Genomic DNA, 61,443 nt, shown 5'->3' on the forward strand with positions numbered 1-61,443 from the left:
GGGCGCCCGTGCCCACTGCCTCACCGCGCGGGCAGCCAGTGGCGGAACGTAAACAAACTCGACCGCACTCTGCAATCCCGGCATGTCTAGAGAACAAACGCATACAACACGCGCTGAGAGAAAGAGAGAGAGAGAGAGAGAAACTTTATTTGGTTCTTTCAAGGATTTAGCGTCTCGAGGTCTCCGTCGTCTTCTTGGGCACCGGCGACTTGGAGCCTCTTCCGGCAAGGGTGGGCCCCTATTCCAGGGCTCCACTGAGCCTAGCTACCTCACTAGCGTGCTGCACTAAAGCCCTTTGGGCCATGAGCTCGCAGCTGGTAAGCCGACTCTCCCATTGCTCAGCACTCGGGTTAATGTGTTGGTGGAGTGATTGATTGTGTTTACATTCCCATGTGACATGATAGAGTGTGGGTGTGGCCCCGCACCATGGGCAGGTGTCTCTGTATTGTGTTCGGTACATTTTGTTTAGGATGTATGAATTTGGGAAGGAGTTTGTCTGCAATCTGCGCCAACTCGTTGCTTCCTCCTTCGTTAGAGCTCTGTGCGGTGGGGGATATTTGGCTCTCGTCCCTCTGTGTAAGTTTAAGATTTCTGTGCATCCTCCTTCACAAGCGTGTGGGTGATACTCAGGGGCGTGCGACTGCTCTGCTCGGAACGTGGTCTCTCGAGCTAGGCTGTCTGCCCTTTCGTTACCCTCTATGCCTGCGTGGGCCGGAATCCAGATTAACCTGTGCGTAACGTTCCTCTCGGCGAAGTTGGCTCCGCCAAGAATTCTGAGGGCGGCTTTGCTAATCCTGCCCCTCATGTAATTTCTGCACGCTTCCTTTGAGTCTGTTAAGATGTTTAGAGGCCTGCCTGTCCTATATCCGTCTACTGCCGCCAGCGCCACGGCAATTTCTTCGGCCTCCGCTGTGCCGGCTGCCTTTGCCGTCGCACATGTGATCAGATTCCTCTCGCCGTCCACTACCACCACCGTGGGCGTGCGCTTCCCTTCTCGCGGGTACGTGGCAGCATCCATGTATACCGTGTTGTCTAGTCGCGCTAGTGTCTTTTCCACGTATGCGGCTCGCGCCTGCCTTCTGCTCTTGTGAGGTTGGGGTCCATGCTCTTAGGTACTCGCCTAACGCTTATTGTTTTTGTTAGGCATTCGGGCACGTCTGCGTATCTATCTACGTGTCCGCTCGTGTTCCGTCCCAGCCTAGTCAGGAGCGCTCTCCCTGCAGGAGTGCTTTTGAGTCTGGCTTTTTGCGTTTCGAGCAGGGCTTCCGCCAGTTCCCTGAAAGTTTTGCTGATGCCCAGTTGGAGCAATTTTTCGTTTCACGTGTTTTTTGGCAGATGGAGAGCCGTCTTGTATGCTTTCCTAAATATCGTGTCCGCCTGTTCCCTCTCTCCTTTGGTCATCGCGTGGTACGGTAGCGAGTAGATGAGTCGGCTGACGACCAGGCTGCCGACGAGTTTGAGTCTGTCTTCCTTTTTCATGCGGTATCTTTTTTCGGAGACCCTGTTGATCATCCGGCCCACCTGGTCCGTCGCTTTGCTCAGCAGGCTGATGGTGTGGCTGCATTTTCTGCTTCCCTGTAGCCACATACCCAAGATTCTGATCATATTCTTTTCCGGGATGTTTTGACCGTCAAGCGTTACTTCGAGTGTTGCTTGGGTGGGGTGTCTACCTACTATCAGTAGTTCGGATTTTTCTGAAAAACCTCCTCCGTAGTGCATAGGCGCAAAAGCCCACGGATTTTATTGCGAAAGCAATACTGCTCGCACTTTCGGCCCATCGGTGGTCGTGGCGTCTCCTTACACAGCTGCGCGTCACGTGACTGTGTGACGTCACGCCAGACCGAGAGACGGGGCCCCAGCTCGCGGCATCGTTGGTGGAGGCGAAGCCTTGCGCGCCGCTACTGCGGCGCTACCGAGAGAGGGCGCTCGCTGGTGTGACGTCACGCTAGGAGGATAAATGGGGCTACAGCTCGGCTCCTTGCAGTGGTCCGCGGTGCCTTGCGCTATGTCGGATGATGTATAGCCATAAGTTTAACAAAGGGCAACCATGTCCACACCATCAGCCGAACCAAGGCGCCGCCAAGGGTATTGCTTTCGCAATCTTCCAGGCTAAAGCAAGCTGAGCCTTCAGCCAATTTTTTTCTGTCGCGCCCACTCTTACTCGCGCCTGCGCACAGACGGCTGGCGATTCTTCAAATGAACGTCTCGTTAACCGGGCAGCGTATTACGCCTATTGCACCGCCTATAGAGGCGCCACTGATAGCCACCTAGAGGATGGCTTGAGATTTCGTGGCGGATGGACGTGCTTTTTGGGGCTCCGTGGCGGCGACGAAATCATGTTTTTGAGCACGCTTTGAGCTTGCTTCTGTTTATGATTTGCGGTTTTTTTAGCCTTTAAATAATAATTGGGCTGCTTTGTTTATGTTTTATCTGTTTTTGTTTCGTGTGCGCGGGTGTGTTTGGTGTACATTTGGTTTTGCAGGACAGTCAGAACGTTCTTTCGCGCCACGTGCTTCAGCACGTGCAACCAGGTGCGACGTTGCCTCTTTATAGCCTTCAAATAGTAGCTTGGAAGTGGCAAGACTGATTCCTATTACTGGTTTTAATGCGTGTATGCTGGTAGGAAAGTGAGAGCGTGGCCGCGTGGTAAAGCGGCCACGCTCTCACTGCGAAAACGTGCCATCCCTTGATTATCTGTGGCATTGATTGCTTTTAAAGCGGTGAAAATTACTTTGCGACATTTTAAGGATTTAGATCCTCTCTGTGTCGGTTTTTGCCAGAAGGCACGTGCTCTGCATTATTATAGTATTATAGTATTTGCATTATAAAAATCCGCGCAATACATGGTAAGAAAGCTGAGATAGGAGAAAGGGTGCGGGGGGTCCCTCAATGCAGATGAGAGGAAGGACGAGAATGGAGAGGGAATCGAGTCAATCGGCGCACATTGTAATGTCCATGGTAGGCTGAAGAAAATAGAAGCTTTCCCGGAAGAACTTGTCAAACAGGTGGAAGAGCTCAAAAATGAGCTAAATAGGGAGCGTGATGCACGGAAGCTAGTGGGAAAAAGACTTGACGCAGTCGACGAAAAGCTGCACAGGGCCGCCATGGTGCACGAGAATGGTCGTGACAGTGGAACACGACGTGAAAGGAGAGGAGGTGCCAGAAAAGTACGTGGAATGCGTGCAACATGGTGAGGGGTTAGCGGGAAAGAGCGGCACCTACCTTCTTTTTTAAATTATGGGGTTTAACGTGCCAAAACCACTTTCTCATTATGAGTCACGCCGTAGAGGAGGACTCCGGAAATTTCGACCACGTGGGGTTCTTTAACGTGCACCTAAGTCTAAGTACACGCGTGTCTTCGCATTTCGCCCCCATCGAAATGCGGCCGCAGCGGCCGGGATTCGATCCCGCGAACTCGTGCTCAGCAGCCCAACACCATAGCCACTGAGCAACCACGGCGGGTACACCTACCTTCAGACCGCCACGCGGAAAAATCAGGAGCGCATGGGTCAATGCCCCTTGTCAAGTCCGAATCACGAGGGAAAGGACAAAGGGAAGCAGGGAGAAGTAGGAGAGAGTGAAATGGTGATTATCGCCGGCGAATCAAACCTGGGTAGGTGCACAGAAGCAATTGTGGAGAGGGATAAAGGCAATAAAAGAGTGGCGGTAGGGACATTTTCGGGGCGGACGCTGAGTTCTGTCATGGAGCGAGCAAAAGCAAAGCTCGCGGAAAATGCCCACGTGCGCAACCGTGTCATAGCAGCAAGTGGGTTAAATGACGTCCTAAACAGGGAATGGAGTGCACTAGCCCAGCGCTTGGCGAAGGGGGTGGACGGCTTGCGTGAGCTGTCCCCTCAGGTGCAGATCGTGGTGTGCACGAAGTCGGAGGTGCCTGTACGTGACAGTCACGTACAAAGAGCGATAGTGGCTGCTAATGAGGCGATATGGAAAATCATCATCATCATCATCAGCCTGGTTACGCCCACTGCAGGGCAAAGGCCTCTCCCATACTTCTCCAACAACCCCGGTCATGTACTAATTGCGGCCATGCCGTCCCTGCAAACTTCTTAATCTCATCCGCCCACCTAACTTTCTGCCGCCCCCTGCTACGCTTCCCTTCCCTTGGGATCCAGTCCGTAACCCTTAATGACCATCGGTTATCTTCCCTCCTCATTACATGTCCTGCCCATGCCCATTTCTTTTTCTTGATTTCAACTAAGATGTCATTAACTCGCGTTTGTTCCCTCACCCAATCTGCTCTTTTCTTATCCCTTAACGTTACACCTATCATTCTTCTTTCCATAGCTCGTTGCGTCGTCCTCAATTTGAGTAGAACCCTTTTCGTAAGCCTCCAGGTTTCTGCCCCGTAGGTGAGTACTGGTAAGACACAGCTATTATACACTTTTCTCTTGAGGGATAATGGCAACCTGCTGTTCATGATCTGAGAATGCCTGCCAAACGCACCCCAGCCCATTCTTATTCTTCTGATTATTTCCGTCTCATGATCCGGATCCGCCGTCACTACCTGCCCTAAGTAGATGTATTCCCTTACGACTTCCAGTGCCTCGCTGCCTATTGTAAATTGCTGTTCTCTTCCGAGACTGTTAAACATTACTTTAGTTTTCTGCAGATTAATTTTTAGACCCACTCTTCTGCTTTGCCTCTCCAGGTCAGTGAGCATGCATTGCAATTGGTCCCCTGAGTTACTAAGCAAGGCAATATCATCAGCGAATCGCAAGTTACTAAGGTATTCTCCATTAATTTTTATCCCCAATTCTTCCCAATCCAGGTCTCTGAATACCTCCTGTAAACACGCTGTGAATAGCATTGGAGAGATCGTATCTCCCTGCCTGACGCCTTTCTTTATTGGGATTTTGTTGCTTTCTTTATGGAGGACTACGGTGGCTGTGGAGCCGCTATAGATATTTTTCAGTATTTTTACATACGGCTCGTCTACACCCTGATTCCTTAATGCCTCCATGACTGCTGAGGTTTCGACAGAATCAAACGCTTTCTCATAATCAATGAAAGCTATATATAAGGGTTGGTTATATTCCGCACATTTCTCTATCACCTGATTGATAGTGTGAATATGATCTATTGTTGAGTAGCCTTTACGGAATCCTGCCTGGTCCTTTGCTTGACAGAAGTCTAAGGTGTTCCTGATTCTATTTGCGATTACCTTAGTAAATATTTTGTAGGCAACGGACAGTAAGCTGATCGGTCTATAATTTTTCAAGTCTTTGGCGTCCCCTTTCTTATGGATTAGGATTATGTTAGCGTTCTTCCAAGATTCCGGTACGCTCGACGTCATGAGGCATTGCGTATACAGGGTGGCCAGTTTCTCTAGAACAATCTGCCCACCATCCTTCAACAAATCTGCTGTTACCTGATCCTCCCCAGCTGCCTTCCCCCTTTGCATTTCTCCCAAGGCTTTCTTTACTTCTTCCGGCGTTACCTTTGGGACTTCGAATTCCTCTAGACTATTTTCTCTTCCATTATCGTCGTGGGTCCCACTGGTACTGTATAAATCTCTATAGAACTCCTCAGCCACTTGAACTATCTCATCCATATTAGTAATGATATTGCCGGCTTTGTCTCTTAACGCATACATCTGATTCTTGCCAATTCCTAGTTTCTTCTTCACTGTTTTTAGGCTTCCGCCGTTCCTGAGAGCATGTTCAATTCTATCAATATTATACTTCCTTATGTCAGCTGTCTTACGCTTGTTGATTAACTTCGAAAGTTCTGCCAGTTCTATTCTAGCTGTAGGGTTAGAGGCTTTCATACATTGGCGTTTCTTGATCAGATCTTTCGTCGCCTGCGATAGTTTACTGGTATCCTGCCTAATCGAGTTACCACCGACTTCCATTGCACACTTCTTAATGATGCCCACAAGATTGTCGTTCATTGCTTCAACACTAAGGTCCTCTTCCTGAGTTAAAGCCGAATACCTGTTCTGTAGCTTGATCTGGAATTCCTCTATTTTCCCTCTTACCGCTAACTCATTGATCGGCTTCTTATGTACCAGTTTCTTCCGTTCCCTCCTCAGGTCTAGGCTAATTCGAGTTCTTACCATCCTGTGGTCACTGCAGCGCACCTTGCCGAGCACGTCCACATCTTGTATGATGCCAGGGTTAGCGCAGAGTATGAGGTCTATTTCATTTCTAGTCTCGCCGTTCGGGCTCCTCCACGTCCATTTTCGGCTGTCCCGCTTGCGGAAGAAAGTATTCATTATCCTCATATTATTCTGTTCCGCAAACTCGACTAATAACTCCCCCCTGCTATTCCTAGTGCCTATGCCATATTCCCCCACTGCCTTGTCTCCAGCCTGCTTCTTGCCTACCTTGGCATTAAAGTCGCCCATTAGTATAGTGTATTTGGTTTTCACTCTACCCATCGCCGATTCCACGTCTTCATAGAAGCATTCGACTTCCTGGTCATCATGACTGGATGTAGGGGCGTAGACCTGTACAATCTTCATTTTGTACCTCTTATTAAGTTTAACAACAAGACCTGCCACCCTCTCGTTAATGCTATAGAATTCCTGTATGTTACCAGCTATATTCTTATTAATCAGGAATCCGACTCCTAGTTCTCTTCTTTCCTCTAGGCCGCGGTAGCACAGGACGTGCCCGCTTTTTAGCACTGTATATGCTTCTTTTGGCCTCCTAACTTCACTGAGCCCTATTATATCCCATTTACTGCCCTCTAATTCCTCCAATAGCACTGCTAGACTCGCCTCACTAGATAACGTTCTAGCGTTAAACGTTGCCAGGTTCATATTCCAATGGCGGCCTGTCCGGAGCCAGTGATTCTTAGCACCCTCTGTAGCGTCGCACGTCTGACCGCCGCCGTGGTCAGTAGCTTCGCAGCTGCTGGGGACTGAGGGCCGGGGTTTGATTGTTGTGTTCATATAGGAGGTTGTGGCCAAGTACTGCACCAGGGTGGCCAATCCTGCTCTGGTGAGGGAGTGCGTTACCGGTTCTGGTCACCGGGATCAGGCCACACTCCAGGCCTGTTTGTGCAATTTTATCAACACGCGGTTTTTTGGAATATGGAAAATGAGCAGAGATAAAGGCTTCGAGATTGTCGAAGCAAACAGAGATGTGAGAAGGTGTGGTGGTTTTAAACGAGACGGAATCTACTTCAATTTTACAGGCTGACACGAGAAGTGGGCTGGCGGTTTGGCGGTCGCGCTGTTGCTTTTTTAGGGAGCCCGCGGGCGCTCAGGAGGCCAGAGTAGGCAGTAATGAAGAAGGTCCCCTAAGGGAACCTCAGTATAGCATCGCCGTCAATAACAGAAAAGTAGGAAAGCAAGAGAGAGAGCTCGCCATGCAATAGGCTACATGAACATGCGGGGCGGCAGAAGAAAGGAAAAGTAAGCGGAGATTGAGGAGCAGTCAAATGGAGAAGAAATAGGGGTGCATTCGGTTAGAGAAACGCACCTTAGAGACTCGGAAGAGCCGCCAGTGATTGAGAATTACGTATGGGAAGGGTGCAGCAGAACTAAGTGGGAAAGAAAGGGAGATGGAGTCGGAATGCTCATCCATCAGGGATCCAAATGGAAGAGTAAAATAAAATGTCAAGAGCATCTTTGGTTATTGTGCTGTTATCGCCTACCTGTGTGCCGCGTGTAACGTCACGACAGATAGCTGGACGACCACTGCGAGTGCCAAGCTACTTGTAACACGTGACGCCCCCAGAGTGTATAATATTGGCCAGCACAATAAACAGGGGACTTTTCCTTTCCTCACCGGGAGCGCGGCTCGTCGACTGTTCCTTCCGACACGCATACGCGTCACGCTCGTATGCCGTGTTACCACATGGTGTCGGAAGTGGGCGGTGGTAAACTATCTCGCTGAGGCCGTGGACGGCAGCATTTCCAGAAAATGACAAACAAGCCCGCAACGGCAATCCCCGGGCTCCAGCAGCCACCAGTGCTGGACTTTGACAAAACGTCAGAAAGGCCGGCGTGGATCGACCACTTCGATGACTACCGCTTCGCCACAGGTCTCAACGAACGTTCGGGAGAGGCCCAGGTACGCACGCTACTTTACACAATGGGACGCCTGGCCCGCGAAGTCTTTGCTACATTTGAGCTCACCGACGATGAAGCAAAAAGTTATGATGTCGTCAAGTAGAAGTTCGACAGTCATTTCGTCAAAGAGCAGAACATTGTTTATGAAAGTGCCTGCTTTCACAGACGCCAGCAACGGCCAGAAGAGTCCGTGGATTAGTTCGCAACCGCACTTCACGTGCTCGCAGACCGCTGCGACTTTGGACATATGAAGAAGAGACTCATCCGGGACAGGTTTGTCGTCGGGCTCCGGGACGTGCAACTATCCGAGGCCATGCAGATGGATCAGCAGCTGACATTGGCTACGGCGCTGGCCAAGGCTCGCCTCAAGGAAACCGTGCGTCAGCAGCAGCAGAGCCTTCGACCGGGGGATGTCCACATCGGGAGCCCGCCACAACTTCAGAACCACCAGAAACGCCCGCAGCACAAAGAGGGACGGTGCCCCTACTACGTCGGCGACGCGCACCCGAGGTCGACGTGCCCAGCCAAAGCTTCGAAGTGCCACTACTGTGGTAACAAAGGACATTTTGCGAAAGCCTGCCTTAAGAAAGTTGGGTCAGCGCAAAGAAAGGTACGCGTCTCGGCTGTCGAACATGGTACGGAAGAAACTTTCATTGGCGCGATTGACGCGGCCGGGAAAGCGCGCTATGTGCAGGTTCTGATAAACTCTGTGCCTATACTTGCTAAAGTTGATTCGGGTGCAGAAGTTTCGGTTCTACCTTCTACATTTCCAGGATTGCCCACCCACCTGGATAACGCAGACGAAGTACTACAGGGGGCTGGCGGGAACAAGCTCAATGTTCTAGGCAAATTTGTCACAAAGGTTGCGTGGAAACAGAGGACTGTCCGACAAATGTGCTATGTCGTTAGCGCTCTTCACGACGTACTTCACGGGCTGCCAGCCTTAGAGGCTTTAGGTATCGTTAAATATGCCGACTCGCTTACTGCCGACAAGCAACGGCATGAGACACTTTTTCCGCGCATGAGTCGTAGTCTAGGCACTATCCCAGGAGAATACACAATCAGGCTACAACCGGGCGCAATTCCACATGCCATAACCGCTCCGCGGCGAGTGCCAATTCCGCTCATGGAAAGGCTAAAGCACGAAATCGAGAGACTCGTGCGCATGGGAATAATTAGAAAGGTGGACGGCCCCACGGATTGGTGCGCAGGAATAGTCCTGGTAACGAAACAGTCGGGGGAACTGAGAGTATGCGTCGACCTCACAAAGTTAAATAAGTGCGTCGTTCGTGAACGCTTCACGCCACGTACGGTCGATCAAGCATTAGGCTCTCTGGCGGGTGCGAAATGGTTTTCGAAGCTTGACGCCGTCTCGGGGTTCCATCAAGTCCGACTAAGTAGGGACTCTGAAGAACTACGTTCTTGACTCCATTCGGGAGGTACTGTTTTACCAGACTACCGTTCGGAATTACGTCCGCTCCGGAGTATTTCCAGAAAAGGATGTCCGAAACACTATGTGGCCTGCCAGGTGTTGTCAACGTCATGGATGACATTTTAGTGTTTGGTAATACGAAAGCCCAGCATGACGAACGTTTAGCTGATGTTATGTCACGCCTAGCTAGCGCAAACGTGACTCTGAACCAAGAAAAGTGCCTGTTTGGCGTTAATAAACTGACATTTTTGGGCCATATTCTGGATGAGAACGGAATTGAGCCTGATCCAGCGAAGGTCAGCGCTATTAAGATCTAAACGCACCGAAACATGTCACCGAACTGAGAAGCTTGCTCGGCATGGCCAATCACCTAGGTCGCTTTTTGCCTCACCTGGCACAAACTACCGCTCCGATGCGTGCTCTTTTGCACAAAGATAGCGAATGGGTCTGGGGGTGTGACCAAGCAAAAGCGCTGAACGAGCTGAAAGAGCTCATTTGTTCTGCGCAGTGTATGGCCATGTACGATGCAACGCTTCCTACCATCCTTTCAGCGGAGGCATCCTCTTTCGGACTGGGAGCTCTTCTTTTTCAAACGCAGAAAAACGGTCACCGTTGACCAATAGCTTTCGCGTCTCGTTCTCTCACGAACACAGAACGGCGATACTCCCAGATGCAAAAAGAAGCGCTAGCGCTGACGTGGGCAGCCGAAAGATTTGACGAGTACATCCGTGGCCTAAACGTTACCTTTGAAACTGATCACAAGCCTTTAGTGTCTTTACTGGGCCAGGGGCCGAATCTTATAACGGTTCGGAATACGAACCGTTCGCTTCGCCGCTTACGTCACTAGATGTGCCACTCCCAAGCCGGCGGTGGAAGAAGGGGAGGACGCGACCAATAGATGAGAGGGTGCCACCTCTGAAGTGTACGTCATTATATGACGAGGTAATCGAGGAATTGCAGAATGTTTCTGCTTGCTAAATAAATGTAAAATATAAATTAAATATTATACGCCAAGTTCTGAAGTATAAACGTGTGGTGCCGGGCGTTTACGCAATGCAGAAGTAATTTGTTAATGTCATTCTTTTTTATTCTCAGCCGACAGGCGGTATCGCAAGCGTAATTAAATGAGTTGGCAGAGCGCAGCGCTATGTCGTCTGCCACCAGGAGCTCGCACGATGCACGCAACAGGAACGCACTGCCGGCACTTCTGAAGTAGCGAGCGCGACAAAACCGTGAACTGGTTCTTAGGGACACCTTTACTAGCCGACTATATCAATTTTCCATCTTTTTTCGCCCTTCGTCATCGGCTCGGACATATGACTCGCTCGCCGCCGCGCTGCCGCTGTCCCTGCGGTAAGCCCCACGGCGCGTCACGTGATAAAAGCAATGGAACTTGAAATCGAACATTAGGATACACGGGCCCTGCATTGCCTGCGCGAAGTCAAATCGAAGAGTGTGGTTCTGACGGTGCGCGCTGTGCCGTAAAATTGAGTAACAAAGTGCGACACTCCAGAACCAGAGAAAAAAAAAAAGGCAGCCAAATAAGAGATCTCCACAATATCTTCCCGTCCTGACTGTATAGTTTTATCAGCCGAACGAAGGAAGTGCTGAACGAGCCTAGGTTGAACCCTTCTGACTGCTGAACGGCGATCTGCGAGCTATTCACGCTGGCGATAGCACTGAGAATTCGATGTCACCATGCAAATATCTCCTTGGCATTGGCTTTGAAGCTGAGGTCACGGGAAAGCTGACCCAGCCCTTCAACCCGCCAACACAGTAATTGCGAGAGCAACTTTGTGGACAGTTTCCGCAGCAGAGATCTAGGTCATTCCGATGAATGCTTCACGTCCGACCGACCTCTGGGAGCTGCAGGCCGGTGGCGATGAACCGCAGCGCGCAATATTCCTTCCTCTGCGTGGAATGGCCACTCGTACGCTTGCACCTGAGTCCCCTCCATTTGATAGCGTAGCCTGCAAAAGGTCTACTTAGAAAGCCGGCAGGGGCGGTGCGACTCATTATCCGTCACTTCTTCGAACGCGTATCGCGCTTCCAGCCGTGGTCGACACCGAAAGAGGAACGCCAAGCGGACGACGAAGGCAAGTAATAGCCTCCGAAGCAACCAACGCACGCGCGCGCGACGCCCGCGTGTCTCCGGGGTCGCGCGACCGGCGCGCGAGGCCAGGGTCACAAGCCAAAGCCAAGCCACAGCATCGGAACCCAAAGCGGACTACCCCTTCGCCGGTTCCTACGACCGGTTCGCTTTGAAGATGATTGACAGATGCGTGACGTATTCAAAAATTGCGATACCGCCCCGCTGCCTCTGACGACCTGTGACGTAATCAAAATTTTGGCCAATCAGGAGAGGCCAAAGGAACGGTTCCCCAACCGAACCGTTATAAGATTCGGCCCCAGATGGCCATTGATGATATGCCCCCTCGAATTCAACGCTTCCGGCTACGCCTAATGCGCTATCTTTTCACGGTCCAGTACGTTCACGGCAAATCGCTAGTCACAGCCGACCCCCTTTCGCGATCCCCTGTAGCAGGCAGCGATTCTGAAAGAGGCTTGAGTGTGTCAGATATCACAGCGTACTCTAAGGCGTGTTTGCTTGGCTTGGAAACGGGGGGACAATTTTTTATCCAGAGTGAGAGAATGTCAAATTAATGATCCCGTTGGCAAACACCTACGCAGACTGTCTAAAACCAATTTGCCAAGGAAACCGAATGTTCCTTCTTTCCTCATGCCTTACTGGCAAGATAGAGCATGCCTTAGCATAATTGATGGTCTCTTGTTGAAAGGAACAAGGCTTGTAATCCCACAGTCTCTAAGAACGGAAGTGCTGTGTAGACTACATGATGGGCACCAGAGTATCGTGCGTTGTCGTAATGTTGCTAAAGGTTCTGTCTGGTGTCAGGATTGAGCACCGATCTGGCACAGTTCGTGAATCAGTGCACTGTTTGCGCACAACATGCCCAGCAACTAGCCGAGCCCATGATAGCAACCGCAATACCATCGTTTCCTTGGGAGCGAGTGGGAGTAGATCTGTGCGTAATCAACGGCCAGGCATATCTTGTCGCCGTGGATTATCGTTCACGTTACCCTGAGGTAGCCATTCTTCCTGAAAAATATTTTTTCTAGGCATGGAATCCCTGAGTGCGTGGTGACCGACAACGGTCATCAGTTCGTGGCAACTGAGTTTGAACAGTTCGCTATGTCCTACGGGTTTCGCCATGTCACCGTGAGTCCGAGGCACGCGCAGGGCAACAGGGAAGTAGAGCGAATGGTTCAGACGGTTAAGCACCTCCTTCTAAAGTCTAAAGACCATTATCTGGCATTGTTGGCTTACAGGGCGACGCCCGGCATTCTTGGGGTCAGTCCTACGGAAACACTTATGGGTAGGCGACTGAGGACAAGAGTCCCAATGCTACCACGTCATCGAAATCCGGGAAAAAGCACCCCGAAAGTCGTGGCCAGAGACCAGACGGTGAGACGGCGGCAATACCGCTACTACAACCGATGCCATCGGGCCAGAAGGCTTCCCGAGCTAGAAGCAGGTGACTTGGTCTGGGTGACAGACATGCAATCCAAGGCCACAGTCCTCGCACGAGCACCGAAACCGTGGTCATATGTAGTGCGAACAGACGACGGCGTTTACCTCCGCCGAAACAGGAGAATGCTTAACCGTCTCCCAAAAGAAAGGGCGCACATGGAAACTTACGAATTTCCAGAAACCGCGGAGCAGCCCAGCGCGGCACAATTGCCTCATAGCCCAGATGGCGCGACTGCAACAGATTCAGCGAGGCCTCCAACTCGCGCTGTGGCCAGTGGGGACCCCACTCCCACTGTAACACGGTTTGGTAGACTGGTGAAGAAACCCATCCGACTGGGCTTTGATGAATAGTGCTTTGGTATTTAGTGTTTAGTGTTTTTCTAGTACAACATATGTTCTCTATCTTGAATTTCCGAATGTTCCTGTGTGGTGAAAAAATCCATACGACTTGAGTTTGAGTGGTTTGCTGTTTTGTTTTTTCTGGTATAACATATATTCTCTACCATGTATGTGCGAATGTTCCTGTGCTTGAAAAAAAGGGATGTGCTGTTATCGCCTGCCTGTGTGCGGCGTGTAAGCTACTGCCAAGCTACTTGTAAGTGCCGCCCCCAGAGTGCATATTATCGGCCAGCACAATAAACAGGGGACTTTTCCTTTCGTCACCGGGAGCGCGGCTCTTCGACTGTTCCTTCCGACACGCGTCACTCTCGTATGCCGTGTCACCACAGTTATCAGTTACAGTGAGTGGGAAAAAAACTTGGCTGGGCGTTACGTATTTGTGTTCCGGAAATAATTGCACAGAGAAGAATAAAGAGTTAGTGGAATGCATAAGCGCTGATATTAATGGTTTCGGGAATGATGCCGAAGTTACCCTATTAGGTGACATGAATGTCCCCATACAGGATTTAGATGGCTATTCCGACAATAACGGGAAGTAAATGCTAAATCTTTGTGAGCAAAATAACCTCGTTATCGTGAGTACAGGGCCTACGTTTGAAGGGCGAGATCACGTGGAAAGTGGGAAACCGGCAATCGATCATTGATTATTGTCTGATGGCAGAAGGAATTCATGATAAGCTAAGAGCAACGGTAATTGACGGGGAATGCTATAGCAGCATCGGCAGTGACAATAAACGCATCATTTTCAAAATGAGATATGTAGTTGGGAAAGAGAGCAAGGAGTGCAAAATGGCCAGTCCAAATTTGAACGCTAAACAAATAACAAATATAGTCACTAGAGTCGAGGAAGAACTTAGCAAATGGCCAAGTAAAGAGTGGGAATACAGTCAACTCCTAAGTGTAATAACGACAGAAATAGGGAAAGAGAAACCACATGAATACCACATCTATTTCTTTATCGCCTTGTTGGTACTGTGTATATGTGCTGTTTTCTTCTTTTTTGAAATTTTCTTTTTTTGTACCTATTACAACCAATGTGCACTTTATTATATAACTTTCTTATGAAGGTGTTAGACCTTGATGCACGCCCCCCCTTATGTAATGCCTTCGGGCCCTTAAGGTTGAATAAATGAAATGAAATGAAATGAAATGAAATGAAACATGTTCGTAGGAAAGGAAAAAAAGAAACCGAAGAGCTGGTGGAAGAGGGAGATACAAGAAGCGATCGCCGAACGACAGAAAGCATCCCGCGAGCACAGGCCGGCAAAGAAGGCGCAGTTGCCGCAGGATGAAGTAGCCAGTAAATGGGAAATATACCGTGAGAAAACGTCTCTGGTTCAAATATTGGTGCACGCCAAGATAAAAGGTTAAAGTGAACGTTGGTTGTCAGAAATACGTGAGAAAAAGAAGGCCGCAACTAGAATATTTTGGAACCACATAAAGGTTTTAGGCAGGAAGTCAACAACAATGCAACAACATATCCTAGACGAAGATGGAAACAAAGTGGAAGGGGAAGCGGCCTTAAATTACATTCGAAAAATAACAGCCGAAGGCAATGACGAGGTTGTGTTTGAAGTAAGAAACAGCTTGAAATAGACTCATGTGGAAAGGAAGCTGGTGCTGACAAATTTCAACAGAAAGAAAGCCAAAGAGAAAATTCCTAAGCGCACAGTCACAGGGCTAGACGAGGTTCCCGTTAGGCTGAATAATGAACTAAGACCAAAAAGTAAGGAAGCTCTGGTGAAAGCAGTGGAAAGAACTTTAAAAAATAGACGAATACGAGACAGTTGGCAACAAAGTAGAATGAATTTAATTTATAAAGGTAAGGGGGGAAAGATAGAGTTCACTCGTACGGACCATTGACTATTACATCGGTAATGTACAGGCTAGCAATGCAGGCAATCAAATTAAAGCTTCAAGCGTGGGCAGAGAATAATGGCATTTTGGGAGAGCTTCAGAATGGCTTTAGAATAGGTAGGCGTTTAGATGATAACTTATTTGTTCTTACTTAGTGTATCGAAATATCAAAAGTAGAAAGCAGACCGCTATGTGTGGCCTTTTTAGACAATACAGGAGCCTGTGACAACGTAGACCGCAACATTTTGTGACATATTCTGGAACGGGAAGGTTTAGGCGACAATTGTCTACAGCTTTTGAGAGGGATTTACCTAGAAAATACCATTTGCGTTGAATGGGAAGAGATGAGGAGCGAGGGGAAAGTTGATATCAACAAGGGACAGAGGCAGAGGTGCCCTTTATCCCAACTGTTGTTTATGATGTACATGGTGAGGATGGAGAGGGTGTTACAAGGAAGTACTATTGGGTTTAATCTCTCATACAAACAGGCGGGTCCAGTAGCAGAGCAGCACCTTCTAGGTTTATTTTATGCGGACGACATTGTGTTGCTAGCTAACAAGCAAAGCGATTTGCAACGTCTGGCTAATATATGTCGACAGGTAGGCGATAAATTAGGTTTTAAATTTAGTGTTAGAAAATCAGGTGTTATGGTATTGAATGAAAACAGTGAAGAGACGGTGGCAATACAGGGCCAGGAAATACCTCGGGCAAGAGAATATAAATACCTTGGTATATGGATAAACGAAAGCAATCGATATATGGTAACACAGGAAAAAACAATAACAGTAAAGTGAAACAGAAATGCTGCCATAATGAAGCACACAGCGCTATGGGGATACAATAGGTACGAGGTGCTCCGAGGTATGTGGGAAGGTGTAATAGTTCCAGTACTTATTTTAGGAACTGCGGTTGTTTCCTTTAAATCAGCGGTACAATCGGGACTCGATAGGAACCAAAGGTCAGTGGGTGCCCTCGCATTGGGCGCTCACGGGAAGACTACTAATGAAGCTGTGGAGGATGATATGGGCTGGACTGGGTTTGCAGTGAACAAGGACTGAGGAATGTGGAAGAAAGTAAATGCGCTGAGAGAGTGTTGAGGTATCTGTGCAGGAAAAACATTGATTCACAGTGGAGGAAAAAAATTAGGAAGCTTACCAGCAAGTATGCGGCCTGTAGGGTGGGCAACACAGGAACAAAGAACGTCAAGCAGAAAGTCAGAGAGGATGAAATAATCTCATGGGTGGCGGCAATGGAAAAGAAGCCTGCCATGAGAGGAAAAAACGAAATCAGGAAAGAAACAATCTATGATAACTGAGAGGTAAGCTCATTACTTTTCGAAGTGAGATCGGGATTCCTTAGAACGTACACCTATAAAGCGCGATATAAGAAGCAAGAAAAAGCATGTACTTACTGCGGTAAAGCTGGGAAACTATGGAGTATGTTTTATTAGAATGTGAAGACGTCTACCCAGCGGTCGATTTAGGCACCACTGGCCTCCTTTAAGCCTGTCCGCAATAAGAATTAGTAAGATCCGATTGGAAGATTGGTGGAAGGGAAGTAGGGAAACAACAAAAAAATGGAGACGTACAAAAGCAAAGTTCGCAGGTGATCAAAAACTTTGTTGTGGGATTTCATAGTGTTATTATTTTCTTTTCTTTTTCCTTCTTTAGCCTAGGTAGGACATTAGGCTGTATAATAGCCAGACCTTGGTGGTGCAACCCACCGCCCCATTGCGAAGGGACGCTCATAACATCCATCCTAGAGGGTGCTTCCTACAGTACGCGCGGGAACAGTAGCAGACGACAACCCTTTGCAGCAAGGATGGCTGAAATTCGCGGCGGCGATTTCTCCTTTGTTCGGGTGCCAGACTGCTTCTTCTGCGGAGACAGCTGTAGGCAAGACGCTGACCTCTGTGGGAGCGGGTATGAACACGATATCACCTGCGTTTGGGACATGGTCCACATACGTGCCAGGTGCGTCCCGCAGACAAACGCCATGAACCCCATTTACATGAAGTGGAGCTCATGTTAACTAGCCGATAAATTTTAGTCAGTAATGCGATGTCACGATCGTTTCTTTTAATTCTACCCTTGCGGTAATGCTGCGTCTGTACCTCAACAATAAGCACCCATCGTTAGCGCAGACTTATATCGAGCAAATCCGCGCGGGGCGATATCTGCATATGCCGTTGTGATTTTTCTGCAGATGAATACATGTGACATCGCCGAATAAGTGCAGTCAAAGTCGCCCCAAGAAGAGTGATTGCGAATTTATTGATGGAAACGCATACCCTAGTCAACGAAGTCACCAAACACACGGGTTAATAAAAGCGCGTGATAGCGCTGTACCGCCAATGCAATTCTGCTGCATACCCCGATGAACTGCCGTTCCCGCTGCAGTTTTTTCAATATTAATTTACCTATAGAAGTTGCTTGAGAACGTACAAAGCTAAAGTGTGACTAAGCTTTCAGTGCTTCTTTAATGTTACTAGCGAGAAGTGCCACATGATATATTTAAAGGGCCCCTGGTACGGTTCGAACAAATTTTGTGGATGCGTAAGGTACAGCTAAATATAATCATTCGCACCACAATTTGTCTGAAACGTGTCATATTAAGAGAGCTACACACGATTGCCAGTTACCCTTCTCCATAGCCATGCATTTTCTCCTCAACTCGTTCGCCGAGTGATCGGGGCTAAGCTCCGCCTTCACTGGCTCTACGTCATGATGGTACGTCGTGTCGTCGACTTCCGTTTCTCTAGGAGCGAGCGCACGAAGCCTCTCCAAACTCTCCGCCAGCTGCTTGGCCGTCGACCCCAAGCGAGAGCTTTGAAGCAGGGTGCTTTGCGAGCAATCTGTCGCAGCGCCGAACGTGTCTGTTATTCCGGTAACCACAGCTGAGCTGGGCATTTCAACGGAACGTTGGAGGCATAAACTCAAGCTGATGAAGCAACTTTAGCGTAAATGTACGTGCGCGGCCTGATTGATCGGCCTGGACGGTTCTGCCGCCTGTTGGCGCAGAGCTTAACCAGCCAAATAAAGCGATAATATTGCTCTAACCAAGTGTAAAACATTTTAAACATTTACAAAAACAACGTGTTAACGATTACACTCCTGCGAAAAATTTACACCAGCAGCATAGAAGAATACATTTAGTTACTGCTACTGTGTGTGGTTGAGCTCTGTGCCACCAGGTGGCTGCACCGTGCAGACCATTCACATTTGCCCTTCTGCTCATCCCGCGAAACGGCACGCAAGGGGCCACGGCCATCATCTGCCCACTTGCGCTTGCGTTTACCGTAATACCGGACTCGCGAAACGCTATTGCGTTAGTAATCTTCCGGTGTAAAGTGACGGCCGCAAACTTGTGAATCCTGGCGCCGATCGGATAGTGCAGTCCGATGCGCTGCAGCCAGTCCGCGCGTCTGCTGCCTTGCACAGGGGACACGATGTCCCAGCTTGACACATTGCCAGTACGTACGTTTGCCGTGCACAACGCAACAAAGTCGAATCGCAGTGCTTGCGAAAATATTGAGACCGGCTCTGACCGCGGAGCTCTCGTCAAAATGGAGCACGTTGTAAAACAAGCAGACAACGCTTGCTGTGGGCGGAAAGTGCTCAAGTGAAGTGAGAAATTCTTCTCGTGCATTTTCTTTCTCTTACTTCTTTTTATAGAAACAAATTAACTAACATCCCAACTATTACGAACATCATTTGTTCATCATAAAGGTGGAAAAATTACCCATGATGTGCCCTGGGCAGCCAATCCGATAGCTCGCCCTACTGACGTCAATTGGGTGATTTATGTCATATGGGTAGGGGCGGCTGGAAATTCCACCGAGCAGTGTGCTGTGATCGGCAGCGATGTACATTTTTAAAGCTTTATAATAAATTACACGCTTTACACACATAGATGCATCAATATAATGATCAGAAAAACCTACTCCAACGAGTCAGTACGTTTGTACAAAATCGTCAAAATTGTTTCAGGGTCCGCCAGTCAAAGTAGATGAGCGCTGGCGGCAAGGTCGGGTTTAGTCCTCTGCGGCGTAAGCATAATATGAAAGAGTTCAGTTCAGTACAAAATTAACATGCAAGAAGGGACCTACGTTGTGAAACAAACAAATCCCTAGGCGTATTAAGTCTGCTGAGACAGCATCGAGGTGTGATGACTTCCCAAACGTGAAGTGAACTTTTTAGGTAAAAATGGAACAAGGACGCCATATGCAGCAACTATTAGCAATTTTGCCCCCCCCCCCAACTACCTATTTTCTAAACACAATTTCCAAAAAACCACAAAAGCTGAGATTCCATCGGGCGAAACGAATAAAGCTGTTAAAGAAGCTCTTGCTTGGAATCATACCGATAAGACACAGCGTGATTTATCCCCATTACAGATGAGGCAGGGTGAAATCCTCACAGCTCAATAGAATCAACAAGAGTTATGCATGAAGGAACTAGCAACAGTTAAACATGTGCGAAGCCACGCATAAAATAGATGTAAGAACATGAAGTGCGCGACAACTGCTGCGAGGATTTAACATGCCACATAAAACCAACAATTTCAGTTCTTGCAAACCTCAGTGGCTTGAACATACAACAGAATGCGCTCGTGGAGTCGTGCTGCCTGGCTAGCGCAACGCGGTAAAGAAACTGAAAACAATATAAGCGGCAAACGGCATTCTGAACTTTAGGGAAATCCTTTAAACCACATGCTGCACTGCAGACGAACTTCGTCGCTTACGCGTCTAACTATGAACGAGTGGGAAATAACACCGACGCGACAAAGGAAAGGATGGGAACAAGAAATTTCCCGACGAAACGACGATCATTGCTACCGTTGCTCCCGCTGATGAGGCTTTGCAGGGAATGATTAGAACCGCATCGCCGGCACGTTCTCGCCAGTATTTGAGCCCCCCACCCTGCAACAATTCTTCGCTCTTACACTCTAAAAACAGTTGCACCTTCTTGGGTGTATATTTGTCGCGGAACCATAATCGTCATCTGTCTTACTCGCAGTTCCTTTCTTTAACGCTGCGAGCCCGGTACTTTCTAGTAACGAACGGCATGCGCGTTATCAGCATGACATAGCATTCCCGACAGGAAAGTAACGAGCGCAGCGTTTCCAAGAAAGGAAAGGCAAGCGAGAAAGATGACGCTTATTGTTCCATGGCAAATACACACCCCAAAGGGTATAACCGCTTTTACACTCTTAAAACGATTGCACCCATTGGGGTTTATATTTGTCCCACAACAATAATCGTCGTCTGCCTTGCTTGCGTTTCCTTTCTTGAAAACTCGGCGCTCGCTACTTTCCTGTCGAGAATGCTGCGTCACACTGATAACGCGCAGCCGTTCGTCACTGGAAAGTAGCGGGCTCGCAGCGTTAAAGAAACGAAACGCGTCAAGGCAGATGACGATTATCGTTGTGTGGCAGATATACACCCCAAAGGGTGCAAACTTTTTTTAGAGCGTAGACAAAAGTAAACCGTTTGGGGTGTATGTCTGCCACACAACAATAATCGTCATCTGCCTTGCTTGCGTTTCCTTTCTTGAAAACGCCGAGCCCGCTACTTTCCTGTAGGGAATGCTATGTCATGCTGATAACGCGCATGCCGTTCGTTACTGGGCAGTACCGGGCTATGCCACGTTAAAGGAAATGCGGACAAGACAGATGATTATTCTTGTGGCAAAAGGGTGTAATTTCGCTTAAGAGTGTTCTTCGACATTCTTTGAAGCTTTGGCCTCCGCACACATGCGAAGCGTGTTGCCTATTTTGCTCTGAAAACGTGAATACGACAGAGAAGCACTATGAACGACCCAACAAAGTACGGCGCGCAGCTGGATCCTCTCCCGTCTGTTCTGCGCAAGGTTGCCACCAGTGGCGCGTCCATCGGCGCGCACTACGCGTGTTGCTAGTAGGTACAGCGGGGCGTGGCACTTGCGAAAACGCCGGACGTTTGCACACATGCACGAGTAAAGCCTGTTTCAGATGCAAGCGATTGAGCGAATGGAGCGAACAGTGGCGCCGCGTAGCTTTTCGCAAGGTTTCGTTTCACATGCATTGCCGCCGCGCGTTTTCCGCCGCTGCGAATAGCAATATTGCTGGCAAAAAAAAAACACGGGGCTTTCAGCCAGTTTCGGTAGTTGGCGACTACCAACATAAGCATGGCTCTGCCCCTGCCTCGCAAATTTTAGTTTATAAATACATATCCTGCGTTTTAAGTATCGAAATCATGCTCACTTTTTATATTTTGTGCTGTTTTCGTAAAAAGATGCGCATATGCGGCGCACAAACTACAAACTCGCGAGCGGCTCGGTACTCTGCCATAATGGACGCTAGCGTGTGGACGGAGACGGATTGATGTGCGCTACATGACAGTTCCTTCACGCGTCTCCTTTTGCTCGAGGAGTAGTGCCTTTTAAAGAAACGGAAGGCATTGCTCCAACGCCGGGTTCCACGGCGTTGGTGGGTAAGTCCCATCTGGGAGAACCGGAAGGAGGAATCCGAGTCCCACATCCCAGTGAGTTGTGTTTGCACAGAAATAGTTGTCGTGATGCCGGTATACTTTACTCTGGAATGTTTTCCTACAGATCCGGCTGCACATGAACGCCGACACGGAGTATTTTCAGAAGTACTATAATATGTCGACAAAAAAGTTTGAGCAGCTCCATGCCCTCGTTTCAGGGCCGCTTACGAAGCCCTTCATTGCGCGGGAACCTATACCATCACGCGCACGACTTGCAATGACTCTCACGTAGGTTGCCCGCCTAGCATGCTCAGTGGTGTTGGGCGGCTGAGCACGAGGTCGCGGGATCGAATCCCAGCCACGGCGGCCGCATTTCGATGGGGGCGAAATGCGAATACACCCGTGTGTACTTAGATTTAGGTGTAAGTTAAAGAACCCCAGGTGGTCCAAATTTCCGGAGTCCTGCACTACGGCGTGCCTCATAATCAGAAAGTAGTTTTGGCACGTAAAACCCCATAATTCTTTTTTTCAGGTAGATCGCCGTGTTTCATTGATAAATCGCTGATCCGAATACGCCAAGCTGACATTACTTTTGCGCTTCCTTCCAGGTGCATGGCCTCGGGGATGCAAATTCAAGATGTCGCCTTGGCATTCAGAGTGGGCATGTCAACAGCTGATATTTTTATCCGCGAGACTTGCAAGGTGTTGTGGGAAATTCTTCAGCCCATTTGTCTTAAGGTATGTTGTTGGTCGGAAGAGAACGGTTTGGTGGAGGTGAAACGCCAGGCGTCCGCGTACTGTTCAATGGCAGTCCGCCTTACAGAAGCCCAGGTGGTCGAAATTAATTCCGAGCCCTTTACTACGGCGTCCCTCATAGTCCATGTCGCTTTGGGACGTTAAACGGCCCCATACACTGCACTGATCTTTCTATTTTCTTCACATATGTGAAGTAGGTAGCCTACATATCGCAAAAAATACTACAGGGATAAATTCATAATACATAATGATTGCTTATTGAACGTCACTGCGTACTCTAAGAGCTTTGTTTTTAAGAACAGTTTAACAATGAGCATGATGTGAATTGGACACTGTCCACTCAATGTGCACATTGCAAATGACATAATGAGGAAGGGCAAGTTCGAAGAGAGCAAAGGAAGAACTGCATATTATGAATGTCCACTATAATATTTTGAAAGGCACCCGTCTGTTTAAATACAAACTGAAGACAAAACAGGAAACATGCGGATAGTGTTGCGAGTGTGAAGTCTCAAAAAGTACCGCATATGATACAAGAGCTCAAGAGCAAGCTCATGCAGTCCTCCTACCAACATGCACATGGTTAAATACTATAAAGATACCAGAATTATATGTGTAGTATGCACTCTTTGATTTGAATTGTTTACTGAATATTTCCTAAGCTTACATGCCTACTCCCTTTAAAAAAAAAACAAGCTGTATGTGATCAGTTCCTTGAGGCATTCAGATTTTATCAAAGTGTATATGTTGTTCTGTTTGTCAGTTCATGCTACATAAAAATAAGACCAACTCAAGACAGGGGCGTTAAATAACTGCAGAATGGCACTTCCCTCTGCATGCCCATCTTTGGTTTGCGCTGCTGCTCTTTTTACACTAAAAATGCCTTTATATGTCTGCTTCATTCCCATTACAGGTGCCAACTACTTCCGGTTGGCAGAAGATAGCTGAGGGAATTCTCGAAAAATGGAACTTCCCGCATTGTGTAGGCGCCGTGGATGGGAAACACGTGCAGATCGAGGCCCCACAAAATTGAGACAGCCTGTACTTCAACTATAAGGTAATGTACACATTGACACTTTTTTGCTTGTAAATCGCTATTTTCTAAATATTAACCATTCATTATTCCAGGTCACGCACTCTATAGTACTTATGGCTATAGCTGACAGCAACCTGAAGTTTATCCTTCTAGACGTTGGGGCCTATGGGCGGCAGAACGATGTCGGAACACTCCAAGCCTCAAGGCTAGGGAAATTCTTGGAGCGTGGCCTCCTTGGTCTCCCGGCATCAAAATGCTTAGCAGAGTCTTCAACGGTGGCACCACATGTTTTCGTAGGGGACGAAGCGTTCTAGCTTCGCCCGAAGTTTCTTCAACCTTACCCAGGTAGAGGCCTAGATGAAGGCAAACGGATATTCAACTATCGGCTCAGTCGTGCAAGGTTTGTTGCAGTGCTACATTGATTTACGGCCTGGGTGTCATCACTGTCCTGGTGGTAGAAAATATTGACTTAATTTGATGTACCTGTCGAGATCACAAGTGTAATGTACTTTATCGAAATTCTTTTCATTTCAGGAGCTGTGTTGATAATGCATTCGGGGTGGTGGCCTCGAGATTTGGAATTTTTCGCCGAGTGATTAGCCTGCTCCCTGAGAATGCAGATTATGTGGTAATGGCTGTATGTGTGCTGCCTAATTTTCTGAGTGAAGATGCAGTTTACATGCCACCAAACTATGCGGACACAGAAAACTGCTACGGCTATGTGACTGAAGGCCAGAACGGCGAGACTAGAAATGAAATAGACTTCATACTCTGCGCTAACCCTGGCATCATACAAGATGTGGACGTGCTCAGCAAGGTGCGCTGCAGTGACCATAGGATGGTAAGAACTCGAATTAGCCTAGACCTGAGGAGGGAACGGAAGAAATTGGTATATAAGAAGCCGAACTGAGCTAAGCTCCTGAGTTAAAGCCGATTCCGCTTTAACTCAGGAAGAGAATCTTAGTGTTGAAGCAATGAACGACAATCTTGTGGCCATCATTAAGGAGTGTGCAATGGAAGTCGATGATAACTCCGTTAGGCAGGATACCAGTAAACTATCGCAGGAGACGAAAGGTCTGATCAAGAAACGCCAATGCTAACGGCTGTACGTCCCCGTCCTGTCCTTCGCTTAATATCCTCAGTGTAACACTAAGCGCAATATAATCATGAACGTCCACCAACTAGCCCCCGTCATTGTTTTACTAAACTCAGAAGGGTGGTTTGCTAGGCGAGCTGGTAATGCATCTTGGCGTGGGCAGCGCGGAACAACAGAGACGAAAGGAAACAGTGCGGACTACCAACTGATGATCTTACTGAAAAAAGGGCGAATATAGAAGCGCTGAGAAACGCATGGCTCTAAGAATTATAAAGTTGGAAAGAAACGGTTTTGTCCGAGCGTCACTCAGCGGTGCGCATGCAACTAAACCAATTCCGCGGCAGGCAGCGCAATGTATGGCGTCGCGACACGCATCACCCGATTTTCTGGCAGCAGCGAGACGACCGGCAAACACCAACTCGCAACTGCTTTCTTTGCTCGTAACAGATTTAATTGTTAACAAATACTGCTATCTCATTTAGAGACATAGAAGAGGTGGGTTACATAACTTATGAACACAAATATGTCCACTAACATGGTTAGGCAGTTCTTTCTGAAATTTAGTAGTCTGCAATAAACGCAGAGAACCATCGAAGTTATTTCCTAATTCAACAGTGTGTGGGAAAAAAAGAAACCTAAAACAATCTATTATTGGAACGAAGCGATTTGTGTTTAATGGTTGAGTACGTTGGGTTGCTCACGCAGTAGGTGTGATTAGCGAGATAGGCGGTTCAATGTTAGAAAATCCGTGTACGATTTTGTGCAGCAGGATTAGACGGTCACACGTACGACGTAACGACAATGGGTCCAGTGACGAAGCGTGCGCGTGGGATGACGGTGAAAGCATACGGTCCTAACGGTCATAGATAAATCTAACAGCTTTTTTCTGAATGGATTCTAATTTCGAAATATCCTTTATGCGATGAGGCGACCACACTACCGAAGCATACTCTAAAACAGGTCTAATTAGTGATTTATAGATCGTAAGCTTGCACTCCTTAGTGCCGTGTTTTAATGTTCGTTTTAGGCACCCTAATTTTCACCACGCTTTAGAGCAGACTATATTGATGTGATAATGCCAACTAAGGTTAATGGTGAAATTAAGTCCAAGTTTAAGTTTTTTAAGTCGTTAACTTCGTTAATACTGTACCCTTGAGTGCTCTACGTGAATTTTATGGGCTGTTTCTTGTTAGTAAAAGTCATTGCCACAGTTTTGCTGAAGTTAATGCTCATCTGCCATGTGTAACTTCAGTCTGAAAATGATGAAGATACGTTGTTCAGCACTTCTTGATCACGAAGAGTACGAATGTCGGAATAGATCACGCATTCATCTGCGTTGAGACGTATTTTCACTTGTGTGCTTTTGGCTACTTTGATAATGCTATTAACATATATTATTATTAAGAGTGGGCCGAGAACTGAGCCCTGCGGCACCCCTGACATGACCTGAGCTGTAGAAGAAGTTTTGCAATTAAAAGTGACGGATTGGAATTGGAGGTGCAGGTATTGGGATATCCAATCATTTAGTTTATTACCAGGAAAGATTGCAGCAAGTTTAGAAGCAGTTTTTATGGCTTACCGTGTCAAATGTTTTTGAGTAGTCGATAAAGATGGCATCAAGCTGACCGCGGTTATTTAGTGATGTGGCTATGCCATGCGTGAATTCTAATAATTGCGTTGTAAAAGATCCTGCTCGAAAACCATGCTGCTGTGGCGACAAAAAGTTATTTGCCGATAAATACTGAATGATGTGTTCATGGATGATGTGCTCGACATGTTTGCAACACGTGGGCAGCAACGATATAGGCCTGTAGTTAGTGAATAGCTGTTTGCAGCCAGATTTGAAGACGGGAATGGTGTTAGCTTTTGTCCAAACCCGAGGTACTGTCGACGTCTCAACAGCTGCTTTGTTAAATATAACTGTCAAGTACCGGGCGTTCCATTCAGAGTATCGCTGTAAAAATTTGTTTGGCACTCCATGAGCTCCAAAGCGTTTTGTAGTATCAATTGTTAGTAATAAGTTGTGAACACCAGCGTAAGTTATAACGACAGCAGGAAGCTCTGGTAAAGTGTCGCTGAAGCAAAAAGGGGGATCGACGCCAACGGGCTGACAAAATACGGACTGAAAATAAGTGTAGAAAGTTTCGGAAATAATCAGAGGATCAGAGGAAGGGTGATCGTTATAAGGAATGATGAAGTGTCATGAGCAGCCGAAAGCACCATTTTCCAAAACTTCTATGTTTTTTTTTTTTCAAGAATGTGGATAACGTGGTGTCCACATAAAAATGTCTGGCTTCGTGCATTTCGGTTTTCAATTCGAACTGAAGCAGGTGCAGCATTTGGCATTGGTTTCTCCGAGTCAGGTTTTTACGCTTCCGGAGCCTCTTGACGCGCTTGATAAGATTTATAATGTCCTTATTATACCAAGGGTGCTTCCGGTTTCGTTTCACACACTGCTTTGGAACAAACTGCGAGACGCATTTCTTAACAATGTTGCAAAACCTATCAAACAACTCGACCACACTGCAAACGCTGCTACATTGTAGGAAACCGTCATAAGAGGATGCTAGAATATCAACAACAGAATTGTCATCAGCATGGGAAAAATCACTGACAATCTGAAAATCAGGTCTATTGCGCTCACAATTGACATCAACCTTCAGCAGAACTCCCTTGTGATCGACAGGCCTTCTATGATTTGGCCGTCATATCCGTTTTGTAGTAACTTCTGGTTAAGGAAAATCAGGTCTAGGATCGAGTTTTCAAAGGTAACGCTACCAACAATCTGTGTCAGATCTAACGACAAAACCAAGTCAATAAGCGAGTCACAAATCGGCCTGTCGCGACCATACGAAGCCAATGTACTCCAGTCAATACAAGGGGTATTGAAATCACCAGCAAGGATCGATTTACAGTCGTGAAGCTTGCGTTTTAATATATAATCGCAACAATCTGGAAATATATTTTTTTTCCAGAATCGGGAGGCCGGTATAAAGCGCCAGTAGCCACCACAAGATCACCTATACATAATTTGCACCATACCGACTCGGTGTTAGGAAGCCTCGGTAGCACTACAAAATCAATTCCTTTGTGAATAAATAAAGCTACTCCGCCACCCCTACCACATAACCTGCCACATCGCAAGACAGAGTAATTAGGAGGCAGGAACTCGCCTTCCGCGACCGACTCGTTTAGCCAGGTCTCAGTGACACAGATGAAAGATGGTGTATGGCACTAAACTAGCCTATTGAAGTGAGCTAGCTTGTTCAAGAGGCTGCATGCATTTATATTCAAAAGGGCTAGGTTGTATCTATCGCGAAGTCACTCTGTGCTGCTAGTGGTTATGTTGCTGGAAGTTTTGATAAGCGGCTTGCTAGTGTCATGCCACGAGTAGCGGACGCTATCTACTATCAGAGTGTCAAAGGTCATTCGAACGTTGTTCGCGTTCTTCCTAAGCTCGACCGAATTATCCCACAAAGCTTGGCGTGTCTGCCGCACACAGAAAGAAAAACGCAGTTCCGGACCGACACTGCCCGGATTCACCACGTGCTTCGGTCACCAAGGGGCGTAGTTCTGCTGAGGTGGTCTGGGCCGACTCCTGGAAGCCTCTGCAGGCTATAAAAGCCAAGCCCGTCACTCGATCTGTTCACTTGGCAGACGCGAGACGACCAGCGAACACCTACCCTAAGCGCGCGACTGTTTGTTCGTAACAGGTTGGTGTTCTTTAAAACATACTTAGTACTTTTGGGGCCCTTTTCGGCCGATCTCGCTGCTGCCAGGAACTGCCTTCTTGTATGTGCATAACTTAGAGAACAATGTGAGTGCACGTCCTGATGAATTCAAAGAGAAGTTCAGGGAAGAACTGAAGGAGTTGAAAAGCTAACTTGAGCGGGATGTAATAAAACAAATAAGGGACTTTGGAAAAAGACAAAGATTTCAACTTACGATTTCAAGAAGTCGTGTGAAAAAGAACAAATCACTGGAGAAAGAAGATCAGGTCCTGAAAATGTGCAATGAAGCTTTCATGAATGACAGCCAAAACTTAAAAAGGGAGCTCTAGAAACATGACCAGAGGATGAAGGCGAGCGAGCAGCATTCCAGAAAATGTAACATCGAAATAAAGGGAGTGGTCGAGGAGGAAAATAAGAACCTCACAACGACTGTATGTCAGATCGGAACCTTGCTAAATGAGCCAGTTACGTCGGACGACATCGCAGCAGTTTACCGAGTGAAAACTCGTACTGAAGGCTCTTGCCCCAACATTGTAGCCCAGTTCAGGAGCAGACGCAAACGTGACTCGCTTCTTCGAAAGGCCAGAGAGTCTCGCCTATCAATGACTGATCTCGGTGACGGTTCTAACTCCCCAACTGATGTGAATGAACAGCTCTGTCCATCTTTGAAGCGTGTGTTGGGGATGGCAATTGAGAAAAAGAAAGCTTGTGGATGGAAGTTCGTCTGGACGAAAGACGGCAAAATACTAGCACGCAAAGATGAGCAAGCTAACATACTTAATGCACGAAGCCCTCGTGATGTTGACAAGATTCAGTAGATTGCAAATAATAGTCGCTAAGCAGCACAGTCGCATCCGAAATGATGAGACACTGTCATGACTTGAATACGATATTCGTCGCTAAGAAAGTAAAGGGTTTCGCATGTTTTCATTGAAACACGCGATCAGCACGTAATAAAGAAGATGAATTAAAACTGGTATTGCAAAATTTCAATTTTCAGCTTGACATATTGTTAACAGAAACCTGGTTCAAGCCAAACAGTGATGTCATAATGGATGCAGACAACACAACATTTTTCCTAAACCGGGCAACCAGATATTGAGGTGGATTACTAATGTACATGAATCGATGCGTTGGGCGCGAGTTGCTCGACACATTTTTTTTATTACCAGTGATACTGAAAGCCTTCTTGTGAGCTGTAAAAACAAAAAAGTTTCCATTGCAGTGATGTACCATACCTGATAGAAGTTGATCCTCTTTCTATGAGCATATTGAAAACTTATTTAATTATGCGAACCAAAATAAACTGACACTTATCCTTGGCGGCGATTTCAACATATATATATATATATATATATATATATATATATATATATATATATATATATATATATATATGTTAAAGGTATCAGCATGACAGCACAATCTTGAAACAATATTTCAGCCACATGGCTTCACTGAAGTAATCAAAGCGGCGACACATACAACGCCTAATTCAGCTACATTACTTGATCATTTGAATGCTGTCCTAGATTCAGATGACACGTTAGGAGGCATTCTCACTTCACGCATCAGCGACCTTTGCCCAATTTTTCGCTTAACAATTCTTATCAAGCTGTCAAAAAAGTATCTTTTATTCATCGCAAGGTTCGAAACATTAATTAAAATACATTAGAATGTTTTCGCACTACATTAAATAATATAGTTCGGGATATTGTATATAATTCAAAGACGTCTGACGAGGCAAACGAAGCATGTATATCTTAATTTAAGGAAGCCTATAATCAATCATTTCCTTAAGTTTCAATCAAAAGAGCAAACCGGTCCTGAAAACCTTGGGTAACAGACTACTGCCTTAAAATGATAAAAAAAGATAATCTTTTTAAGAAGTTCTTGACCACACGTAATGCTGTAGATCGAAAAAAAATTTACGCAACACAGAAACAAAACTAACTCTCTGCTACGTAATGCGAAGTGCAATTATCTATTCGATTACTTCCACAGTGATCATAATAACAAAGCAGATATTGGATGGAGGAAAATTAACCAACTTCTAAAGCGGCCCTGTGCACATCAACATATTACTGAAATAATTTTAAATGACAAACCTGTTTATGGTTAAAACCTTGCAGAAGCCTTTAATCACTCCTTTGGAAACATGATCAATAGCTCTTACCACCCTGATGCTATAAGAATGGTCCCCAGGAACATAAACATCTTGTATCTTAAACCAACAAGTGATGTAGAGGTTCAAGCAATATTTGCTTCATTAAGGCAATACCACGTCATGCAACATAGACGGCATACAAATAAAACCTATTAAATATTCACTTCAATCTCTGTACCATTTGCTCATGTCTTTAATTTGGCTCTTTCTACGGGAGACTTCATTAAAAAGATGCAAGTATCGAAAGTTATTGTGGTTTTTAAGAAGGGCGGGGGGGGGGGGGGGGCAAACGCAACTTGTCGAACTACCGCCCAATTTCTACTCTGCCCATATTTTCCGAAGGCTTGGAGAAGGTAATGACTGACGAAATTTGAAACTTCACTGAAAATTCAATCTAATAAATGCCGCTCAATACGAATTTCGCAAGGGAAGGTCCACTGAACAAGCCCTTTTAGCTCAAAAAGAAATTATACTCAAAGCCTTTGAAGAAAAGGAGCTCGTAGCTCGCTTGTACATCAATTTCTCAAAGGCATTCGACGTCTAAACCACATAACGTTGCTAAATAAACTGCAACTTTACGGAATACGAGGCTTCCATTTAACACTTATAACTTTTTATCTCTCATACCGCATGCAAAGTGTTGCAATAGATGCTCCTTTAAGTAACCTTAAAACGATAAGCACTGGGGTTCCCCAAGGGAGTATTCTTGGACCACTGATATTCAATTTTGATGTCAATGATATTACTAGCATAAACCAAAAACCAACATCATCATGTACGCGGATGACACAACACTTTTATTTCGTCATACTGATTTCAAATCGCTTCAACGTGGCATAAATGAATGCCTTGAAAATTTGAGCACGTGTAGTACATTGAACTCATCAAATATCAATGCTAACAAAACCAAAGCGATTCTTTTCATTCCAAGAAAATGGACCGCCGCACCAACAGGAAATCTTATTGTTAACAAGTCTGCTGTGGAGGTGGTTGACTCAGTTAAACCACTTGGAGTATACTTTCATAGAATTATCTTCTGGGATACCCACATCAATTACATAATTACTCGGACATCAAATCTTTCGGCATATTGGCAAAATTCCATTTTTCTCTACCATCTAGTATTCAATTGTCTATCTAATATGCACTGTTTGTTCCTCACTTGACTAATTGCCTACTTGTTTGGAGTAAAATAACTTTAACAAACATAACCGGTCTGCATACGCTTAAAAAGAGACTTCGACACATAACTGGTGAGTCGTTCCATGCTAATACTAAGCCCTTTTTCAAACGTTTTAACCTTATCTGCGATCACAGTCTTTACGCATATACGCTGGCAATATAATACAAACAAAATATCACCTCACAGAAGATGCTAGATTCTATTGCTCATTTAACATTGACGACACGCATTTACCCTACACGTCAAACAGGTATGAGGAGCGTACCATATTCCCGTACATAATATTATTACGATATTATCGGTAGATACCCGAGAGACGAGCCGCCGCGAGATCGGCGACGAAGTGGGTCTGTGCCCTTGGCGCGAGTGAATGTCGGCCTGGCGCTCTGGCTCCAGTCCAGTGTAAATAGCCTGTAAATAGCCTCTTTCGTCTGTCTTTCTGCACATAACATTCTGGTGGAGGTGCGGGGTACTCGCCATCAGGGACTGGTGGGGAAGACAAGAGTTCAATATAAGCTATTGATTTTGGCGGCAGGCGAATAAAGCCGGTGGGGCGTAGGCGGCACTGGGATGCGTCAGAAGGTTCTGCGAGAATCGGCAACTCAAGGCGAAGAGTACTGGCAGAGCAGTCAATAAGAGCAGAATGCGCGGAGAGAAAATCGAGGCCGAGAATGAGGTCGTGGGGGCAATGAGCAATCACGGTGAAGAGGACAGGAGTGTGGCGGCCGGCGATGCTAACACGTGCCGTACACATGCCGATGATAGGCACAGTACCGCCATCCGCAACGCGGACGACGCGTGCCGACGCTGGTGTGAGGAGCTTGTTCAGTCGTCGTCGGAAGGCAGCACTCATAATAGAAAGATGTGCCCCTGTATCGATGAGTGCCGTGACAGGATAGCCATCAAAGTCAAGAAGGTTTTGGTTCGTGTTTAACGTGAGCAGAGGATTTGAGCGTAGTGTCGACAACGTAGCTTCACCTCCAGAAGCTGCAGTGCCTAATTTTCCGGCTGGGCCCGGGAGGCGATAGGCGGCGAAGAGAAGCGGCGGGGTTGGGGCGAGCAAGACTGACGGCGTCGAGGTGAGGGCGAGCGGCTGTAGCGGAGGTACGGAGCAGGGGCATCAACGGCAGTGGGTTCATGGCGGGTGGCATAGGGAACAGAAGGTTCAAAGGTGCGGGAATAAGTGGCGGCGTATGTCCGAGGAGGCGGTTGCCATCGGTTGCGGCAGTAACGAGCGACGTGGCCGATGCGACAGCAGTGGAAGCAGATTGGTCTGTCATCAGGGGTACGCCATTCGGACGGGTTGCGGCGAGATGTGGTAGAAAAGTACTGTCGGGGACGAGGAGGGCCGGTAGAGAACTCGGGAACACTGGGTGTAGATGTTGAACACACGGAGTTCAGACCCATATTCTCCTATGCCTGCCGGACTACGGCCTGAACCATGGCAATCGTGGTTGCTGGCGGATCGGGAGGCGTCGCGGCGAAAGCTGGCGGACAGGCGGCCTCGAGCTCGTGGCGAACAATACGGGTGACATCGTCACAGGTGGTAGCCTGACGTGGTCGACCCTCACATGTCGACGTAGCAGCGGTGTTGGGTAGCCGCGTGATATGATGCGTGATACGGCGGCTCTTGGCTTGTTCAAGACGACGGCATTCTTTAATGATGGCGTCGATTGTCGAGACGTTGCCGAAAACAAGCAAATTGAAAGCGTCGTCGGCGATGCCTTTTAGAACATGGGACACTTTATCTGATTCAGACATAGCATCATCAGCTTTGCGACATAGAGCCAAGACGTCGAAGATGTATGAAACGTACGGCTCTGTAGATGTCTGAACACGAGATGCAAGAGCCTTTCTCGCGGCAACCCTGTGGCCAATGGGGTCGCCGAACAGTTCCCGTAGCTTTTCTTTGAAAGTGTCCGAACTGCTTATCTCGTCGTCATGCGTCTGGTACCACACGCGTGGGGTGCCGCCAACATAAAAGATGACATTGGCGAGCATAATTGTTGGGTCCCACCTGTTATTAGCGCTGGCATGTTCATATAGCTAGCTTGATCCATTCGTGAAGCTCCTGTCCCTCCAGGCCAGAGAACACACCAGGGTCGCGATGTTGGGCAACCGTGACGATTGGAGCAGTCGAACCAGCCGAAGCCGTTGAAGAGGCGGGCTCGTCACCGGGAGGCATGGTGACAAGCTCGATGTACCGACCACTCCGGAGTTCCGTGGCGAGGACGGGGATCGCTGACCTCCACCAGAATGTTACGTGTAGAAAGACACAGACGAAAGAGGCTATTTACAGGCTATTTACACTGGACTGGAGCCAGAGCGCCAGGCCGACATTCACTCGCGCCAAAGGCACCGACCCACTTCGCCGTCGTTCTCGCGGCGGCTCGTCTCTCGGGTATCTACCGATAATATCATAATACTAATATCGTGGGGGCAATGAGTAATCACGGTGAAGAGGACAGGAGCGTGTCGGCCGGCGATGCTACTCCTATTTACTGACGACAATATCGAGTTTCTGCGTCGGAACGCCGAGTAATTCAAAGCGAAGTCAACAAAATGCTAGACAAAAACATCATTGAGCCTTCTTCGAGTCCCTGGGCGTCACCTGTAGTGTTGGTTAAGCAGAAGGATGGCACGTGGCGCTTCTGTGTAGAGTACCGCCTTCTGAACAACATTACTAAGAAGGACGTCTACCCGCTCCCACGTATAGACGACGCCCTTGACTGCCTCCACGGTTCCAGCTATTTCTCTTCTATCGATCTTCGTTCTGGATACTGGCAGATTGCTGTTGACGATATGGACAGAGAAAAAACCGCGTTCATCACACCTGATGGCCTATACCAATTTAAAGTAATGCCGTTTCGATTATGCAAAGCCCCTGCCACCTTTGAGCATATGATGGACTCCTTGCTCCGTGGTTTCAAATGGTCCACTTGTCTCTGCTGCCTCGACGACGTCATCGTCTTCTCGCCAACGTTCGACACTCACCTTGAGCGTCTAACAGCTATACTTGATGTATTTCGAAAGGCGAAGCTGCAACTCAACTCGTCGAAATGTCGTTTCGGCCACCGCAAAATTGCTGTTCTGGGCCACCTCGTCGATGCATCCTGAGTACAGCCTGACCCCGACACAACTCGCGCTGTCCGAGACTTTCCGGTTCCGAAGACAGCCGCAGACGTTCGAAGTTTTGTCGGGCTATGCTCGTACTTCCGTCGTTTTATTCAAGATTTTGCGACGATTGCTAGACCCCTCACTAATCTTTTGAAAAAAGGCGTACAATTCTCGTGGGGTACTGCAGAAGCCGCCGCCTTCTCTCGTCTCGTCACTCTTCTCTCCTCACCACCCATTCTCGCCCACTTCGACCCTGATGCCCCTACAGAATTGGGTACAGATGCCAGCGGTCATGGCCTAGGTGCTGTCTTAGCCCAGCGTCAGCGTGGCCAGGATCGCGTTATTGCTTATGCGAGCCGCCTCCTCACACCATCGGAGCGCAACTATTCCATTACTGAACGAGAATGCCTTGCTGTAGTCTGGCCGATTGCGAAGTTCCGTCCTTACCTCTACGGTCGCCCTTTTTCCGTAGTCATTGACCATGATGCTCTCTGCTGGCTCTCATCCCTAAAAGATCCTACAGGCTGGTTTGGTCGATGGGCTTTGAGACTACAAGAATTTTCGTATTCTGTGGTCTACAAGTCTGGCCGCCTGCACCAAGACGCTGACCGCCTGTCGCGTTACCCTGTTGACGACCCTGCCTCCTCCAATATTACCAGTGCTGCTTCTGTATTCTCTGTGTCGCAGCTGCTTCATTTCGCCGACGAGCAACGTCGTGACGCCAACATCAGAGGACTCATCGACCGTTTTGAACACTCTCCGGCCGACGCTACTCTACGCCTCTTCGTCCTCCGCGATGGTACTCTGTACCGTCGTAACCTTCATCCGGACGGCTCTGAGTTCCTACTTGTCATACCTAAACACCTCCGCTCAACCGTTCTAGAAGAGCTCCACGACGCACCAACGGCAGGACACCTCGGCGTATCTCGAACCTATGACCGTGTACGTCGCCGTTTTTTCTGGCCGGGCCTTGCCCGTTCCTACGACGTTACGTCGCCGCTTGTGAACTTTGCCAACGACGCAAGAAGCCTTCCCAGCCCCCCGCTGGTTACCTGCGGCCGCTCGACATCCCTGCCGAGCCCTTCCATCGTGTTGGCTTAGACCTTCTCGGCCCATTTCCGGAATCTACATAAGGAAACAAGTGGATTGCAGTCGCGGCTGACTACGCGACCCGCTACGCCGTAGGCCGCGCTCTTCCGACAAGTTGCGCAACTGACGTTGAGGACTTCCTTCTACATGATATCATTTTGATGCATGGTGCTCCGCGTCAATTGCTAACAGACTGTGGCCGTACGTTTTTGGCGAAAGTCATTGACGACATCATGCGGGCCTGCTCCATTCAGCATAAATTTACTACCTCCTACCACCCTCAAACGAACGGCCTCACTGAGCGTTTGAACCGCACCCGTACAGACATGCTATCCAAATACGTTTCAGACGACCACCGTGACTGGGACCTGGCTCTACCCTATATTACCTTTGCATACAACTCTTCCCGTCTCGAAACTGTCGACTTTTCCCCGTTTTACGTCTTGTATGGCCGCGAACCGACGCTGCTACTAGACAGAGTGCTTCCGTCCACCACAGCGTCAACTAGGGCTTATGCCCGTGATGCAATCGCCCGTGCTGACCATGCTCGTCAACTTGCGCGCGTTCGTCTACAAGTCTCTCAAGACAAACAGAAGCGACGCTACGATCTCCGTCGCCGTGATGTCCATCTTGCGCCCGGCACCCTCGTGTTGCTTTGGTCATTATCTCATAAAGTTGGCCTTTGTGAAAAACTGCTTTCCTGTTATACCGGCCCATATCGCGTGCTCCGCCAAGTGACCGATGTCACCTACGAAATTGTTCTACGTCCTCCGGTGTGACAACCAGTGACGTTGTCCACGTCACCCGACTCAAGCCCTACAACACTGCACGTGCCTTAGATATTTAAAAGCACCGTGACGGCGCTTCTGCCGCCGGGGGGTAGTACTACGATATTATCGGTAGATACCCGAGAGACGAGCCGCCGCGAGAACGACGCCGAAGTGGGTCGGTGCCCTTGGCGCGAGTGAATGTCGGCCTGGCGCTCTGGCTCCCGTCCAGTGTAAATAGCGTGTAAATAGCCTCTTTCGTCTGTGTCTTTCTACACGTAACAATATGGTACGCAGATGACTTTTCATTTCATTTCATTACCTTAAAGACCCCTTGCGGGGTATTACATAAGGGGTGGGTGGTACAAAGAAATATAGAAGGTTGCCCACAATGTTATTTTATAGACAGAACACTCGTTACTTCTTCCACGAAGGCAGATGAGGTGGCCATGGTAGCGATGTGGTGGGGAAGGCCGTTCCAGTCTTTAGCTGTACGATGAAAGAATGACGACGAGCAGGTGACAGTGCGCGCGCTAGGGCGAGCAACATTTAGTGGGTCGCCTGTGCGCAGCGATATGGTGAAGGTGGTAAAATGTAAGGTGCGTGGCGAAGCGAGCTGGTGTAGAATTCATGGAATAATGATAAGCTCGCGATACGGCGACGGTGCGCTATCATATGAGTATGTCGGGTGAATGTATCTTACGGCGCGGTTTTGTATGCATTCTAATGCGTTGCTGAGGTAAATCTGGTGAGGATGCCATATTGGTGATGCGTATTCGAGTTTTGGCCTAACCAGTGTTTTATATGCTAGTAGTTTTACCTGTTGAGGAGCATTGCGGACGTTGCGTTTCAGAAATCCTAAGGTTTTGTTAGCAGATGATATGATGTTAGTTATATGCGAGCACCAGTTTAAATCATGCCTGATCGTAATACCTAGGTACTTAATAGAGTTTACAGTGTGGATTGGGATGTCATTAATTGTGTAGAGAAAGTCATGCGGATTACGGCTGCGGGAAATTGGCATAGATTTACATTTATTATTGTTTAAGACCCTTAACCAGTGATCACACCAGGCTGTAATGTTGTTCATGTCATTTTGGAGATAAACGCAGTCATTGCTATTAGTGATAGTTCGATAGGCAACGCAATCGTCAGCATACATACGAATCTGAGAGCATACGAACTTCGACACATTCTCCCAGTTCTTCTGAATTATTTGCATGACATGAGAACCAGATTGCAATAGAAAATGTAAATAAAAAGGTTGCACCCATTTTTTTGTTACGCGACTGTAGGACACCTTGTGTTTATACTATGTATATCTTGTATAATTCTCTCATTACACTCATCCACATTGTTATATGCTTTAGATTCTCTTTTGCATCTGTTTATGTTACTCATACCTGTGCTTCTATCGCACTTGTATAATAATTGCGACTGAATTGGATTACTAAGTGAATTTTTTCCTGGTCACCATGGCTGTCTGTCATGTAAACGGAGTCCTCAACTTTCATCAAGTCAACTAGTTTTCACTTTTCGTTAAGGCCTCCCTTCATTTCTTTATGAAGAAATAAACGTGATTTGATTTGATTTGATTTGCTAATAAAAATTCCTCGTCAATTTCTCGAGCCAGGTTCTATTTGCTTCAGAAGCACTTGAGTTGGGCCTGGTTGGTGTTTACTGCATATCATATTGACCGCCCGTGTCGTCCTTCTGTGTTCTCTTCCTCTGCCCTCGTCTTTATTAGCGGTCAAAAATGTTACGCGAACGAAGGATTAAGACTGGAGACTATTTAGAAAGTATATTTGCAAAGGGTAGCAGCAGCGCTGACCAGTTTAGCCGGCAGCTCGAGAGCCAGAGAGCGTTCGTCGTCTTTGTCAGGGCGCCCGCGTACATCGGCCACAATAAACACGCAATATGCATGTATCATTCCCCCCGGCTGCAGAAGCATCGTCCCGAGGCTTCTAAATATCTGTGATAAAAGGAGAGAAATATGGCTTGAAGCGTGCGACATGCACGACGTCCGTGTAATTTGGGGCAAATGAGGCACTGGTATTGACTGAGGCGATTTCGTAGACGGCCCGCAGCACTAGATATGGGCCTGTGTACCGAGACAGGAGTTTTTCGGACTGGCCAACGGGACAAGTCGGGGACCACAGGAGTACCAGAGATCCGTTTCTGTGTTGGCGATCGTACAAGCGCCGTTGCTTCTCTTGTGAGGTCAGGAGTCGAGCGCCGGAAATTTCGCATGCTTGGGCTGCCCTGGTGATGGCGTCAAGCGCATACTCGCTGGTCTCTGCTGCGGCGGATGGACGGGATGCGTCCAGTGGTAATGTGGGTTCTCGGCCGAACAACAGAAAGAACGGCGAATAACTGGCAGTGTCGTGACGCGAAGAATTATATGCAAAAGTGACACAGGGTAGGGCAAGGTCCCAATCAGTATGGTCGGACGAGACGTACTTTGCAAGAGTGTCTGTTAGGGTACAATTCAGACGCTCAGTGAGACCATTGGTCTGTGGATGGTAAGGCGGAGTCAGCTTGTGCTTGGTGGAGCAGGACTGCAGGATGTCGGCGATGACTTGAGAAAGAAATGTCCGACCGCGGTCTGTGAGCAGTTGGTGTGGAGCACCATGCTGCAGAATCACGTCGCGTAAACGAAAATCGGCGACGTCTGTGGCGCAGCATCTTGGAAGTGCTCTGGTGATACCGTAGCGCCTGGCGTAATCTGTCGCCACAGCGACCCACTTGTTGCCAGACGTGGATAGAGGGAAAGGGCCAAATAAGTCCAAGCCAACGTGAAAGAACGGTTGTGAAGGAATGTCGAGCGGTTGAAGGCAGCAGGCAGGGAGCATCGATGGCGTTTTTCGGCGCTGGCATTTGCCACACGCCGCAACCTATTTCCGGACGGAGCGGGCAAGGCCTGGCCAAAAGAAGCGTCGGCGAATGCCGTTGTAGGTGTGGGAGACGCCAAGGTGACCTTCCGCTGGTAAATTGCTAAGTTCTTGGAGAACAGCCGACCGGACGTGCTTAGGAATGACGAGGACTAGGGCACGACCGTCAGGGCGTACACTGTGGCGGTATAATACACCATCGCTGAGAACAAACAGGTGAAGGGACGAATCGGAAGGCGAAGATTCCAAGCCATCAATGATGGCGCACAAAGTGGCATCACGGCGTTGCTCGTCGGCAACGAGTAGCAGCTGAGAAACGTAAACAACGCAAGCGTCGCTATCGGGGACAGGGTCGTCGGGTGGTTCGTCTACTGCATAGCGTGAGAAAGTCTGCGTCTTGATGTAGTCGGCCCGACTTCTACAGTACTGCATAGGAATATTCTTGCAGCCGCAGGGCCCAGCGACCAAGCCGGCCAGTCCGATCCTTGAGTGAGGAAGCCAGCAGAGCGCGTGGTGGTCCGTGGTTACAGAGAGCTGCGTGTCATACAATTACGGGCGGAATTTGGAAACCCCCCAGACGCGAGCCAGGAGATCACGATCTGTAATCGAATAGTTGCGCTCCGCTGCTGTGAGGAGACGGCTAGCGTATGCGATAACGCGATCTTGACCCTGTTGCCGCTGGGCTAAGACGGCTCCGACATCATCACCACCGACATCGCTACGCACATCTGTAGGAGAGGACGAGTCAAAGTGGCCTAGTATAGGTGGCGTGGTGAGAATGTTGGTGAGGTGGGCAAACGCGGCAGTTTGAGCGCAGCCCCCCATAAACGGCACGTCCTTTTTCAGAAGACCAGTGAGAGGTCGGGCAATCGCTGCGAAGTCTTTAAGGAAGCGTCGGAAGTACGAGCAGAATCCTACAAACTTCGGACGTCTTTGACAGACTAGGGTACAGGAAAAGACGTGACAGCACGAATTTTCTTCGGGTTTGGTCGAATACCGGAAGTATCGACAAGGTGGATCAGTACTGTAATCTGCCGACGACCGAAGGATTAAGACTGGAGACTATTTACAAGTATATTTACAAAGCGTAACTGCAGCGCTCACTGCATGCTCACTGACCTGGAGAGGCAAAGCAGAAGAGTGGGTCTAAAAATTAATCTGCAGAAAACTAAAGTAATGTTTAACAGTCTCGGAAGAGAACATCAATTTACAATAGGTAGCGAGGCACTGGAAGTGGTAAGGGAATACATCTACTTAGGGCAGGTAGTGACGGCGGATCCGGATCATGAGACGGAAATAATCAGAAGAATAAGAATGGGCTGGGGTGCGTTTGGCAGGCATTCTCAGATAATGAACAGCAGTTTGCCATTATCCCTCAAGAGAAAGCGTATAATAGCTGTGTCTTACCAGTACTCACCTACGGGGCTGAAACCTGGAGGCTTACGAAAAGGGTACTACTCAAATTGAGGACGACGCAACGAGCTATGGAAAGAAGAATGATGGGTGTAACGTTAAGGCATAAGAAAAGAGCAGATTGGGTGAGGGAACAAACGCGAGTTAATGACATCTTAGTTGAAATCAAGAAAAAGAAATGGGCATGGGCAGGACATGTAAGGAGGAGGGAAGATGACCGATGGTCATTAAGGGTTACGGACTGGATTCCAAGGGAAGGGAAGCGTAGCAGGGGGCGCGGCAGAAAGTTAGGTGGGCGGATGAGATTAAGAAGTTTGCAGGGACGACATGGCCACAATTAGTACATGACCGGGGTTGTTGGAGAAGTATGGCAGATGCCTTTGCCCTCCAGTGGGCGTAACCAGGCTGATGATGATGATGACGATGATGATGATGATGAACTGCAGCGCTGTACAGTTCAGCCGACAGCTCGAAAGCCAGAGAGCGTTCGTCGTCTTCGTCGGGGCGCCCGCGTGCATCGGGCACAAGAAACACGCGATATGCAAGTATCAATTATTATGCACCTTGTATTTGAATGCCGAAGGTACCCTGGTTTTCAGAAAACGTTGGTGCGCTGCCGCATTCCTTACAATGTAAGAATGTAACACGGTTGTCCCCTCAATGAAGCTTTGTGGTCCAATAATCTGTTATTCCGACAACGGCCCGTTTACGCGACATGAAACTTCCCGGAAGATAATGAAACAGATCGCGCAGCGAAGCCGAATAATTCGAGAACTCCAGGCACAGAACATTGAATTTTGGCTTTCAATATCAAGGAATGCGCATAATAAAAGAGCTATTCATATGTACTTGTATAAGGAGAAACCTATCAGCAGAATCAAGAGCTGCTACTTGTTTCAGCTTGCCCGAAACGGTGAGAACCCGATGAGGAATGAGGAGACGCAGAATCGGGATCGCCGCCTGCCGTCGACGGCACGGCGCGAAAAAGCGTACGTGCGGGGACTCATCTGGGTGGCGGCCGTGACGCCCAAAAAGGAAGCCTGAATGACAGGTGGCGCTGTCAAATGCCCCCGCGGACGTGATCAGCCGGGATCATCCGATTGGCGCGGATATCCGGATAATCTCAGCCCACGCCTGCTGCTGCGGGATCGGGGATAAAGAGCAGTGTCGCGCGCCGCCCACAAACCCTGGGGAATTTTCGGCGTGGCAATTTGCCCAAGCGCCTGAAGGCAATGTCAAGAACACTGTTCACGCTTCGTATTTTTGTCGCTGATCAGGCGCCATTTCCGCGACTCAGGCAAACCACCGCCGACAAGTAAAAAGATAAAGAAACAGGGGGGGCACTGCGCGTCTGCAATGACGGGAATTGGTCCACGTGAAAAGACAAAAGGAGTACGCATAGCCGTAGCCTGACAGTAGCTAAACAGCACCAAGTCACGCCAGACACGCACCCCGGGGGAAGGGGGGCGCTGCTACGCCCGCCTCCCCGCCCTACTCCACCACTCCTCACACTCATTCCTAAAGCGCCGCCCAATCAATGTTGAGACTTGACAGCTCTTCGGCGGTCAACATTTCGCTGCTTTCTCTGTCCTTTTGGACAGCGGTAGTTATCGGCATCTCTTCGGGTGTGAAGGCCAGTTTTCACATAGATTCGGTGCCTACGCGATTAACTCGAGATGCGTCCGGTTGTGAACACCTATTGCAACAGTCACGTGCATTGCTGTTGCTTCGTTAGTTCAACCTTCTTCGTTGAGACTGATTCAGGGGCAAGGAAAACGATTCGCTTCTTAGTCAGCAGGTCTGTATGCTCGTGGAACGAGTGGCGGCCGGAGAAAACGCCAGCTGCGTTTAACTTTTCCGTTTGCTTCATTATTTCCTAGCAGATCCTGGGAACCCTATATGCGCGATATGCGTTAGATAAGGTGGAAAATAAAATAATGAGAAACGGCGACCATCATCAAGCCCTGCAATAACCGCTAAACGCATAAGCAATATGACTGTCGCCCGTTACCTCGTCTGCCTTCTCCCTAATTGTACAGCACTTTTCTCGCAAAATTGACAACTGCAAACAAGTCACAACGAGTTGAGAAATTAAGTGATCTACTAAGGCAGAGGGCCGAGGCAACAGCCAAACAGGAAGGAAAAGCGAAAATTAACAAATATAACCGTTGTTCATGAAAATATTTATGAATCAACATCTTCTTATTTAAGAAGAAAGTAGAAAAGACGCCGCCGGAAGTGGAGAACAATTCCATGTGTTTTTGAATGACGTTTCTACAGTTACCAGTCGAACCGCCTGACGTAGCCACTTCACCGCTGTGTTTATGTGGTTGTTTTTCTAACCTTTCGCGGTGGGCGCAGTACGTCTACAACTGCAGCGTCCTGCATGGTTGTACGGGAGTGATGGTCACGCATCGTTACGCAACCTCCCAAATAACAGTACAAGTTGGTTTCGGCACTTGTTAGAGCAGTAAACCGGGGATCCAAAAAAACTGTGATTGTCCCGCAAATATATATTTTTCTATAATTTTTCAGAGCTAATTAAAAAAATGCTACTGTAGTCGGATGCAACATAAGTCTGCAGTGAAGGCCCGCGCACGCCCTCATAACCGCCAGCCACTCTGTGAGGCTGCGAATAATTCAGTTAAAATTATAGGGTTTTACGTGCCAAAACCACTTTCTGGTTATGAGGCACGCCATAGTGGAGGACTCCGGAAATTTCGACCACCTGGGGTTCTTTAACGTGCACCTAAATCTAAGTACACGGCTGTTTTCGCACGTCGCCCCCATCGAAATGCGGCCGCCGTGGCCGGGATCTGATCCCGCGACCTCGTGCTCAGCAGCCTAACACCATAGCCACTGAGAAACCACGGCGGGTTTCAAATAATTCACACTTCAAAGTTTTCCCGTTACCCTAATAAGGTGGTAACCACAAAAATGAAATTATTAGCTCGTATTTTATACATTTGCCCTCGCCCGTTATAGAGGAACGGCGAAAGCCTAATTCTTTATTGAAGTAAAATAAAACGCTGCTTCGCTGCAACTTTTCTTGTCAAGTTTCACTTCAGTTGGCAGTGAATTTTCATGAGTAAAACGGGCTCAGCAGTGAAGTGAACTGTACAGCAGACTTTTGAAGAGTGAAATGCTCAGACTCGATACACTTTGTTCATGTCTGCTGCGCACCTCATTGCTTCCGCTCATGAAAAGACTCTTCAGGAACAGCAGACGCTCCGGTGCTATGAAGTACGACGCCATTTTGAAAACGCCGCATGACGATGATTTTTTGCTTCTGTGATTGGATGGCGGAGCAACGCAACCCCGCGCGCTCCGGGTGCCTTGGTTGCTAACCGCTGTTTCTTTTTTTCTTTTTTTAAGTTGTATTCTACTATAGGAATCTTTATTTTACACTTTCGCCTGTTTACTTGTTTTTCGCAGTGTTCTTCGTGCGTTTCTTTCCTGCGCGAGTGCATTTGATGTCGTTCCTTGTAAGCCAAGTAAAGGAGAGGTGCATCTCGCAGGCGATACACCTTTAGGCGTCTTTACGGGTTTACGCGTTTTTATGGTGAATTGTGCGCGTTATTCATATTTGTACTAGTAAAGGTAACCCCCCTTATTTGCATAGAAATGTTGCCTTGGGTTGGGCTATCCCCCTCCCCCAAAATGGTATCCTGGGTACGTGCCTGAGTCACGCGCTAACGTGGATAAAAGTCGCAAGTGTCATGTTTCTCGAATACGCTAGGCGAAAAGAGCTGCTAAACGAATGTTGAGCACACCAGTAACCTATTCTTAACTTAGCACAGTGGTCGTTTCAAAATAGTTATAATACCAGCTCACTTGTCACATTCGCGAACACCAAAGAGACAAACACGAGCGTGGAACGGCAACTAAAGATCAGGGAGAGAGGAATATAGGTTCGCGTTGGAATGCAACGCATGCAGAGGTGAAATAGCAAAAAGCGATAGAAGGAGCAGATCAAAACCTTAGGATCTTAAAGGCTCAGCGTAAACCACGATCCCACGTAAGATAGATAATAAAGAAGTGGCATGGAAGGCGGTTAACCACAGCAGATTTTAACAATCCGATGCACATATTTCGTTTCTTTTCGAAAGATGGCCGAAAGGCACCTAATATGCCGTGTATCTATCGCTTCTAAAATTCTTTTGGTCAGTTTGCTTAGTTCTTTCAACCCAACCTTAGCCCTTTCCAGTTCGAGCGAGCAGCCGAATTCAGCGAAATGCCAGTAGACCGGAATCTTTCTTTAGGAGCAATGTTATCTGTGTCCCGTATATCTTGTGTTAGGATACCTTTCCTGCACGTAAGCAGTATAGAATAACTAAATGACAGCAGCATTCCGGGCAAGTTGGTAATCGATTACTTAAATGATATTGCGCGACAAAAAAACGACACGAACGTGAGAGAAGACGACACACCAAGCGCAAACTTTCAACTAAGTTTATTGTACCACTGAATCGATTTTTTATACATGGGAAGCAGTGTAGACCGCGCATGCGCTTACAAGAAAAATGAAGTGCGAATTCATGTAACATAGTTACTAGTCATGTGATGCCGCCTCCAAGAAACTTAGTTCTTTTTCTGTGAGAGTGAGAGAAGGGAAGCTAACACACTTATGACCAAATTTCGCGATCATCTGCGCTTCAGATATTTCACGGATGAGCTGCGTGCTGTCACGGGAAACAATCGTGCATTGATCCTCAAGAGTAATAATAAAATTCAAACAGCGCTAGACGACAGGACCAGAAAGCGGAGGAGACAAACACGGCGCTCCTCTTTCTGGTCCTGTCGTCTAGCGCTGTTTGAATTTTATTGTTAACATGGAACACCAACTTGCCCAATCCGCTGCCCTCCTGCGATCCTCAAGAGGTTTGCATCCATGATCGCGACAATGATTCGCCAAGAAACCACCGGAGCCGTTTTTTACATTGTTGCTTTGTTCGCTAAGCCGATCATTGAGGTAACGCCCAGTTTGTCCGATATATTTCTTCCCACATGAAAGCGGGAGGTTGTACACCACCCGGTGGACACACTCGACAAAGTTTTTGCGGTAATGCTTTCTGCACTTATCGGAAGGGACGGCATTTGGATCCGTCAACCTGCAAAGCCTGCCGAGCTTGGTAGCAGAAAAAACAACTCTTACATTCGCCCTTTGGGCCATCTTTTTCAAGTCATTGGAAATCCCGTGCATGTAAGGTATAACACTTACTTCAGGGCGTATGCCAAGAGCAGCATCGGCAACTGACTTCTGCGTGCTGGATCGCGCTTCTCTTAAAATGCGCTCCGCGACAGCCGCTAGCACCACCCTAGGATATCCAGCCAAGGGCAAACGTCGAGTTTGCGTTTCAAAGCTTACATCCACTACATGACAGCAAGACTTGTGTTTCAAGAATGCCCTTAGCAAGTCTTGCTGTCATGTATTGGACGTAAGCTTTGAAAAGCAATCTCGACAGCGCCACCACGCGGACAAACGTACGCAAGCTAGATGGATGTGGGCGAAAGCGGCCGTGATTTCCACTGCAGTGCCGAAACAAATGTTAGCATCTTGTACATACGCAGAAAAGATTTTCTGGCCGCTTTGGCTTTCCCGCCCGCTTGCCGTTTCCCAAGTGTGAACGTAGCCTAAAGCGGCCGTTCCAGCCGCAACTGGCGGTGTCGACGGCGAACAAACCGAGCGAACAAGCACAGCGATGGATGACAGCGAAAGCGGAGCGCAGTGAAGGATGGTGAAAGACGCGAGGAGAAAAGCGGAGAGGAGGGTGCAGCGTAACCATGAGACGAAAGACGCAGGAGCAGGGTATGGCGACAGGCGTGAGAAGAAAAGCGTGATGCGGCGACGACAGCTACGAGATGGCGCCAGAGTGGAGCGAGTGTGAAATGCGGTGCAAAATTGCAAGACAGAAATGGAAAGGGTACAGTATCGCATGAAGTGCAATGCCAGCCAAATGATACAAAGAAAACGGGATAATATACTACGACAGACAGCGTGACAAAAAAGACAGAAACTCTGAACACGTTTTACATTCACCAATGCTCCTGGGAAGCCTATTCCAGTCTGCGGAAGCATGCGGAAGAAATGAATTATGTTAGAACGTTATCTAGTGAGGCAAGTCTAGCAGTGTTACTAGAGGAATTAGAGGATAGTAAATGGGATATAATAGGGCTTAGTGAGGTTAGGAGGAAAAAAGAAGCATATACAGTGCTAAAAAGCGAGCACGTCCTGTGCTACCGGGGCTTAGCTGAGAGACGAGAACTAGGAGTCGGATTCCTGATTAATAAGAACATAGCTGGTAACATACAGGAATTCTATAGCATTAACGAGAGGGTGGCAGGTCATGTGAAATTTAATAAGAGGTACAAATTGAAGGTCGTACAGGTCTACGCCACTACATCCAGTCATGATGACCAGGAAGTCCAAAGCTTCTGTGAAGACGTGGAATCGGCGATGGGTAAAGTGAAAACAAAATACACTGTACTTATGGGCGACTTCAATGCCAAGGTAGGCAAGAAGCAGGCTGGAGACAAGGCAGTGGGGGAATATGGCTAAGGTTCTAGGAATAGTAGGGAAGAGTTATTAGTAGAGTTTGCAGAACAGACTAATATGCGGATAATGAATGCCTTCTTCCGCAAGCGGGATAGCTGAAAGTGGACGTGGAAGAGCGCGAATGGCGAGACTAGAAATGAAATACACTTCATACTCTGCGCTAACCCTGGCATCATACAAGATGTGGACGTGCTCGGCAAGGTGCGCTGCAGTGAGCATGGGATGGTAAGAACTCAAATTAGCCTCTGCTTGAGGCAACGGAAGAAACTGGTACATAAGAAGCCAATCAATGAGTTAGCAGTAAGAGGGAAACTAGAGGAATTCCGGATCAAGCTACAGAACAGGTATTCCGCTTTAACTCAGGAAGAGGACCTTAGTGTTGAGGCAATGAACGACAATCTTATGGGAATCATTAAGGAGTGTGCAATAGAAGTCGGTGGTAACTTCGTTAGACAGGATACCAGTAAGCTATCGCAGGAGACGAAAGATCTGATCAAGAAACGCCAATGTATGAAAGCCTCTAACCCTACAGCTAGAATAGAACTGGCAGAATTTTGTAAGTTAATTAACAAGCGTGAGACAGCTTGTATAACGAACTATAGTATGGATAGAATTGAACATGCTCTCAGGAACGGAGGAAGCCTGAAAGCAGTGAAGAACAAACTAGCAATTGGCAAGAATCAGATGTATGCGTTAAGAGACAAAGCCGGCCATATCATTACTAATTTACATTACATTTTACTGCCGCCTTCTAGAGGGGGCTGCGGGCTCCTGTCAAGCTGCCGTTTGTTCGTGCAGCTTTTACCTCCAGCCTCCTCCATCTTGCTTGATGGAAAAAAAAACATTATTACTATATATATTATTATATTATATTAATATGGATGAGACAGTTCAAGTGGCTGAAGAGTTCTGTAGAGATTTATACAGTACCAGTGGCACCCACGAAGATAATGTGAGAGAGAATAGTCTAGAGGAATTCGAAATCCCACAAGTAACGCCGGAAGGAGGAAAGAACGCCTTGGGGGCTATGCAAAGGGGGAAGGCAGCTGGGGAGGATCAGGTAACAGCAGATTTGTTGGAGGATGGTGGGCACATTCGTCTAGAAAAACTGGCCACCCTGTATACATAATGCCTCATGACCTCGAGCGTACGGGAATCTTGAAGGAATGCTAACAGAATCCTAATCCATAAGAAAGGGGACGTCAAGGACTTGAAAGATTATAGACCGATCAGCTTACTGTCCGTTGCCTACAAATTATTTACTAAGGTCATCGCAAATAGAATCAGGAACACCTTAGACTTCTGTCAACCAAAGGACCAGGCAGGATTCCGTAAAGGCTAATCAACAATAAACCATATTCACACTATCAATCAGGTGATAGAGAAATGTGCGGAATATAACGAACCCTTAAATATAGCTTCCATTGATTACGAAAAAAGCGTTTGATTCCATCGAAACCTCAGCAGTCATGGAGGCATTACGGAATCAGGGTGTAGGCGAGCGATATGTAAAAATACTGAAAGATATCTATAGCGGCTCCAAAGCCACCGTAGTCCTCCATAAAGAAAGCAACGAAATTCCAATAAAGAAAGGCGTCAAGCAGGGAGATACGATCTCTCCGATGCTGTTCACCGCGTGTTTACAGGAGGTATTCAGAGACCTGGAGTGGGAAGAATTGGGGATACGAGTTAATGGAGAATACCTTAGTAACTTGCGATTCGCTGATGATATTGCCTTGCTTAGTAACTCAGGAGACCAATTGCAATGCATGCTCACTGACCTGGAGAGGCAAAGGAGAAGGGTGGGTCTAAAAATTAATCTGCAGAAAACTAAATAATGTTTAACAGTCTGATGCTATGAAATGTCAAATTTGCTTGTGTGGTACTATTTTCCCTCCGTGTAACCACCCTCAAGCGAGGGTTAACAGTATTAATAAAGAGAAAAAGAAAAGAAGAGAACACCAGTTTACGATAGGTAGCGAGGTACTCGAAATGGTAAGGGAATACATATACTTAGGGCAGGTAGTGACCGCGGATCCGGATCATGAGACTGAAATAATCAGAAGGATAAAAATGGGCTGGGGTGCATTTGGCAGGCATTCTCAAATCATGAACAGCAGGTTGCCACTATTCCTCAAGAGGAAAGTATACAACAGCTGTGTCTTACCTGTACTCACGTATGGGGCAGAAACCTGGAGGCTTACGAAAAGGGTTCTGCTTAAATTGAGGACGACGCAACGAGCTATGGAAAGAACAATGATGGGTGTAACGTTAAGGGATAACAAAAGAGCATATTGGATGAGGGAACAAACGCGAGTTAATGACATCTTAGTTGAAATCAAGAAAAAGAAATGGGCATGGGCAGGACATTTAATAAGCAGTGAAGATAACCGATGGTCATTAAGGGTTACGGACTGGATTCAAAGGGAAGGGAAGCGTAGCAGGGGGCTGCAGAAAGTTAGGTGGGCGGATGAGATTAAGAAGTAGCTGGGACAACATGGCCACAATTAGTACATGACCAGGGTAGTTGGAGAAGTACGGGAGAGGCCTTTGCCCTGCAGTGGGCGTAACCAGGCTGATGATGATGATGATGATGGTGGACTTATCCAGGGCTGTCCAAGGCTGCCCGAGATGGTGTATATGAAACGTTCGATGGCAGAAATCAACGTTTCGGGCAGTCCGGTACTGTCATGGACGGATAATTTAACAGGCGAAAGCAGCTTCTTCAGAGTAAGTAGGATAAATGAATCTTAAAGGAAATGATTTTGCACCCATCGTACGACGGAAGTAGTAGGTAGTGTCCCAATATCGCCCAGAGCAACGGTTACCTCTATACAGAATCTCGAAGACCATTGTTTTTGGCGCCAGGAGCGACTTCAACGAGCGAAAACGCGTCATGACACCAATGATATTACAGGCGTCAATGTCTATGACTATGCGACTGCGGGCCAGGGAGAGAAGTGTGACGTCATACAGTTCACAAGAGAACGTGTGAGGTCATAGTGGTGCAAGGACGGCGTGCAGCGAGTTTATTGTGTTGAAACTGGCGACAGCGCTTCGGCTATGAGAGATCAGGAAAGTGGGCGGCGAAAGTTATCAAGGAACGTCAGCTGGTCATTATGGTAAATTATTACGCAATAATGTGTGATAGTATTTGTTTTGTCCTGTTATTTTTGTTGGTCATCAGCGAAGCTGGAAACTACGAGTCTGTTTCGTTTTTTTTTTTTTTCTTCATTATTTTCGCGTCAAAAATTGGCAACCGTTGGTTTGTCGCAACGTGGCTACTTTCCTGGCTACCAGTAAATTCTTCTGCCGCAGTTAGCTACTGTTTTGGCTACATTTCGGAATTTTTCAGCAACGTTTTCTCCCAATGACCTGGCAACCTTGCCCACGCGCTAGGTTTCCCGATCTCCAGATTAGCGAGGCAGTTGCCCCGCACTTCGTTCCATTTGCAACGTGCCGCATGAGGCAGAATGTCCGCGCCAGCCAATGAAATGAAAACGCGCATACGCCATGCCCAAAACGCCGACAACGCCGCCTGTCTCCAAGGCTGCGATGACGGGCTCGGGCGAGCACTGTTCCCCTCAGCGTCTATGCGCGTGCTGTCATGTTTGCGTTCTTGATCGTGATTGAACGCTTCGGTGAGCCTTCAGCGATGTCTTGAAAAAAATGGCTGTGGCTTAGCTAAGGTTAAGCCCAGGATGCGAAGCATACTAGCCTTTATTAGCGACGCCGCGAGCGACGGCGCGAGTTGGAGCCCCGTTCTCCTCTGTCGTGACGTCACGGTGTCACGTGGTATGGCATGGGGTCACTAAAGGTCATTGAAGGCGACACCGCCGCGCCTGAGGAGCTGGGCTGAGCTCTAGTAGTATGCTTTGCATAAAACTGTTCCAAACTTGGGCCACCTCGCCCAGCGCACACTTAGTTTCCGGTGCTGCTTCACGAGCAAGAGCGACGGCGGTGGTGGATCGCGGCCGTTCGACGGAGGAGATGCAATCTCGCTTTGTTTACTGTGATTTTAGAGCGGTTAATATGCTTTTTTTATTTTTTGCTTGGTGTCGCTGCGCCCTTAGAGAAGGCTTTCACGTTTAAACTTAGATTAGATCATTAGATTTCGGGGTTTTACGTGCCAGAACCACGATCTGATTATGGGGTACGCCGTAGTTGGGAACCACGGAAATTTTGACCACCTGGGGTTCTTCAACGTGCACCTAAATCTAAGTATACGGATGTTTTCGCATTTAGCGCCCAACGAAATGCGGCCGCCGTGGCCGGGATTCAATCTCACGACCTCGTCCTTAGCAGCCCAACAGCATAGACACTAAGCAACCAAGGCGGGTCGTTTAATCTTGGTCGCCTCGTCTGCAGTCGACTAAGATACATAAACATTAGGTTGTTGTTATCGATGAGACGGGATGCCCGCCTTTGAAAAAAGAATATTTGAAAAGATAAGCCACAGAATGCGGGACGAAGCTGCGAAGAGAGAGGGGGGGAAGGCAGGGAAGTTAACCAGAGGCGAGTTTTCGGTTTCCTACCCTGGACTTGGGTGGGGGATACAGGCTTTGTAAAGACGGCAAAGAGCGAGAGAAGAAACAAAGAAAAAAAAGAAAGGAAAGGAAGAAGAGGGAAAACCGGTAACAGAGAAGGCGTTCCAATCACAGGCGTTCACGCAGGCTGGTCAATCTCAAGACGCCGCCTTCCGATGCGGTGTTAAGTCGCGTCGATGTTGTCAAATTCTTCCAACAGATGCTGGTCGTCCAATGGTTCAGCACGACGGAAAGCTATTTCCTCTTCACGCTGTTCTGCGGGCACTGGCATAGAACATGACGAATGGGGAGCATGACGGACCTGTGAAGCGCTCAGTGTGCTTGGACGCTTTGGACAAAGAGCTCCATATGTGACTCCCGGTGCATGGGCGTTGCCACGAAATCCAGCCAGAGTTCGTAATGATCGTGCTGAAATGTCTTTTCGAGCATGAAAAGAGATTGGAGAGATTATTTCCCGCGACAGAGGTTATTTTGGTCGGCGGTGCATGAGAGCATGAAAACATTTCGGGTGGGGGAGGGGCGAGGGCTCAAGCCCTTTAAGCCCGCCACCCCTGGCTACACCCCTGACAGTACTTTATCATCATCAGCAATGTCTCGAGGGTGTTGGCGCTCGTCGGCGCTGCCGCGTTGAACGTCGTCAATTAATTAATTAATTAAGAAACACAAAGACGTAACCAATAATCGAGAAATACTTTAATGATCCGTCGGGACTTAGCTAGTGATAAACACCGGGGCTGCACGTTTCAGCTTCATTAGTTAACCATGTGTACGGAGTGCTTGGGCTGGCAGTTTTTTCACGTGCATCCAGCGGTACATGGGCGCTTTGCATTTCGCCACCATCGAAATGCGGCCGCGATTTCATCCCTCCGCTTCGCGCTTAGCAGCGCAACACCGAAGCAACTGAGCAACCACGGCAGGTAGCTGCGTGCATACCACACCGTGGTGTAAACACTGGTCTGATCGGAAGCTTCTGCGGACGTCAAGCTATGTAGTGGCGGACGACTTTTCCTGTCAACGAAGGAGCTACATGGGCCGAGCTGCTGCACGTGTGCAAGTGCGCCAAGCGAGCTTGGCAGCACACAGCTTTCTCGTGCAACGGCATTGCATTTCCCCAAACGTGGCCGAGTAAAACAGCTAAGTAAATGACACACTTCTTCAAGAAACCGCTGCTTTATGCATTGAAGCACAAAATTAAACTAGTACACCAATGTATTTCGACGGACATTTTGCAAATGAATATGTCGGAACTGGTGCTGTTCAGAGAATTCGTGGACACGCCGTGTGAACTCAGCGGCTATGATTCGTTGATTGTAATGTGTGGCGTAAGTTAACTAAACAATGAATTAGCACAATTACGTCAATTCTTCAATTGAATATTTTGATTTTCTGTAGGTGTAATGGCCGCCTCATCAAGTAATTTAGATCAAGCGTTTGAATTGTGCTATTGCCATAAGCAATCATTGAAAAATTTGGTGCAGCTAAAGAAACACCCTATATAAAGCCAACGGAACACGAAGCCAGCAAAAGTATAGGGGCAATTACATGAGTTTTAAATGAGAAAATTATGAAGAAAAGGAAAGTGGACGAAAGGATAACTTGCTACCTGTGGGAACCGTATCCACAGCCTTCGCATTACGCGCGCGTTGCACGGCCGTTTGGGCTACGGCAACAGCTATTTATTTATTCATTTATTTATTTATTTAAAATACCTTCCAGGCCCTATGGGGGCATCGTGTAAGGGGGTTACAAAACAAAGGCATAAAATAAAAGAAGAGGAAGCAGCTTTCTGAAGTCTGGTACAAAAGATACGTCCCAATGCAGGGTTCGTCAACATTACTAGAAAGATCACATCATGAAAAAGGTATCTCAAGTAATAAAATGCCACAAAGGTACACTTCAAGGCAAAAACACGAGTAAAAGTAACGTAGGGCTCTAATACTAGAAAGTAAAACAGGAAAAATGAACAGATCAAGGAATACAATGCTTCAACAGATATATCATGAAAAAGGGGCAAAAAAGCAACAATATATGCAGGGCATACAAGTGAACACGTGACGCAGCATAAAATACCAATTCGTAAGAGCGACATAGCAATGCATCAATAGAAATAAAACGTTGCAGGAAGTTCGAGGCACATTGCCAAGGGCAAGAAACAAGATAAAGTGATTTGTACGTGCTATTATGAAAAATGCTCTTTTAGGAGATGACGAAAATTTTCTTGATCTGCCTCGAAAGCACTGTTATCAGGAAGATTCTTCCACAAGCGAATGGCCGTAGAGGGCGCGGAAAACTTAAAAGCATGTGTCGTACCATACATGCGCGCAAAACTTAAGTCGTTATTTAATCGGCGAGGCGTGTTTGAGGCGATCTGGATATGCAGTGTGGATTGTGTGGCATTATAAACATGTTTGTGAAACAAGGATAACAAAGCGATAGTACGGCGAGCAACTAAAGGCTGGAGGGAATGATCGAGCTTGATTTGCTTTATGCAAGAATGGTGGCTATAATTACGTGAGATAAAACGGGCAGCTCGGTTCTGCACTGATTTAAGCATGTAGATTAAGTAGGTAGGATGTGGGGACCAAATGATGATGCATACTCGAGCTGTGGATGAACGAATGTCTCATAGGCCAATTTGCGGATCTTGGAAGGTGAATTACCCAGATGACGACGTAGATAACCTAATGTCCTTGAAGCTTTTGCACAGATGGGTGCAATGTGGTCTGTCCAGGAGAGGTTTTCGGTTAGGTGAACACCCAAATATTTATATGATACTATATGTAACAATTCTTTATTATTGACGTTGTACGAAAAATGTTAGTTGTCACGCTTACGACTAAAAGAAATTACCTGACATTTTGATACATTTAAGGCCATTAACCAGGTGTCACACCAATTATGAATTAGGCTAAGATAATTTTAAAGGGCCAGGTGGTCGCCAGTACTGTTAGATGATCTGTAAATAATGCAGTCGCCAGCGAAAATACGTAAGCTAGAAGAAACATTAAGTGGCAAATCATTCACGTAAATTAGGAAGAGTAAAGAGCCCAGAAAGCTACCCTGAGGCACACCAGAATTAACGTAAGAAGGAGACGAAGCAATATTGTTAACTACTGTGAACTGCTGACGATTCGAAAGAAAATTACGAATCCATGAAAGAGTGAAGGAGTCAATTCGAAGTGCAGTTAATTTTGCAATAAGGCGACAATGGTCTACACGGTCAAATGCTTTGAAAAAGTCAAGGAAAATGGAATCGGCCTGCTGGTTATTGTTCATGCTAAGGTTCAGATCAGTCGTGAATTCAAGTAACTGTGTCTCACATGATAATCCTTTCCTGAAACCATGTTGACGGTGAAAAAATTAATTATTCGACTTTAGGTTATTATAGATATGAGAAGCAATTATATGTTCCACAATCTTCCAGCAAATGTAGGTCGATTAAATTAGACGGTAATTTTCCGTGGAGTTTTTATTCCCCGATTTAAATAGGGGTATGATGTTGGCAATTTTGCAGACATTGGGCTGCTGTCCCGACGACAAAGACCGCTCGAATATATGGTACAGAATGTTACTTCATATAGAAATGGTATTTTTTAATATATTGGAACTAATATTATCAGCACCAGATGAATTAGATAACTTGAGATAATAATAAGATCTGCAATTCCCTCCACCGAGAGTTCTATACATTCCATGAATTGCCAGTCACAATCAGCAACATCAGGTACATTGGTATGATCCGTGCGGCTGAAGATCGATGAAGAAACGTATTAAGAGCATAGGGGCAATCATTGTCAGAGAGGGGATGATGATGAAGCAACATTTACTGGGCCCGAAATAAATCAGTAGTGCACGCAGGCACCAGACAGGGTGGTTCCCTAGTTACGGGACCCATATGTTCCCAGCAGCTCCTGGCCCCTGTCCGTCAGTGCGAGCTGAATCGGTAGGGCGGGGCTGGATAACAAAGTCTCCCATCGCTCAAGAGGTTGGGGATTGAGGGTGTTGGTGCGAAGGGGAGGAGGGGTCTTGAGTTTTGTGCACTCTGCCAAGACGTGCGGCAGGATGCCCTTTTCTCTTCTGCTAAAAGGACAGAGCATATCGTATTCCGCAGGGTACATGCGGTTAATGAGTACGGGATGCGCAGGCGATCCCGCCTGCGCTCGACGCAGGATCGTCTGTTGTTGCCTGGTGAGTTTGAGGTGCGGTTCTCGCAGTCTGCACCTTTCCTCTCGGTACATCCGGGTAATGTCCCGAAAGCTGGTAACCGGATGGGGTAGCTTTTCCGGCTCGTACTCGGCCCGGATTGACATTTCTCGGGCATGATAGTCGGCGATGGTGTTGCCTGCTACCTGCGAGTGTGCCGGGACCCACACGAGCTCTATGGCTCTTCCCGGAGGCTTGTGCTTGGCTAGAATGGCTCGGGCCGCGGAGGAGATAACCCCCATGCGGAAGCTTCTGTAGGCTGTCTTTGATGCGGTGACTATGGTGTCCACGCTCGGCTGTGCGAGTGCGAGGGCCACGGCCGCTTCTTCGGCAACTGCGGGGTCTGTTGTCTTCAGGGACGCGCTGACGATCAGCATGTCTTTTGGTGTAACCACCACCGCTGCACGGTCACTGTGTTTTCGGAGCGAGGCATCCGCGTAGAGGACCCTGGGGTTGTCTTCCAGCTTCCGGGCTAGGGCTTTGACTAGGGCTTTGGCGTAGGACGGCTCGTCCGTGTTCCGTGTGACTGAGCCGGATTCTCTGATTAGAGAGGTGGGTTTCGATGAGCTCCTCCACCGTGCTGTGGGCGCCCACGTCTAGCAGTTTTTGCGTGGACGAGTATATCGGCATGCCCAGTGCTTGCTTCGTTGCCGTACGGAGCATCGTGTTTAGGGTGTCCCTATTCGCCTTCGTCAGCTGGAGATACGGGGCGGAGTATGTAGCCCGCGACGCGACGAACGCGCGTACCAGGCGCATGGCATCGTCCTCTTTAAGGCCTCGGTTTCTGTTGGATACCCTCCGAATCATACCAAGTATCCGTTCGGTTGTAGTCTTGATCTTTGTGATGGCGGCCTGTGCCTTCCCGTCGCTCCGAAGTAGTAGGCTGAGAATCCTAATCTGCTGTGTTGGCTTGATGGTCGTTCCGGTGATGGTGATAATCATGTTCGGCGGCAGCTCCTTCTTGGATTTTCTCGGTTGGATCATGAGCTTTCTGGGGAGTGCAGCTCAGTCCGCGCGACTTTGCATACTCGTGCACGGTCGTTGCCGCCCGCTGCAAGACTTCCTCCATCCAGGCATCGGATCCGGCTCGGGCCGCCCACACCGTAATATCGTCGGCGTAGAACGCGTGGTCCGGTCCACGCCTTCGATTCGCTTCAGTAGATCGGGCAGGGGCAGCAGGGCCAGATTGAAGAGCACGGGCGACAAGACCGATCCCTGAGGGGTGCCCCTATCGCCGAGCTCGACAAGGTCCGACTTCTCCCCTATCCTGATGGTCGCCGTTGGGTTTGAAAGAAAATATTTTATGTAGCCAAATGTCTTTCGGCCACACCGGGTTTTGTTTAGATTCTGCAACACGCTCGCATGGGACACGTTGTCAAACGCTCCCTTCAGGTCGAGGGCGAGTATCCCGCGCGGCGCGTGCTTGGTTGCCGGCTTGACGACCAGTTCGTGGAGTTGGATCATCACGTCTTGGGTGCTGAGATGTTGCCTGAAGCCGTACATCGTCTCTGGCATCTGATCCGTTTCTTCGAGCTGCTTCTGCAGCCGGCGAAGGACCATGCGCTCCATCACCTTCCCCACGCAGGATGTGAGGGAGATGGGCCGCATGTTGTCTATCGTGAGGGCCTTTCCGGGCTTTGGAATGAAGCGGACCTCGGCGTCCTTTCATTCCTTCGGCAACTGCGAGCTCTCCCAGGCTTCGTTAATGTGCTCTAGGAGGCCGCGGGCCCCTGTACCGCTCATGTTGCCGAGTAATTTGTAAGTTATGGCGTCCCTGCCGGGTGCACTTACTTCTCTTGTTACTGTCTTCTATCGCTGTCCACAGTTCCGTCATGGTAAACGGCCGGTCCAGTTCTTCGTTGTCGGGTCCTTCGTACTTCTTGGGCAATGAGTACTGGCCCTTCTGTGTCTTTAGGTACTTGGCCTTCAGGTCTTCCAGGAGCCTGTGGCCGTTTCCCTTGTACGCGTTCAACACTTTGGTGAGGTTGCGATTGGTCGCAGTTTTGCTTCTCAGCGGGTCAATCAGATGCCTCAAGAGACACCACGTCTTCCCCGTCGAGAGCTTGCCCTGTAGGCCATCGCAGGCTATCCGGTTAGAGTCGCAGCCAGGTGATATAACTCGCCAAAACTTTTTCGGATTCGAATGTATAGGAGAAGGTAAATCTGTGGAGAAATATTTATTTTTAGCTGTATCTAAGGCAGAACAGTACGTTGTTAATCAAAGCCTGTACCTTTCCCAAGCAGGAGCATTATTGACGCGTTTTGTCAACCTGGCCTCTATTTCGGGGACCTATGTTTACTAGGGCTAGCCCTGGGAGTGTCAGCAAACACCACTCAGGGACATGGCGCGCGGATGTAGAACATCCTTTTTGCCCGGTGGCGTTACGTACTACGTGAACTGAGGGTAGCAGGCACGTGGCCAAAATTTCATAAGTAGTAGTCATATTAGGCATAAATACCCAAAATAGAGAGCAGATAGTTGGGCTGGTTGGTTGAAACGCATACTGGAGACGTTTGCGTGCAGACACGAGGACAAGCCGAGAAAAGACAAGAACGAGCGCTCGTCCTTGTGTCTCTTCGACTTGTCGTCGTGTCTCCGCGCAATCTTTTTCAGTATCCAACGTAGGGGCCCGATTGACAGCCGTCGCCGTAGCTCAATTGGTAAGGCAACGCGCGCGTAATGCGGAGGTTGTGGTTTCTGTCGTACCTTGCGTTACTTTTGGGTTCGATAATGAACAAGGGAGAGACGCACATCATCAAGACACAAGGTGCGCTCCTTACTGAACGCCCCCTCCACGTCCTTTACTCAACTACGCAAACCGTTTATTCCCACATATCTCTGTCCCAGTTGGAAGAGACGGTCAGTCCTGGAATCTAATGGGTTTCACAATGCGTCGATTATGTCATGAGAAGACACCCACTTGTTCACTCAGGTTGGAGTCAACGCACTCCTCTTTATCCGTTGGAGTAGTTGTTATCGTTTCGGGCCTTTCTTCCTGTTGCCTGGAAGTTGGTTACACTTCTTCCCAATCTGCGATGTCTAGGTGATCTTTCTTGGTTGCTACGGCGGGAATCAAATGGTATGTGTTCCGAACAAGTTTTCGCTGCGGAATATCGACGACCCAGGATCATGGGTTGTTCTTCATGAGCCGGCCCGCTGTGCGAGGTATTTTCAACCGCACTGAGCTTCCTGCGGTCAGCTCTCCTTGAACGCTGAAGATAACTTTTTTATTTTTTTTATTCACAGAATAATGCAGGCCAACTTGTGACCCAGGCAGGAGGGAATTCATTCATACAGTAGTGCAAACAAATACGTTCAAAGAAAAGAAGTGCATATGAAATATGCACTTCTTTATTTTCCCGTCTCCTCCTTATCTCATGGTTCGGCAACATTAGGGTTTAGCTGCGATGGCAGGTTAGGCAAGGTCGTCCTAGCTGTCTTCCCCTTAAAAACTATGCAGGGGTATATCCACAACGTCCAGGAGTGGTCCTGTACATGAGTAGTCCTAAATTTGGGTCTTCAGCTTTCTTGAGGTTGTCTAGCAATTTTCGCCATCATATTCTGCTTCCCTGTTGCTCTTGGGGTAGTGCGGACCACTTGGCGCATGCCTTATTTAGTACTCCTTTGTGAAGTTTACGAACTTCCCGGATGTGAACTGAGGTCCGTTGTCTGGCCTAAATGTCTCTGGTATCCCGTGACGGGCAACCAAGGACTTCAACACAGCTATCACTGTATCCGTAGTCGTGTCTCGTAGATGACAAAGGTCTAGATATTGGGAGTAAAAATGTACAACGACTAAATACTGCTGGCCTCTCACTTCAAACAAGTCAACAGCAACTTTCAGCCACGGCTAATCTGGTAGCCTGACTTTATCGTGGGCTCTACTCTTCGAGTACGTTCTTGAAGGCAAGTGGGGCAGTTTACAACTATCTCTTGAATTTGAGCACTTAGACCGCGCCACTACACTGACACTTTTGCCCTTTCTCTGCTATTTGACACACCTTGGTGTCCCGCGTATAGTTAGGAAAACACTTTCTTCCAGAGACTCTTTGGAATCACCAACCTCTTGTCTTTTATCAGCACATTGTGTTGCACTGTATTTGATGTATGAGGCTAACTTAGGTGGAATTCTATTTTCCTAGGCCAGCTTCTACAGCAATATTCGGTTATTTGTTGGCACACTGGATCATCCCTCTATGCACTCTCTATTTCTTTTATGTAGTTGCTTGATACTGGTAGCGTTCCTGTTGCTACCTGAACATGTTTCAAATTCATCTTCCATGCTCTTTGCAGGTTCTACTGGGGCTCTAGAGAGTGCGTCTGGAGTCCACATCTCTTTCCCAGGAACACGCTCGGTGGAATAGCCAAAATGCATGAGCCTCAGCTTGAATCTCTGAATTCTTGCTGGGATCTTGTCTAGGTTTCAATCTTCTAGCAGTAGATTCAAACGTCTATGGTCAGTTTGCAAATGAAACTTCGGCCCTATAAGGAACTTTTCGAAGCGTTCACGTGCCCATGTAACAGCGTATGCCTCTTTCTCGATTTGAGCATGCCTGAATTCCGTTTCACTCAGTCCCTTCGACGCAAAAGCAACTGGTTTTACACGACCGTCCTTGTCCTTCTGCGATGGTACCGCACCAAGACCGTAGGAACAGGCATCTGAAGAGACTGTAAGCTGTTGTTTGGAGTCATACACAGTGAGTACTTCTTGCTTCTTGGATGTCTTTCTTCACCTGGTTGAATGTCTGCTGTGCACATCCCACCACGTTTATGTCAAATAACGTTGTCAAATCTGTGGTCGTTATTGCGACATTTCCGATGCCCATACGCGACATACATTGTATCCAGTGTCAGCCAATTCTGGTATGGCGCCGGCTTGCCGAGGTCGTTCCTGAGTATCACCTTATTACGACGACTGTTTGTGGACGTCGCAGGGATCAGATAAATACCAATAAAGGGATGACGTCGATGAAACAACAAAGGCGGTATGACGACAATGACATGATGATTCTGAAAGATAGGCAAGGCTATAACCACGACAACGTGACAACGACTGCATGAGCACAATGCGATGACGGCGTGTGCGTGACGACTTTGTGACGACAACCGAATGAGGAAGCTGGAATGCCTACGATGGAGCTG

General features: G+C 47.8%; 1 pseudogene; it reads left to right on the forward strand.

Annotated features, from left to right (window-relative positions):
• The first annotated feature begins 8,288 nt into the window (after positions 1-8,288).
• LOC126519236 (uncharacterized) lies at positions 8,289-42,038 on the forward strand (annotated as a pseudogene).
• The last annotated feature ends 19,405 nt before the right edge of the window (positions 42,039-61,443 follow it).

This window comes from Dermacentor andersoni, chromosome 10, assembly GCF_023375885.2.
Source record: "Dermacentor andersoni chromosome 10, qqDerAnde1_hic_scaffold, whole genome shotgun sequence".
NCBI classification, from domain to species: Eukaryota; Metazoa; Arthropoda; class Arachnida; order Ixodida; family Ixodidae; genus Dermacentor; species Dermacentor andersoni.